This window comes from Xyrauchen texanus, chromosome 32 (genome assembly GCF_025860055.1).
Source record: "Xyrauchen texanus isolate HMW12.3.18 chromosome 32, RBS_HiC_50CHRs, whole genome shotgun sequence".
NCBI lineage: Eukaryota > Metazoa > Chordata > Actinopteri > Cypriniformes > Catostomidae > Xyrauchen > Xyrauchen texanus.
This window is the reverse complement of record NC_068307.1, coordinates 2,804,027-2,876,115: the sequence shown is the minus strand read 5'-3', so window position 1 is coordinate 2,876,115 and position 72,089 is coordinate 2,804,027. Positions and strand designations below refer to the sequence as shown.

At 40.5% G+C, this 72,089-nt stretch overlaps 3 protein-coding genes across 5 annotated transcripts; 1 reads left to right on the top strand and 2 right to left on the bottom strand.

Annotated features, from left to right (window-relative positions):
• Nucleotides 1-6,640: 6,640 nt before the first annotated feature.
• On the bottom strand, nucleotides 6,641-21,805 carry nacc1b (nucleus accumbens associated 1, BEN and BTB (POZ) domain containing b). The gene is made up of 5 exons (XM_052101804.1): nucleotides 21,584-21,805; nucleotides 13,213-14,201; nucleotides 11,444-11,729; nucleotides 10,437-10,534; nucleotides 6,641-8,509 (listed from the first exon to the last, which is right to left on the bottom strand). The coding sequence occupies exons 2-5, from the start codon at nucleotides 14,174-14,176 to the stop codon at nucleotides 8,217-8,219; spliced, it is 1,641 nt and encodes a 546-aa protein (XP_051957764.1). The 5' UTR covers nucleotides 14,177-14,201; nucleotides 21,584-21,805; the 3' UTR covers nucleotides 6,641-8,216.
• A 2,970-nt stretch (nucleotides 21,806-24,775) lies between these two features.
• Nucleotides 24,776-40,556, top strand: trmt1 (tRNA methyltransferase 1). 3 transcript variants are annotated; one of them, XM_052101208.1, is made up of 16 exons: nucleotides 24,776-24,798; nucleotides 26,389-26,791; nucleotides 26,870-27,089; nucleotides 27,226-27,413; nucleotides 29,781-29,896; nucleotides 29,970-30,082; nucleotides 30,176-30,324; nucleotides 30,577-30,660; nucleotides 34,286-34,355; nucleotides 34,591-34,725; nucleotides 35,595-35,680; nucleotides 38,126-38,234; nucleotides 38,321-38,397; nucleotides 40,022-40,141; nucleotides 40,220-40,334; nucleotides 40,409-40,556. In XM_052101208.1, the coding sequence occupies exons 2-16, from the start codon at nucleotides 26,412-26,414 to the stop codon at nucleotides 40,484-40,486; spliced, it is 2,040 nt and encodes a 679-aa protein (XP_051957168.1). In that variant the 5' UTR covers nucleotides 24,776-24,798; nucleotides 26,389-26,411; the 3' UTR covers nucleotides 40,487-40,556. The 3 variants fall into 3 exon arrangements, with proteins under 3 accessions (XP_051957168.1, XP_051957166.1, XP_051957167.1); XM_052101206.1 differs by lacking the exon at nucleotides 24,776-24,798 and adding an exon at nucleotides 25,170-25,200; XM_052101207.1 differs by lacking the exon at nucleotides 24,776-24,798 and adding an exon at nucleotides 25,206-25,296.
• A 464-nt stretch (nucleotides 40,557-41,020) lies between these two features.
• Nucleotides 41,021-65,912, bottom strand: man2b1 (mannosidase, alpha, class 2B, member 1). The gene is given in 23 exon segments (XM_052101209.1): nucleotides 41,021-41,165; nucleotides 44,833-44,929; nucleotides 45,198-45,347; nucleotides 47,819-48,040; nucleotides 48,164-48,244; nucleotides 51,135-51,222; nucleotides 51,385-51,486; nucleotides 51,567-51,809; nucleotides 53,701-53,828; nucleotides 54,192-54,374; nucleotides 54,498-54,614; nucleotides 54,707-54,814; nucleotides 57,461-57,570; nucleotides 57,653-57,731; nucleotides 57,809-57,929; nucleotides 58,028-58,227; nucleotides 59,142-59,287; nucleotides 59,559-59,691; nucleotides 63,345-63,373; nucleotides 63,376-63,537; nucleotides 63,651-63,824; nucleotides 64,018-64,120; nucleotides 65,808-65,912. Coding segments are annotated over 23 exon segments (2,988 nt in total). The 5' UTR covers nucleotides 65,910-65,912; the 3' UTR covers nucleotides 41,021-41,055.
• Between the last annotated feature and the right edge of the window lie 6,177 nt (nucleotides 65,913-72,089).

Sequence of the window (72,089 nt, the reverse complement as noted above, 5' to 3'; positions counted from 1 at the left end):
GAATCAAAACATGCACCATGACAAGTGTAGTCCAATTCCCGAACAAATGACTCTTTTGAGCTGGCTCTTTTTAGAGAATCAAAACATGAACCATGACAAGTGTAGTCTGATTCCCCAACAAATGACTCTTTTGAGCTGGCTCTTTTTAGAGAATCAAAACATGCACCATGACAAGTGTAGTCCGATTCCCTTACAAATGACTCTTTTGAGCTGGCTCTTTTTAGAGAATCAAAACATGAACCATGACAAGTGTAGTCTGATTCCCCAACAAATGACTCTTATGAGCTGGCTCTTTTTAGAGAATCAAAACATACAGCATGACCAGTGTAGTCCGATTCCCAAACAAATGTCTCTATTGAGCTGGCTCTTTTTAGAGAATCAAAACATGCACCATGACAAGTGTAGTCCGATTCCCGAACAAATGACTCTATTGAGCTGGCTCTTTTTAGAGAATCGAAACATGCATCATGACAAGTGTAGTCCGATTCCCGAACAAATGACTCTATTGAGCTGGCTCTTTTTAGTGAATCAAAACAAGCACCATGACAAGTGTAGTCCGATTCCCTTACAAATGACTCTTTTGAGCTGGCTCTTTTTAGTGAATCAAAACATGAACCATGACAACTGTAGTCTGATTCCCCAACAAATGACTCTATTGAGCTGGCTCTTTTTAGTGAATCAAAACATGAACCATGACAAGTGTAGTCTGATTCCCCAACAAATGACTCTTTTGAGCAGGCTCTTTTAGTGAATCAAAACATACAGCGTGACCAGTGTAGTCCGATTCCCTAACAAATGACTCTATTGAGCTGGCTCGTTTCAGTGAATCAAAACATGAACCATGATTAGTTTAGTCTGATTCCCAAATAAATGACTCCACTGTTCTAGTTCTTTTTAGTGCATTAAAACATGAACCATGTAGCCCAATTCCCAAACAAATTACTTTATTGAGCTGGCTCTTTTTAATGAATCAAAACATGCAGAGTGACCAGTGTAGTCTGATTCCCCAACAAACTACTCTTTTGAGCTGGCTCTTTTTAGTGAATCAAAACATGCAGAGTGACCAGTGTAGTCAGATTCCTGAACAAATGACTCTATTGAGCTGGCTCTTTTTAGAGAATCAAAAACACAAATCGGTTGGAGTGGTTAATGAATTAAACTTACTGGTGCACAAGTATTGACTTTTGTTATTTCTGACAAAAAGAGACATCTGTAATGATCTCAAATGATTCACTGACAAATGAAAAGGCGAAGGGTCTGTGTTTCTTCTTTCCAAACAAATTTCTTGTTCCTCGAAGCACTAGAGGAATCAGAAGTGAATTGTTCAATTCCTTGTGTTTCCCATCCGTAGTTATCAGTGCATTCCTGTGCATGTAAATGTGCTCATTATCTGATGGCCCGTGTGGCCTATGTGCCGTTAGCTGAAAAGGAAAGTCGTTTTCATAGACGGAGCAAGCTATTACATTTTGATGAAAGATTCCAAAGATAGACATTTCTGGTTTTTGGAGCAGCATGCTCTGTTATTGGCCTTATTGCGTATGATTTATCAAAGTAAATAGGCTCAAATTGATTTCTTGTTGAATTTAAAGTGTAGATCCTAGTCAGATTAGGATTTCAATCTGAGATTTGATGGTTTGTTTAGTCAAGGCATCACTGTTTGATGCCTCTATTTGGGCATTGGCTCACATGTGTGTGTGTGTGTGTGTGTGTGTGTGTGTGTGTTCATCTCCTCACTAATGCATACCCTCCCCTCTCTGCTTGCGTCTGCACTGTATGTGTCCCTCTGTGAGTCAGACAAAAACAATCAGAGCTCTCTGATCCTTGCAAACACACATACCAAACACCCACTTATTACACACACACACACACACACACACACACAATGCACATATTCCAGTCACACACCAACACCACCCACGCACTCTCTCTCTCAGACATGCATTTGGCAAACAAAACTTAGACATACACAATTCAGCATATAAAACCTGCCACAAACACCTCCCACAGATATGCACGTTTAAATAAGCAAATGCACACACGCACAAAGAGCATGCCTTTGGCACACACTCCATCCTATCAGGCTCTTTGCATGAACAGACACACATTACAATGCAGGTCTCCAAAAATGGAAATGAAAAAGGCTTAAAAACCACCAGCATGCATGCATGCACACAGACTCATCCAGGCGTTCCCTTTCTCTTCTCTGACCGTGTAAGACTCTCAGGCACAAACTTAAAACTCGCTCGGCACAGACTTAAGTCTCGTATTTTCAAAACACTTAAATGTCTTATTAAAAAGCAACAAATGACATAAATAAAGACTAAAGAAATGTTTGAGTAAGCATCTTTTAACCCTTATATTGTGTTCCCGGTCAAAAATGACCGGCCATTGGAAATGAATGGATTAGACTACAAAATACAGAAATATGTTTGGGTTTTTTTCAGAAAAGTGTTCAGGAGCATCCCGATCCTTTTAGATGAGCACATATGTGGATGTGTGTTTGCACACGCACACGCACACACCCACACACAACGTGTTTGGTGCCCTTTTGTGCATCATCATGGCATGTGCACTCTTTGAGGAACATTTCAAGATCTAATAATCGTATTATGTTGTGTTTGGGCTCATTTGAATCGGGATAGTCTGCTGTAAGTTACGATATGTCACTGTCTATGTTATATGTATGTTTCAGGAAGTAATCGGGACAAACGTGACACGTGAAAGTTTATTATATTTATGTGTGTCCGTGGGAATTTCATACACTAAAACTCACTGCAACTCACTTTCTAACAATATACAACACATGGCTATCAAATATAGTTAATTTATAATATTATTATTATATATATTTCTTTGTTTTCTGCAGGGATAATATATATATTTATATATATATTAAATATATTCAAAAAAAGAAGTTGTTATAATTATTAAACTATAAGATCTAATGCAATATCTTACATTTTACTATAACATTTGCAATATGAGAGATTTATTAACAATATTAATGGGCCGGTCATTTTTGACCGGGAACACAAACGAACACAACACAAGGGTTAAAACCCACAAATAATATTCACCCGGCAGACTTCCTTTTCGAACTGTTGTCCTCTGGCCGGCGCTACAGAGCACTAGAACAGCCAGACACAGGAACAGGTTTTTATTCCTCAGGCCTCATTGAACAGTTAAAACTGCCCCCAAATACTTTCCTTTTGTCAATACAACCATGAGCAATATTCAATCCATTCATTCCTACTTATATCTATATTTAATTTATATTTTTTAAGAGCACCTATTATGGTTTTTCAAATATTACATTTCATGTAGTGTGTTATATAGCTGTTTGTGAATGTAAAAAAGTCTGCAAAGATAAATCAAAGTGCAGTTATTGACTCCCAAAAGAAAGAACCGATTCTGAACACCTGAAACGAGTCGTTAATAATTCCAGATTTACTTCCTGTACTAACCTACGTGATTTGGTAACAAAAAACCCGCCTCTAGTCTTCATTGGCTGTTGGCGAACAGCTTTGACCCGCCCTCAAACACTACACAAAGCGGTAGACCAATCAAAACAGACTGGGACATCTGACCAATCAGAGCAGAGTATGTTCTCTGAATGGAGGAGTTTAGAATGAACGCTTTAGAACGGACCAATCAGATCAGAGTATGTTCTCTGAAAGGAGGAGTTTAGAATGAACGCTTTAGAATGGACCAATCAGAGCAGAGTATGTTCTCTGAAAGGACCAATCAGATCAGAGTATGCTCTCTGAAAGGAGGAGTTTAGAATGAACGCTTTAGAAGGGACCAATCAGAGCAGAGTATGTTCTCTGAAAGGAGCCAATCAGATCAGAGTATGTTCTCTGAAAGGAGCCAATCAGATCAGAGTATGTTCTCTGAAAGGAGGAGTTTAGAATTAATGCTTTAGAATGGCCAATCAGATCAGAGTATTCTCAATGAAAGGCGGAGTTTAGAATGAACGCTTTAGACCGGACCAATCAGAGCAGAGTATGTTCTCTGAAAGGAGCCAATCAGATCAGAGTATGTTCTCTGAAAGGAGGAGTTTAGAATTGAATGCTTTAGAATGGACCAATCAGAGCAGAGTATGCTCTCTGAAAGGAGTTTAGAATGAACGCTTTAGAACGGACCAATCAGAGCAGAGTATGCTCTCTGAAAGGAGTTTAGAATGAGCTTTAGAGGACAATCAGAGCAGAGTGTCTGAAAGGAGTTTAGAATGACGCTTAGACGACCAATCAGAGCAGAGTATGCTCTCTGAAAGGAGGAGTTTAGAATGAACGCTTTAGAACGGACCAATCAGAGCAGAGTATGCTCTCTGAAAGGAGTTTAGAATGAACGCTTTAGACCGGACCAATCAGAGCAGAGTATGCTCTCTGAAAGGAGGAGTTTAGAATGAATGCTTTAGAGAACGGACCAATCAGAGCAGAGTATGTTCTCTGAAAGGAGGAGTTTAGAATGAACGCTTTAGAACGGACCAATCAGAGCAGAGTATGCTCTCTGAAAGGAGTTTAGAATGAATGCTTTAGAACGGACCAATCAGAGCAGAGTATGCTCTCTGAAAGGAGGAGTTTAGAATGAATGCTTTAGAACGGACCAATCAGAGCAGAGTATGCTCTCTGAAAGGAGGAGTTTAGAATGAATGCTTTAGAGAACGGACCAATCAGAGCAGAGTATGTTCTCTGAAAGGCAGAGTTTAGAATGAATGCTTTAGAGAACGGACCAATCAGAGCAGAGTATGTTCTCTGAAAGGCGGAGTTTAGAATGAATGCTTTAGAGAACGGACCAATCAGAGCAGAGTATGTTCTCTGAAAGGCAGAGTTTAGAATGAATGCTTTAGAACGGATCATTGAACGAGTCGTTTGTGACACTGGGGAAAAAAAAGGTAACGCTGCAATTTAAATTATGAGCAAATGAAAGTGTTTTTTGACCTTGGATGCATGTAAATCTATTGTATGAGACCTTTCAAACAAAATTAGGCCCGTTTAAAAACCATAATAGGTGCACTTTAACATATCCTACCTCTTCTTTAATACATCACATCATCTGCACTTAAGTGTGTGTGTGTGTGTGTGTGTGTGTGTGTGTGTTCATTATTACAGGACACATTTCCTAAAAACAAAAGTCCTAAATGTGCTTAAAACACCTAGCCATGCAGGTTATTCTTTGGGAATCTTACACTGTCCTAATGGTCTCAAATCTAAACCATTAAATATTCTCTATGTCTGTAGTGTTGGGACTGCTGGTAAATGTCATGGTCACCTCTCATTACCAGACCTGAGGTTATAACTAGTGATTAAAGGAATATTCTAGGTTCAATACAAGTTAATCCTGTTTACATGCTACGTACCATTACTCAGATTATTTGCTGAGAATTGTGATGTTTTGCTTTTTTATAAATGAATATTTACTACAAAAAAACAACTTGTTGCAAATATGTGTCTTTAAATACAGCTTGGCATAAGGAAAATGAGTCGGTCAATTTGTGAGTCTTTTTGAACGATTTATTAAAAGAACCACTTCATAGGAGTCATTTATGACTACATTGGATGAGCTATCCGTTTTGATTCACGAAAAAGAATCGGTTCATAAGACTCATTTGTTTGTCGGACTACACTAGTTGCTCTCTCTGTTTTGATTCACTAAAAATAATTGGTTCATAAGAATCATTTGTTTGTCAGACTTCCCTAATTGCTCTCTCTGTTTTGATTCACTAAAAAGAATCAATTCATAAGAGTCATTTGTGTGTGAATCAGACTACACACGATGGATGTTGCTGTGATTCGCTCTCGAGCATAAACTCATTTCAAAGATGCGTTTTCTATCTCCCGAACATTCGATTCAGACTGCAAATGGACATTCACAACTTGGGAAATTATGTAGTATATATGGCACTATAAAGCTATTAAAATAGGAGTACTCCACATATCTTATCATTACTCTGCGTATTAGCATAATCACAATATTCTGTTTACATGAGCTACAGTTTAATCGCAGTATTGCCTTTATCGCATTATGAGGGTGCATGTAAATGTAGTCAGTGAATAAAGGTTTGCATAGCATGCAGACATGATTTTAGTAATGAGATTTCACAGAATGAGTTTCATTCTGTGCCATTTGAGTCATCATGGAGTCTGAATCATGTATTTGGCGCCATCTCCTGGTGGCCATATGTAACATTGTGCTTCATGTGGATTATCTAATGATCTCCGCATCCGATTAACTTGTGTGTGGGCTCGTTTGAAAGATAATCACTTCCTCTAATTAACGCTATGTGATATTTGGTGTTCTTTTTATTTTCGTGAAGTTATAAGGGAAAATGCAGCATATAAGCAGCACCATCATAATTGTCAAAGTGATTTTATCACACTAAAATCATGTTAACACATATTGTTTACATCTTGTGGCTAAACAAATGCTGTCCATTATGCTTAACTTGTATTGAACCCGAACCATTCCTTTAATAGGCCAATATTTGGCCATTTTTAGATTATCTGCAAATACCCATGTCTGATTGACACTAGGTCGCATGATCACTTCTGCTGCTAGTTTCAAAATCTACCAACAGCTGTGTCAATGGATAGTGCACATTTTCTGTTTTCAAATATTTTTCAAACCACTTTGCATGAATATTTCATCAGTGGTATTATAAATTGGCGTTATATCAGCCAATTGGCCACCCTGCTATCGGTATAATCTATTCAAAAAACATATAAGTTGATCACAACTCACAACTGCTCCTTTATGGTGCTTCAAGAACTTCTTCTGAATCCCGACACACAAAACCATCAAGACAAACGCTTAAAAAAACTTTTCAAAAACATACAAAACAGCATCCACTCTCAGAGCGGTCTTTGGTGGTTTAGAACCACTGTAGCCGCGGCGCTGATGCCCGTTCAGTGCCAGTTTCTAATACTGCACTCCACACACTTCATCAGAGCGTTTAGATGCCAAAATGCGCCACGCAGCAGCATGCACCCCAAACGTGCCATGGGTGCATGAAGCAGTCAGCTGTAAAATACCGTGCAGCCACGACATACACACAGGTGCCAGTCCTGATCTACTATAAGCACATAATAAGAAACTAGAAATGCCTTAAAGGGATAGTTCACCCAAAAAATGTCATCATTTACCCCTGTGTTGTTCTAAACCTGTTAACTTGGAACATGGAACACATGGAACACAAAAGAAGATGTTAGACAGAATGTTATCCTCAGTCACCATTCACTTTCATTGTATGGAAAAAGATGTAATCAACGTGACTGAGGTTAACATTCTGCCGAACGTCTCCTATTGTGTTTCCGCAGACGAAAGAGAAGTCGTACAGGTTTGGGACTACATGAAGTTGATTAAATGATGACTGATGATATTTAAGCTAGTGGTTTAGACATTTGATATCATGTTTGGGAGCTTCTTGGGATTAATCAACCTCAAATGGCATTAAACCTTGGTAATATACCAAAATAAAATATCTAAAATGATTCTTGGACTTTGCTAATGCAAAAGTGTATATATATATTTTTCTCCTTCAATTTTTCAAGTGAACATTTTCTCAGTTCATTAATTCAAAGGGTGAGAATCTAGCAGAGACCCCTCTGTGTCAAAACCCAATAGTAGTTTCAAATATAACAATCATCCTTAACAAAACGCCTCTATTGGGATACTTGGCAAGCCAAAAAAGGTGCATACTTTGCAAAAAAAAACATTAAAACTACAAGCAATTACAAATGCAATTCAAATAAAAAACATTTAAAAGATAAAAGAAAACAAAATGTCTTTCTTCTGTTCTTGGGAAATTGGGTAAAGAGAGGAAATGGGGGTCCAGAGACCAGATATACATCAACAGATGAATACAATCTTATGTCCAGCAACATTAACTTTCTGGATTCTCCAAGAAGATACATTCAAAATTAGACCCCCATTTCCCATTCGGCCCAATGTTCCCAAAGGGGCCCTCCTCTTTGGGAATGTGTTTCTGCTGTATGGAGAGGAAGGGCCACTCTGAAGACAACAAGCAAAGACTCTCAGAAATCTCCTGAAGTGGGATTCAACAACCACACACCATTTCTTCTCCACTCTCCTCCCTTTTACAAGAGGACATCAACGGCCACGGTGTCACCATGAATCACGGGAAAAGATGGGAGGATTGGAGGGTAAAGGATAGCTGGTGGCGTCACCATGGTAGTGTTACTCACTAAAACAAACTGCTACCATCCCCCGCTCGCCCCTTGCAGGGCATCCGTCGACGACTGGCCAGATTCAGAGGCCGTACCACCCTCCAGAGATCCTGTTTCAAAGGAAGGCTCCGCCTCCAAGCCGTCAGACTCCATTTTGGCGGCGTCCGGAAGGAAGTTGGCATAGGAATCGCTTTCTGCAATCAGCAGTTTCAATTTGGGGATCCAGCTCTTGCGTACCACGCGTCGTGCGTTAGTGCACATGTCTGCAGCGATTGCATTCATTTCGCTCTCTTTGAAACTAGGAGCAAAGTTTTGGCAGTAAACTGGAGATAGAGAGGAAAGAAAATACAAATCGTTGTCAAACCAACATAATCCAAATATAATCCAGCTATTAACATATAATGCATATATACATACATAGCATCACCTTATATGTATGCTGTGAACTTTAGGCAACTGGTAAAGTGCCGATAACTTTATCCATGTCAACAGTCGCTTTATGAGTATTTAAAAGGTCATTTGTGTAATAGTGTTCGACCAAAACAAGTTTTTAAATGGTCGATACAGATATCTAGAGAGCATGCAGATTAGCATAATACAAATTAACAACAGCAAACAACATTTCTGAACACTTTTTCGCTCAATCGAAAAATGGCCGAATATTGACCGATTAATCGGCCCTGCCGATATATGGTTTATCACTAATGTGTAATATTTTCAAAGTTAAAATTACACCCAAACACCCAAATACACTACAGCATCATGTAATTTGATCCGTTGCCATGACAACACTATTTAATATATCAAAAATCCCTTCACAATTTTACATCAGCAGTGTCTTGACATTATTCTAAAAACGTATGAAGGGTTTTCGGATATAAATAACGGGACTATTTCAAAGTCTGTTGTAAGTGCCACACTTCCTGCTGCCAGTTGGTGGCGCTATGACCGTGACTCGCAATAGCGAGATTTGAGACACTTCCTGTTCCCCATTTTTTTGCCATTTTTTGGATGTCTTGGCATAATGTTGCCTAAATTTGGTGAGTCACATGAATCCCCTAAGAGGAGTATTTAAAAGTTCAGAGCCTGCAATTTTCAAACAAAATCCAAATTCAATCCAAAATGGCCAACTTCCTGTCGGGCGGAGCTAAAGACAGTCATTTTGAAAGTTGTCCGGCTTCATGAGAACAATATATCTACCAAGTTTGGTGACTGTAGGTGAAACTGACCCCACCACTTTAGTCACCTCAGATGGGAGTTTCAGACAAATAAAAGGCCCAACTGGATGCTTTCCATGCCGACATTGTTTAGCGTATCGGAATGTAAAAAGGTTAATACATTTGTGAATCATTCTTCAAAAGAAAGAATTCAAAATGAATTGTTACAATCCAAGTGTAAGTGGATTTTATGATTGGATACGGTTCATCCATAGGGTCTGAATGATGAGTTTAATTGAGTTTAATCATGTTTTCTTTAATTCTATTTAGTTGTTTTGCTCTCCAGATGATGGTGACTGTGCCGATATGTGATATGGGCTTTTGAATCATACGATGTGTTTGTATTAAACTAATTGATCACGTGTGTGTTGATAACTGAACTAAGACGAACACTGAAGAAGGCCCGGTGGGACCGAAACGTTGGTGTCTTTTTTAATATGCACGAAGCAGTTTGCACATTTTTGTATATTAATAACCATGCATTAGTCCATTAACTATGGATTTATCTCCCCTAAGCATACACCAAATTAGTAGGGTTTTATATATTTAATCAGATCAAATTTTGTATTATTATTCACCAGATGATGTTGGAGGCACACTGCATGTGCCGAAGGGGCTCACACTTTTCTGTGCATGCCTTCGCTTGCATGATCATCTCATCAAAATAACTAAATATACATCAAAGATAGAATATTGGAGTGCGTAAATACTGTCAATTACAACAGATATAGATAGAGGATACAGCCAGGCTTTGCCCCCTTAGAATTTCCTTGTGCCTCCCCACCGTCAGACAGTGAAATGACAAAGGACCCTCCCAGTCAAATGAAGAGAGAATCTATAGCCCACCCTAAATGTCAAAATGGCCCCTCAAAGATCACATCAAAGTTCCATCAAGTCTTTGGGGCGAGTTTCAGGAAATTCGGTTTGGTGACGCTAGTGGCGCAGAAATTATGCATCTCATCAAACCCCTTTGGGTTTGTAGTATGTTGCTGTTTTGTATGTAAACAAATCCTTAATTGGCACAATAACTTACACTTAACAGCGTGAAGAACTCGACTGTCCAGTGGTTTGCGGTTGGGGTCGTTTGTGGAGGACCGAATGCCGGTCCCACAGCTGTTTGCCAGAGTGCTTCTACAGGAAGAGGAGAAAACAGTTCGGACACTTTCAGAACACATTAAAATGATCAAGTGTCCTGCAAGTCAGTTCAAGTACTAAGCCACAAAATCGTTTTTTTGTGGTTGAAAAATGTCCTCTACTAATTTGATAAAAGAAATAACACACATACACCCTCGACAATAAATATATTCCACCCTTCTAGAGCCTAATCAATTCTTTCATTTCCAATAATATCTTAAATTAACTTTATTAACTTGTATCAAAGATGTCGTCAACTCTTCATTTACAGAGCGCAACTGTTTGGTCCCAGAAGTCAAAATCTCCATTTGCAAATTGGTTTTTCACGATAACTTCTAGAGCTTTAAAGACAGATCTACTGTGAATTTGAGGTTGTTAATCGATGGTATATGCTTCTCTTAACGCTATCAGTTATTTGTTTTAAAAAGACGTTTACTAGCCATGATCCTCAAGAGAAAGATCCACCAATCGGAGAATCGCGGCTAACAAACCGCAGCAAAAGAGCTCTGCAGGGACCGCCCACGTTCCACGTTGCACTGCCTTCACTCTCATTGTATATATCCAATTATTTTACATAACTTAATGTATTATAAGCTACTTTAAAATCAAGTTTTATAGTTTTTAATTAGATTGCATCGTTCGCATTTCTTCACGGGATTGTCGTTCATTCCCTCGTGAAAGACGTCAAGTCTTTTTGTCTGATTTTCAAATAATTATTCGCGCTTCCAATCAAAGATTGCAATGGCGTCATTCACCTCGGAGCTGGTTGGTTTGGTTCATGGCTTACAGCTCTTTATTGAAGAATTGTTTTTAAATCCCTATGGGGAAAAATACTTCCGTAACAAAGATGGCTGAAAAAGGGCACTGTTGCGCTCCATTCCCACCAGGTTTGGCATCTTAACTCACCGGTCAAAAAAGGCAGCGAGGAGCCGCCTGAGCAGTACTTTGTGGCGTGTGCCCGCACTAACGTGGCAGTTCATCAGCTGAGTGCGTGACATGAAGACGCTGGTGCCCGTTACTAGCTCCAGTTTCTCAGCAGGGTCACCTTCTTCGTAGAGTTTAGGATGGCAGCGGTTTCCGATCTGCGCAATGAGCTCAGTGGGAAGAGAGGCCAGTTCTTGCCGCACTCGAACTCCCCTTCCTCTTGATTCAACAGTGAGGTGGTCTGGTAGGGATTCAACTCGTTCATTGGCTAAACCAGGAATACAAAGAGAAGAGATATTTTGAGTATTGCATCAGCCTACTTGAAACAAATACTGTATTTTCTTTGGTTTCATGTCTGTGTAAGGGATTCCTCAGTACATACATTTACAGTACATGCACATTTATAAATCGAGCTACAGTGAGCTTTTATGTATTTGAGCTAGAGTACACATTACCCACCATTTATAATTTTGGGATATAGTGAGACACTTACAATGGAAGTCAATGGGGTTAATCCGTAAAGGTTAAAAAACTCACTGTTTTAAAAGTATAGCTACAAGATTTCACATTTTAAACCTTTAAACCATTTCTGCCTTTAAACCCGCCAAAAATTGGCCCCATTGACTTTCATTGTAAGTGCCTCATTTCTGCTTCCTTTTTAAAGAATTGTAAATGGTTTCTAAAACAAATGTCAGGTCTGTATCTAGAGATGCAAGGGTGCGCCTTATGCAATTCAAGATTTTACATCGATTCAATTGGACCCCCTATAGATTGCATAGGCTTGGTCTTAAAGACACACCCACCTGCTGGCGATGCCAATCAGAAGATGGAGACACAACCCATGGTTTTTTGGGGGTGTGTTAAGATCCAGGAATTTTGGTTGAGGGTTCAGAGTTTTGCATGTGACGTTTTGGGCACTCGGGTTTCATTTTGCCCCAGACTATGTGTTTTAGGCAATGGGATGGTTATTAACATAGGGAATAAACATATATAAAATTGGGTCCTAACCAATGTTATGATCGCCAGACAAGTGATTTTAAGGGGTTGGAAGTCAGTTGGAGCGCCCCCATTTCAGGAGTGGTGCTCAGAGATGGGGAGGGTGGCAGCTTTCGAAGAAGGCTCATATAGAAGACGGGGGAATTTGGATTTGTTTGTTGGGAAATGGGGCAGATACTTGGCGTTCAAGGACTGTATTCCCCCATTTGCCAAAATCAGACTGGTACAAATTTAACTCTGACTAAAGCATTTACAAGACATTTTAAAGAGACTAATTATTGTTTTTGTCCTACTGAAATATAACTTTTAAAGAGCTTGTAAACGTACAGAGTGCTCGATACTTGGTTCAATGACCTTTCCACAATGTCACTGTGTTATAAAGTTTACTGCTACATTGTGTAACTTGAAACTGGCTGGTGAATGCCAATTTTACCAGCCATGTGAGTTTTTTTTTATTAATCTTTATTTAGAAACCCATTGTTTATGGACATGAAAGTAGGATTGCTTTAGTTAGAGTCTCAGTTAACTTGCTATTCACAATGTCATTTTTTTCCAGTTCACCTATAACCCCAATGTCATTGCATTACATAGCATAGAATAGTAGTGTTTACAGCCACATATTTGGAACAATGCATTGACAAAATAGTCAAGAATTCGACTTTGACTTCAAAATTACCCATTGCGCCATAAGTGGCCAATTTGGCTGGAGTGTATCAATCAAAAAGCAATTTTTGATTACCCCATCCCCATCTCACCTGTTGCCCCTACATTCAGCATGCTGTACATGGTGTACATGTTACATATCTGTCTGTACTGCTCTTCTGCCATTTCATCTGCAATCTCCTCCTCTTCATCATCATCGTGGTAAGAGATTGGCGAGTCACTGGTGTAGACGCTTGGGGTGCCTGGGCTGGTGCCCTCTGGAGTGCAGCTGCTGTTGTTGTTGTTATTATTGCTGTTAGTGGTAACGCTTCCAGCCAATTGAGTTGCACTTTGAGGCGGTGCCCCTCCCACTCCCCGTGCCGCCTCCTGTGAATAGCGGGCTGCTTTCCTCATTCCTCCCCCTCCACCTGATCCTCCACCTCCTTCACGGCTCCCCCCTTCCCAGAGGCGCTTTGCGACTGGAGTGCAAACCACCGAATATGACGATGCATCTTGTTGGGGCTGCTGGACCTGAGGTTGCTGCTCGGTCTTCATCCTTGACACCAGCGAAAGAGGTGTGAGGCAGGAGGCAGGTCGAGCTGCCGCCGTGGCAACCACACACCCGGTTTGAGTAACAGGGCTCTGGGGTTCCGAAGGAGGTGTTTCTTCCGTGTGAAAACCCTGCGAGTCACAGCTTGGTGAGCTGACCTTTAGGAAGAACTCGGTGCCTTTTTCCATAATCTGCTGGATCTGTAGGAATCCTGCCGTGTACATTAGGAGAAACTGATCTCCCAAGTTCATACTAAGTCGGCCAGTGTAGCAGAAGGAAAGGATCTGCTGGAAGCTCTGAGGTTGGACCGCTGGTGGCAACTCCACGACAGAACCCTTGATTCCAGAGTTGAACAAATCTCGAAAGTAGGAGCTGCTGGCAGCCAGCACTGCCCGGTGGGCCTTAAATGTGTGCCCCTTCACCACCACTGACACGTCACAGTACAGACCCTGAAGACGCTGCTCATTGAGACGCTCCAAAACATTGTTGCCAAAGTTGGGAATCGCCATTTGCAGCATCTGAGCCATATCGCAATGCCCAGAACTACAGGGTCTGTGGAAATACAAAACAAACAAATCCCTTGATATTAAGCTTTAATTATAGAATTATTAGACCTTATTATTTCATATAATCCTGAACAATGGGTAGGTCTGCATGGAATCATAATTCCACAGAAAGCACTGAAGACTTCCACGAAAATCCCCCGTATTATTTTGCCAGTGCTTTCAACTATCTATAATAGTTTAGTGCTCTCAGTTCTGCTTAACACATTTTACCATATTTAAATCCATTCCTAAGAATTTCAAGGATCTTCCCATCACAACAAAGCTTAAAAATTGTGCAAATGTATTCATATTAATAACTTGCTAATCAGAAGTAATTACTAACTTAAGAAGTAATTAGTAACTTGCTAATCAGAAGTAATTAACATAACTACAGTATGTTGGTGCCAATGGCCAATAACTGATTATTGAATGTTAAAAAATTGTCTTAATCTTTCCTTACTGTAACGGGTAAAGACATAGAGGAGTCCAAATGAGTAAAATCCCAAATGCGTGTTTGTTGTGCAACCAAAATTCCATAATAGCCCAAAAAGGTTGGGATTTGGAGTATCACGCGGGACTTTTAATTATAAACAAGCCTGAAATGGACCGGGGACTCTTATTTTGAAGTGTCTGTGCTTCCAACTCACACAAACACACATGGGAAACAAAACACGCAGTCAAACAATCATCTATAATGTATTAAAATAGAATCGCTATAAACTAAACATTGTCAAATGGGCTAATAAACACCGTATGAGCCGTAATTGACATACAATAGATCATCAGAAATTGCTTGTCTATTGTAATATGTGTCTTTTTATAACATTTCGTATTATTAGTCTATAAACAGTGATGGTAACAGAGACTTGGCTCCCTTACAATGCTCTTTAAGTAAATATTCACGTAAACTATATGTTCGCCACTTAAAGGGTTTTGGCCACAGAGGAACACGGAAGTATAATAATAAAGAAATAACGCAACTCTCCGCGTTGATTTCTGCTGATAACGATAGTTCCAAAAAACAACTATCGGTACTGATTAATCGGTCGACCTCTAGTAATTATTATGATGTGTAAGATTGTTCGAAATCTTATACCGTCAAAAACTCGTATGACTTTCTTTCTTCTGCGGAAAGAATCAAACATATTTTCATCCATGTTTGATGTGTTTACACCTACAGTAAACAATGCAAGTCACTGGGGTTCAAAACTTCCAAGCTCCAAAAAGGACATAAAGGCATCATAAAAGTAATCCAGCGGTTACATCCAAATCTTCTAAAGCGATATGATCGGTTTTAGGTGAGAAACAGACCAAAATGTAACTCCTTTTTTACTATAAATCTTGACATCTACAGCCTTGGTGCGTTCGTGAGAGAAGCTGCGTTACACTTTGGGTTTATGTCATATAATATGAGCTTAAAGTGTTATCAGGCTTGCACTGAATGGATATAAGCACATCATATACAGTATCCTTGGGTGTCACTTTGACACTAGACTACTCAAAGATGATTTCAAACTACGTATTCCTTACAGCCTCAAAAATGGCTCGCATCATCACACAGACACACACACACATATTGGCAGAATATTATCTACTCCAATAAAAGCATGCAGACACACTGGCACTCTCTGTTCTAACTCCAAGGTCAGAGCATGCATTCTTACAAACAACATCCTATGACCATTAATTTCATAACAAGGTAACAGAAAATGCATACATGCTACACTGGAAATCAGACAATGAACAAATGCAATAAAATACAGTACAAATTCTTGATATGACCGATATAAACGCATGCCTCGGGCCATCACAAGTTTATTTACCAGTCATGCACAACTTATAATCTTAAAATCTACTCTTTTTAAAAATAATACAGAGTTACTAACTGGCCAGTTACCTTTGTGTGCATACATAGTAACTTGTGTTCAGTTAATCTGCTTATATGAAAAAACAAACTATATGACTGAACCAAGAGTCTTCATTAGAACAAAATCAACCATATAAACGGTGTAAACAAACATGCAAACGGTGAAACCATGCAAGCTCATTAATTATGCAAGCCTTGGGCATGCTGGGAATATCCATTTTTGATAATTGAATTTATATGTAAAAATCACTGTACTAAGAATAACTGCATTATGAATGTTCTTCAATATGTTAGCTATTTAATAATTCATTTAGTGATTTAATTATCATTTACTCCATTTAAAAATCAAAGTGCAAATCAATGGAAAGATGCAACTTGACTTCTCTAGGGAAGACTTACAGCCTCTGTTTCCCTCTTATGACTCTGTAAATGGCCTTGAAGGAGATGTGTGTGTGTGTGTGTGTGTGTGTGTGTGTGTGTGTGTGTGTGTGTGTGTGTTGATGCTAAAAGGATGATATAATGTTTTAATAAGGTCAGAGACAGGAAGAGCCTGGTGTCCAAAAAAAAGGCAGATGATATATGTGTGTTAATTAGTGCTGGAAATAAGATGAAACATATGTATGTGGGTGGACACACAACTCTCCATTTTATAGGAATGTGTGTAACCTACGACTGTAATAAGAGAAATAATTTATTATACTAATCAGAAATGAATGTTAGTTAGTCAATATGAAATATGTAACCATATGACGTGATTACAGTGTGTTTTATGCATATAAAATGAAATAGTCATGCTTTTGCCATCATTGAAGCAAGTTGGGGTCAAGGGTGACCAGCTAGAAGGGAGACGACGAAGACGAATCTAGGGAGGCATAAGACGATTTCATTGGATGACGAGGCCATCACTCAAAGAGATAAGGGGAACAGAAACCGTATAATAAATGCATGATTCTGAAGAGTCATTTTAGATGCTCCATGGACCATCTTGGCTTTGTTACTCTGTAATAAAAGTCTATTTTTGGAATCAGAACTTTACGCCTCCGAGAAATCTATGATTCGAATATGCTTCGATTGCTGGTGTGGGGAATCTGCCAGGACAGGAACACCAGCTTCAAAAAGTTCAATTACTTCTATCCCAGTTTAATATGCAGAGTCAACAATAAGTAAGCCATTAATAGGTTTATTTTCTCGAAAACAGTGTCTCTGTGGCACTATGAAAATTGTGGAGTGGTGGTGGTGGCGTAGTGGGCTAAAGCACATAACTGGTAATCAGAAGGTTGCTGGTTGGATCCCCACAGCCACCACCATTGCGTCCTTGAGCAAGGCACTTAACTCCAGGTTGCTCCGGGGGGATTGTCCCTGTAATAAGTGTACTGTAAGTCGCTTTGGATAAAAGCATAAATGTAAATGTAAATGTCAAATTAGTGCATTTGTTTTGAGAGACCTGCTTACTCGCACAAACAACGTTACTCAACTAATGGAGTGATTTGGTGGCGGGACAATTCCGAGACGAGCGTATTCTGAAAGCAGTTGAGCACATCAAACGCATCAAACATGGTGGATAATTCATAATGTGGATTATTGCTTTTATTTTAAAAGTACTTCAAATGCCGAAAAAACTAAGCAACCTGCAGAAACATCTAAATCTTTCTTTTCCCATAATCATTTACCAAATATAGCCTACTTTGAACCAGTTAAATAAAGACATTTACATTCCTATGACCAGCTTCGTTTTATATAAAAAGGTCTATTGACTCTGCCATTTATAATGAATTAGATGAGTGAGCTACTTTTATAAATACAGTGCATTGCACTTCATTCAAACCTGTCAAAGACCACAATAAGGAATGCAAACAAAGTCTCAAACTCAGTTTAAACATGACAAGACTTTAACATACAAAAGGACTAAAGAAGCAAAATGCATGTACGGCATGGATAAGTAAGTGCTCCTCAGATCCAGTATGATTTCTAAAACAAAGTCTGCTGCGTGCCGACATGTCACAACATGCAAAAGGCACCAATCAAAACCCTCATGGTGAGTAGTGTGTGCGTGAAAAAGCCATTAATTATCGGCTTTAAAATATCAGTCTAATTTCTTATCGGACTGATAACCGTAAACGTAAATTCCCATTTATCGGGGACCTGGGTATCTCAGCGAGTATTGACGCTGACTATCACCCCTGGAGTCACAAGTTTGAATCCAGGGTGTGCTGAGTGACTCTAGCCAGGTCTCCTGAGCAACCAAATTGGCCCGGTTGCTAGGGAGGGTAGAGTCACATGGGGTAACCTCCTTGTAGTCGTGATTAGGGGTTCTCGCTCTCAATGGGGCGTGTGGTGAGTTGTGGGTGGATCGTGGAGAGTAGCATGAGCCTCCACATGCTGTGAGTCTCTGCGGTGTCATGCACAACAAGTTTACGTGATAAGATGCGCGGATTGAATATCTAGGCAACTGAGACTCGTCCTCCGCCACCCGGATTGAGGTGAGTAACTGCCTCATACATGAGGACCTAGTGGGAAATAGGCATTCCAAATTGGGAGAAAAAGGGGATTAAAAAATGTATTTGCATTTATCGGCCAATACCGATATGGTCGGCGATATATTGTGCATCCCTAACTTGTATTATTTATTAATCGGAAACTATGTTACCTTAACAATCCCTTACCATCAACGGTTATGCCGTCAGACCAATATTTCGGCTTTACAGATTAATCTGTGCCGATAGTTGCTTTTTGGAACAATTGGTTATGTTTTATTATTATTAATATTATTATTATTCCTCATTAATAAACTGGTGAAATATATATATATATATATATATATATATATATATATATATATATATATATATATATATATTATACATACACAAAACTCTGCATTGTAACAGAGGCAATCTCTGTCATTTCAAAATAAGAGTCCCCGGTATATTTCGGGCTTGTTTACTTTATAAGTCCCACTTTATACAACAAATCTTAGTTTTCTAGTTATTATTGGGATTTTGGTGGCACAATAAAATTGCTTTTAGGATTTTAATCTATTTTCAAGCCCTTCATAGTAAGGAAAAACATTAAATGTTTTTATCGTTCTATAAATTGATTTTAAAAACTATTGGCCGGATAATCTTTTATTTGGCTTTTGCACCACCGTAGTTATCGGCAAAATCCACAATCGGTTGATCTTTAATCATAAGGATTGTTTTGTTTAGCAACAAAAGCCAATTCCAGGGACTAGAGCTGGGCAATATGACGATAAATATACATATATATATATATATATATCGTGGCGACAATATAAAGTGTCAAGATGTTGTTATATTGTGTATTTTGCGATATGTAAATATCCATGTGAGCAGCGTGAGCTTATTTATCAGTGGGCAGGGCTTCACATGAGCTTTATAGCCCTTTTCCACAGGCATGGTTCGGGTTCCTGGGCCGATGCAAATTCTTGAACTGTTCCACACATTTCCACCGCAGAAAAGGCAGTTCTAGGGGGCGAAAACCTGGTTCGACACCGGTCCCAAAAGCTTGCTGGGCTCTATGCGGGAACCAATTGCATCGGGACGGAGGGCGGGATAATGTTTCGTAATCATGGTAAAGTTTTCCAAAACAACAACAGTAGCTACCTACTGCAGCAAGGAGTACTTCTTCGCTCTATAACAACATTAAAAACTCGTAAACTAATTGAAAAACACTTAAGGGAGTACAGGGACCATAAGAAGGACATACGCAAAAGCACCAGTGGACGGAGCAAAGATGTTTTGGACTCCAGCCTGCTAACTAACCAGGGCATTGAATTCAATAACGCTAGTGAAGCAAATTTAATGACCTTCATCGTGCGTTTGGCGCTTTAAAAGCACTAAATATTCTCTCATCTGGCACGCAAATGTTTCACGTGAATGTGGCGCGTGCTATCTCTGGAGCTCCAAATTGCACGCGAATCCAGCAGACGGTCCGATATTTGCGCTCCAGAGACGGGAGAGCTCAGAGTGGGATCACTTGCACTACTCAATCATAACAAGGAGCTTGTTATTAAAACAGGTGGGACATCTGAGGTTGCACGACGATAATCACTCATAATACAAGCAATCTCTTGTACCACCTCAAAATTATCCAAGCAAAAGAGGGGGGCACTGCCCCCCCTTCTAGAACCGCCCCTGCTCTGTACAATTATGCTGTCAAAGAGCAGATCATAGTTACAAACCCTTTACTTTTATGAAAAGCATAATTTTAACATCAGTCAACCTATATAACACAAACTTAATTTAAATAAACAACAAATATGCAAATATATTTTTTTTAAAACCCATGTCTATTAGTATCATCTTCTTGTCAATAGTTTAAAAGGGTTAAAGCTAGTTTTTTTTAGCAACTAGCAATCACATTATAAAGAAATAGATCAATATTGATAACATGATGCTTTTATACTTGGTCTAAAAGGAGTAACCTAGTATTTATGATTATTGATTCGGGAGCACTGCAGAGAACGTGCCGCGTTAAAAATGCTTTTGTTCCGTTATAAAAAAAAAAAACAGGTTTATTTAACAGCATAAAGATGATAAATTGTCAATAGTTTTAAATCTCACGCAAATAGTCGGTCCGCTGTGACGCCGGTGCCTCTGTGATCTGGACGGCCGCGTTGGAGCTGCGGTGGCCGGTGAGAGTGTGTGCCCGCACCGCTGCCCAGCAAGACACGAGCTCCGGGTTGGCACGGGCCCAGGGGGGCAAAAAATAAAAAGTAGGAAATTGAAATACCCGATTGCCTTATTTTCACATTTGATGCGACAACACATGAGCTAAAAGTGAATCCTGTCTCCAAAATAGTCCGACGGATGAATTATTTAGAAGCCCACATCCGTTTCTTTTGCCCCCTCGGTGCCAATGCAATGAAATGTCGGGTTGAGTTACATTCCACGGCCTGCACACACCGGGATATCTAAGCCAAAAACGCTCTGATTCGCCCAGCAACACACACACAAGCATGCATTTTTATTTATATTTTATTCTCCCACCGCAGACGTGCAAATCGCGTGCAAACATGCTTCTTAAGAAGTGTTCGTATTTGTATGCACGCGGTGCAATCAACGCAGTGGATTTTACATAAAATATTCAGTGGTTAAATTCTACACCGTTTTGGGGAGAGGAGGTGGGACTCGGCTCCATCTTTCCCCGACATCAACAGGTCATCCCGGGACAAATGCAGCAACTGCGGGACTGATCCGCGAGACAAGACACCATTAACCGCTTACGCGATGCACGTGATCTCACTGATCCCGTATCAATACAGACGTCCAGAAACACGTGCAACCACTGCCAATGACATTATGCATGGCTAAAAAGTTGAGAAATAAGTGAGGATGCATGCAACATAAAGTGAGCTCTAATCAGCGAGTCTTTTAAGTGGTTAAAAGTTTTGCAAGCCCATCCCCCATCTAAAGCAATCGCACACCTTCACAAAAACAATTACCCCCCACTGCAACCCCCGTGAGTGCTCCTTGACCCTCGTGCATGCATGAAACACTCACCCCTCGCTTGCAATCTGCAGGAAAGTGTTCAAACGGAGAAGACTCTTCTCTTTCTCTCTGTCGATCTGTCGTTATTGGCAGCCATTCATTGTAAATACACAAGCAGAGAACAGAATTATCGAGGGGTGCATCATTTTGACCCCGTTTGGGACGCAGGTAGAGCACAGAGTCACCGATCACGGACAGACAGAAGGCAGTAAATTAACATTACCCAGTCTGAAGCGCCATTCAGCGTCAATGCATGCGTCTATTGCACTCCGCGTGCGCGCTCTGCTGATCTTGTGCACGAGACTATCGTGGTCTAGACTCTGGCACAGACAGGTGAACCCCTAGAGTGGTCTGGGTGCTACGTGCACAGCATGCCAACTCAGCTATGCATGGCAGGCACACTGGGAAAATGTGTCCATCATGGGCGATTCTAGGATTTAAGTCTTAGGGGGGCTCAGCCCCCAATGACACTATTAGATGTGCACATTTCATGTATTTTACTCTTTCTTCATTCTGATACCCGAGTTTATGAGATGGGAGGAGTAATTCCGATAGCACGTGAAGGCAGCATTATACTTCATTAAAATGAGCGTGTCTAATAAGAGCATTTTAACCATCATAAGCCAGACCCACAAATTATGCATATCATTTAGTGAACTGCTGTGCATGAGCATCAAGGTATACAAAAAAGACAACATTATAAGCCTAAAAGTAATTACAAGTGTTGATTACATTCTGATATCATTGTAATGACATTGGTCTCGCACTTCAAACAAGTGCAGTGTTGCTATATAACACTTTGGTACTGATTGCAAAATCACATTTTTAGGGGGGGGTTTGAAGACTTTCTATATAGGGTCTGACAACGCCTATGATGTCCATTTATATCGCTCTAAAAGGGGGGTAAATTAATTGGCATAAAGACAATTACAGTTTATGGAGCATGATTCTTAATTAATGGTTATTTTAGTCCACTGAATATCAGGCTTCCTCAACTCTTTAAAAACTGTGTTTAATTTATATCAGCCACAAACAGGAGCGGCACATTGTTTAAAAAAGTGGTGGGGACCATTTTGTGTGTGTGTGTGTGTGTGTGTGTGTGTGTGTGTGTGTGTGTGTGTGTGTGAGTGTGTGTGCGTGAGTGTGAGTGTGTGTGTGCGTGTGAGTATGTGTGTGCGTGAGTGTGAGTGAGTGTGTGTGTGTGTGCGTGAGTGTGTGTGTGTGCGTGAGTGTGCGTGCGTGAGTGTGTGTGTGTGTGTGTGCGTGTGTGGTTGTGCGTGTGCGCGTGTGTGAGCGTGTGTGTGAGTGTGTGTGTGAGTGCGTGAGTGTGAGTGTGTGTGTGCGTGAGTGTGAGTATGTGTGTGCGTGAGTGTGAGTATGTGTGTGCGTGAGTGAGTGAGTGTGTGTGTGTGCGTGAGTGTGTGTGTGCGTGTGTGAGTGTGCGTGCGTGCGTGTGCGTGTGTGTGTGTGTGAGTGTGTGCGTGTGGTTGTGCGTGTGGGCGTGTGAGTGTGTGTGTGTGTGTGTGAGTGTGCGCGTGTGTGGTTGTGCGTGCGTGTGTGCGTGTGTGGTTGTGCGTGTGTGTGCGTGCGTGCGTGCGTGCGTGCGTGTGTGTGTGTGTGTGAGCGTGTGTGTGTGTGTGTGTCTTATGCACAGATCATTTAAAGTAATCTTTTACCGTATCGGTGACCAATTAAAAGCACCAAAATAAATATTTCAAATTTGTCAACTTCGTCTCTGCCCGGATATACTTCTGGTTCTTCTTCGTTCATTGTTCAGGGGTAAAAATAAGTTCTAAACAGCCGAGCAAGGGTACACAGTAGGAGGCATTTAGAGGAGTATTTAAATATGAGGATGCTCAATAAAACCTTTACTAATGTGTCATTAAGGGGGCCTGGGTATCTCAGCGAGTACTAACGATGACTAACAACCCTGGAGTCGCGAGTTCGAATCCAGGCTGTGGTGAGTGACTCCAGTCAGGTCTCCTTAGCAACAAAATTGGCCTGGTTGCTAGGGAGGGTAGAGTCACATGGGGTAACCTCCTCGTGGTGGTGATTAGTGGTTCTCGCTCTCAATGGGGCGTGTGGTGAGTTGTGGAGAGTAGCATGAGCCTCCACATGCTGTGAGGCTCTGCGGTGTCATACACAACGAGTCACGTGATCAGATGCACGGATTGACGCTCTCAGAAGCGGAGGCAACTGAGACTCGTCCTCCTTCACCTGGATTGAGGTGAGTAACCGCGCCACCACGAGGACCTACTCAGTAGTGGGAATCGTGCATTCCAAATTGGGAAAAAAGGGGGTTAAAAACAAAACAAAAACTAATGTGACATTGAAATGTGTTATCAATGACTATTGCATCATACTATGAGTAGAATTCACATGAGGTCAGTAAAAGAAGTTGTTTTAACCACTCGATCATGATTTAAAGTAATATTTATGCAGTAGATTACGCTAATGCGCTAACACGCGGCCATAATATTCACCGATTACACTCTGTTATTGTAATATTTTATGACATTGATACTATTACAAAGATGTGTGTATAAAAGTGTGCAGAATAAAAAGACAAAAGAACGATTACGTTTGGTTACGATGAAAGGAAAAGTCTGGGTTCAATACAAGTTATGCTCAATCGAAAGCTTATGTGGCATAATACCGATAACCACAAAAAATATTTTCGATTAGGTTACAGTGAGACACTATATGGAAGTCAATGGGGCCAATTTTTGGAGGGTTTAAAGGCTGTGAAGCTTGTTGTTTTATAAAAGCCCTTACATTTATTCTTCTGTTAAAACGTGTGTATGTTTTTAGCTGTAAAGTTATTTAAATTGTCATTTTAGGGTTTACGTCATTTCGTCGACATGGCAACAAAGTTTACAATTTGGATATAAATTTAACAGAAAAGGTTTTATTTTATCACACTAAAATCATGTTAACACACATATTGTTTACATCTTGTGGCTATACTTTTGAAACAGTGAGTATTATATGGATTGGCCCCCATTGACCTCCATTGTAAGTGTCACTGTATCTCAGAGGTTGAAATATTTTTTTGTGGTAATCAAAATTAAGCCACAAATGCTGTCGATTGAGCTTAAGTTGTATAGCACCCGGAATATTACTTTAAAATCAGACAGTCACTGTCGGGCATTTTTGGAGGATATTTCCAGTCATGCCAGTGCAGCTCCTATCTACTTGAATGGGGAAAGGCCGAAATCTCAAATACGGTTGGTCAAGATTACGAACAAATGACATATTTTAAATCAACAATAAAATCTGACAATACTGGAATCATAAATTGAGATTCTTTACCCCAGATTACGCTAAAAAACGCAATTTTCCTGGCTTGTATAGTTAATGTGCATGCGCATTCTAGAGATGATTGACACGCGATGTCTGTATCTAAAAGGTGATTGGCTCTTTTTACTGTAAGGCGGGACTTTCTTTCTACATCCGTTGACCGTTGGCTCAGAGCACTGATCTATATATATATATGTTATATATATAGATCAGTGGCTCAGAGCCATTCGTTTTGATCAGAACGCATGCGCAGTGTCTGGCGTCACTGCATAGCGTTCTGTACTCGCAGGTTTCCGTACTCCGTAGTTCAAATACAGGATATGCTACACGTGAGTTACTACCGAAAACACACAAGCTAACAGATCACTGTTAAAGTGTACAGTTAACGATTATATTTATTTTAATTAAGAATTGATACAGCAGCGGTAAGTTTGTGTCGGAAGGCGAGATAAAGTTGCTGCAAAAATTATGGCTAACCAGCATAGTTAAAATTGGAATGATTAGTTTAAAATGCTTTTATGTTATTGTGCATGATGCTATTACAATTGCGTTCATATTCAAAACATTCATCCTTAAAGTAAAAATTGTGATCATCTCTGCTGAAAAAGAAATTGCTAAAACCAGCCTATGCTTGTTGGCTGGTCGTAGCTGATTTAAGCTGGTCATCCGAGTCAAACCCCCTTTTATCTGTATTTTCAGCAGGAATGGGTCATGAAGTAAAGAAACAGATGGACATTTTAATAGATATTTTCATTATGATGGTCATTGTTTATGCTTGTTTTTTAACCCTTCAATTTAAAAAAGTTACTCAGAGGTCCTTAGGGGACATACATGTCCGTTTAAAAAAATTGCCATAATAATATTATATTTATATTTTTAACCAACATCAGTCCTGAACATATAACTACCATATATTCATTCAGTTTTATGATTTTAACCATATAAATGCCAGTTTGTTTACATAATGCCACTGTTGTTTTACACACACACACACACACGTCTCAAAACACACACAATTTTAGCTGCATCATTTATTAAATTGTCCTGCAGTGCTCGATAATACAGTAAACAGAAAATAGGGGAAAAGCATGTATTTGCTCCATAGGCTAAACATGAGGAAAAATGGCGCCATCTGGTGGAAAATATAAAAATAAACATTTTGAAGCCAGGGCTCGGGAATGAAAACAGAATATCATAGAATACATGATTTTATTCTCTAATGGCACTGGGGTCAATTATTGCAGTTTAATGGGTTTCAATGGGGACATTTTTGTCTTGAAGGACCCGAGTGTAACTACTTTGTGTACACAGTGTGTTATAGATGCATTATAGGAACTGAATACACACCTTTGTTAAAATTCATACTTTTGACATTAACACAGCCAAAATGATGGAGAACGCTAAAATGCAAAAGACAAACATGTCCCCATGAACGCACAAGGGTAGGTTGATAAAGTGCTGCTATATGTGTTTATTAAGCACTTACTAACTATAACTAATACATTTTACATTAACAGGTTGCAAGGCATTTATTCAGTAGATGCTAGTCAGAAGTGCACGTCAAGTTTCCCTGACTGCTCTACGCTTCTCATTATTACTCCCCAAGGAGCGACCCTCCTTCCCTCAAATCCTCACTACAGGACACATTTGTGTCTTTAAAACATTCAGGACTATGGATGGCAAGAAACAACTAGAAGAATCCCAGGACACCACCAGTGCTGGCGCAGACAGTGTGACCACAGCTGTACCAGCGGAGGACACCGATCCTTCCAGTTCCACAGAACCCAGCCAGAACTCATCCACAGAGTCGGGACTTTTGCCGGGAGAAACCGTTGTTAGAGAGGGAAAGGCAACAATTTTATTCCCCAGTGCCAATGAGGTGTTCTACAACCCCGTGCAGGAGTTCAACAGAGATCTAACGTGAGGATGCAATTAAGCGTGACTTGTGGTTTGTTGTTGTTTAATGTCCCATTTAAATCTATAAACCTCTCTGTTCAGGTGTGCGGTGATCACAGAGTTTGCCAGGGAGCAGCTGGCACAGAGAGGTGTCCGGATACTGGTCCCGGGTGAGAAAGACAGAGTCGTGGTCCACCTGTCCGAGGAGAAGAATGGAAAAGCGGATGAGGAAGAATTAGAAAAGTCTGAGAATGAGCAGGAAAAGGTGGAAGCGAGTGTTGAAAAGGAGTACGTCACTGCCACTGTGGGGGAGCGATGTGAGGTCTGTGTGTATTACACGTTTACATTTGCAGCATTACTTTTGAAGTGATGTAGTAAATGAGTTTTTAGGGTATATAAGAATTTTCCTTTTTGGGTGAACTATCCTTTTAAATAGTGTTCCTTCTTTCTGTCTTCAGCAAGGTTTGCGTGTTCTGGAGGGTCTGTCTGCTTCAGGTCTGCGTTCTGTCCGGTTTGCTCTGGAGGTTCCTGGACTGAAGAGCATCACTGCTAATGATTATTCGGCTAAAGCTGCTGCTCTGATCGCCCGCAACGCAGAACACAACAACGTTTCCCACATACTGCAAGCCAGCCAGAGAGATGCCAGGTGTGTGTGTGTGTGTGTGTGTGTGTGTGTGTGTGTGTGTGTGTGTGTGTGTGTGTTTTGTATTCTGTTGCAGCTTACTTTTTTTACACACTCATAGACGTCTGTTTGCTACAGTGCCTTGATCCCGCCACGGAGGGGGAAAAAACCCCAGTAATTGTGACTTAATTTTTAAAAATTGTGATGGTTTTCGGAATTTCCACTTTATATCTCGCAATTCCGACTTTATTTCTCGCAATTCCGACTTTATATCTCGGAATTCCGACTATATATCTCACAAATCCGACTTTGTATCTTCCAATTCCGACTTTATATTTCATAATTGTGACATTATATCTTGGAATTTCCACTTTGTATCTTGGAATTTTGACTTTATATCTTGCAATTGGGAACGTTTATCTCGCAATTCCGACTTTGTATCTTCCAATTCCGACTATATATCTCACAAATCCGACTTTGTATCTTCCAATTCCGACTATATATCTCACAAATCCGACTTTGTATCTTCCAATTCCGACTATATATCTCACAAATCCGACTCTGTATCTTCCAATTCCGACTTTATTTTTCATAATTGTGACATTATATCTCGGAATTTCCACTTTATATCTCGGAATTTTGACTTTATATTTAATTATTGTGACGTTTCTTGGAATTTCCTCATATCTCGGAATTTCCACTTTATATCTCGCAATTCCAATTTTATTATGAATAATTGTGACGTTTCTTGGAATTTCCACTATATATCTTGCATTTGGGACTTTTTATCTCGCATTTCCGACTATATATCTCAATCCGACTTTGTATCGCACAAATCCAACTTTATTTTTCATAATTGTGACTTCATATTTTGGATGGTTTCAAGATAGCTGCTTCGGTGTGGAGCTCTCTTTTATTACTTTGTTTTTCAAGTTTTTTTGTCACTCTTTCCCGATCAGTTTCACCAGGGATGAACTGCTGAATATTCAGCAGAGCAAACCTGATCATTTTTTGCCGGTGTTTGATTATTCTGGCGTTTAATTAGACATCTTAGTTGGAGGCTCAGCAGTGCTCGACAAGCGACCCAAAAGACGCACGCGAGGGAAGCGAACCGGCGTGCTTGTGAAGATTCGGCGACGTGGATTTAGGACTCCGCTGCTGAGTATTCATCTGGCGAATGTCCACACCCTCGCCAACAAAATGGACGAACTGCTTCTGCTCAGTCAAACAAATATGGACTTTTCTAACTCCGCTGCTCCGTGTTTCACGGAAACCTGGCTGAGTGAAGCCATCCCGGACAGCGCGTTTCATCTGCCGGCTTCCAGCTGTTCAGAACGGTGGAACATGATTTTACATCAACGAAAGTTGGTGTACAGATGTAACGGCACGCTGTCCTAATTTAGAAGCGCTTTTCATCAACTGTAAGCCTTTATACTAGCTGCGGGAGTTTTCCTCGTTCATTCTGGTGAGTGTTTATATCCCGCCACAAGCGTGCGTAAACTCAGCGTTGCAACAGCTGGCTGATCACATCACAGACATGGAGCATCAACACCCGGACTCGCTCAATAAAGCTAACCTCAACTGTGAACTGCCAAAATACACATCACATGCCCCACCTGAGAAAGTAATATATTAGACCACTGCTACACAACAATAAAGGATGCATATCACGCTCGAGCAGCTTTAGGACTCTCTGATCACTGTCTGGTTCGTCATCTCCTGACCTACAAGCAGAAACTAAAATCAGCTAAGCCTGTAGTAAGGACTGTAAAGAAGTTGATCAGCTAGCAGTCCGGTGCGTTCACAACAACACGTTGAACACGCTCAAAACAGTGGAGATGATAGTGGACTTCAGGAGAAATCCCCGCGTGCTTTCCCCCTCTCAATACTGACTACCACTGTGGTAGCAGTGAAACCATTCAGGTTTCTTGGCTCTACCATCTCTCAGGACCTGAAGTGGGACACCCACATAGACTCCATTGTGAAGAAGGCTGAGGAAGTTCAACCTGTGACAGGAGCTGCTGGTTTGGTTCAGCCACCAAAATCAGACAGAAGGAAACCACAATGGACATTCAGGACTGCTGAGAGAACTATATATAAAATAAACTCAAGTTTACAAGAACTAAAGTCACATTGTGAGATAAAGAATTGCCTTTTGTATTTTGCTTTGTTCTCTTGGCCATAATGTGTTTATATGTTACACTAATTTATCAAAAGCAAATATTTATGTGCAATAATGCACATTTGTTTGTTGCATTAGAATCTCAATATGGGGTTCAAAGATTTTTAGGCTATTTAGGTTTTTGTTTGGTTAATAATGCCCCATGCTTTCCCAACAATAGATTACAAAAATGTCTTGTTTCCATTGTTAAATGAAAACCATGTGTCCAGTATGGTGATGTATGAGGCGAAAGGACGGAAAGAACGCTATGATGTCATAGATCTGGACCCTTATGGAAGTCCCTCCTCGTTTCTTGATGCAGCTGTGCAGGCGGTCAGTGAGGGAGGTGAGCCTGTCTCGTCCTTGCAGCGTTACTGGTCTCACACACAGAATGTGATCGGTCTCTCTCTGTTTTTCAGGTTTGCTGTGTGTCACTTGTACTGACATGGCTGTAATGGCTGGAAACAGTGGGGAGACATGCTACAGCAAATATGGCTCTATGTCCATAAAGTCCAAATACTGCCATGAAATGGTAAGCTGTGCTCACTGCCACATTGTGTGTTTGAAAGGAAGGATGGAAAGCAGAAAACTCTTCACATAACCTCTCTTTTTGTGCGTGTTCCAGGCTCTGCGTATAATCCTGCACAGTTTAGACCAGAAAGCAGCCGTGTATCAGCGTTACATTGAGCCTCTCCTGAGTGTGAGTGTGGATTTCTACATCCGTGTATTCGTGAGAGTCAGAACGGGCCAGGCCATGGTCAAAAACTCTGCAAGGTAATGCACACACACAAGAATGCTTGGGGGCGGCTGTGGCTCAGGTGGTAGAGCGGTGTTGTCCACTAATCGCAGGGTTGGTGGTTTGATTCCCGGCCCACGTGACTCCACATGCCGAATGTCCTTGGGCAAGACACTGAACCTCAAGTTGCTCCCAATGTCAGGCTAGCACCTTGCATAGCAGCTCTGCCACCATTGGTGTGTGAATGGATGAATGAGTCTAGTTAACCCATGCATGACTGTGTGTTGCAGTAAGCAGGCGCTGGTGTATAACTGTGTTGGTTGTGGTGCGTTCCATCTGCAGAGGATGGGGAAGAGGACGATTCAGGGAAAACAGTGAGTATTTATTACCTCCGTGATCATGTGTTTTTATCTCCTGTTTTGCTTCGTATAATCCTGGATCAATACAAGTTAAGCATAAAGTTGTCTTTAAAAAAAGCAACAAATCAAGGTTACAGTGAGCCACTTATAATGGAGGTCAATGGGGCCAATTTTTGGAGGGATTAAAGGCAGAAATGTGAAGCTTTTATTTTTATAAAATGTGAGTTTTAGGGTTTGTTGACATTACAATGTCATTGCAACGAAGTTGTTAAATTAGAAAAGGTTAGTAAGTGATGTTATCGCATTAAAATCATGTTAACATGCATATTGTTTACGTCTTGAGTATTTTAACGTTTATAAATGGACCCCATTGACTTCCATTGTAAGTGTCTCACTGTAAACCAGATTTTTTTGTGTTTTTTAAAGAAAAGGTGGGATGAGTCAAAATGCTGTCGATTGAGCTTAACTTGTATTGAACCGGAATATTCCTTTAATACATATTTGGGTTATTCCATGCCAAATCAACCAAATGTGAGAAATATTTTATTTTATTTTATTAATGGTTTTTCTAAAGAGAGATAAATTTAAATGAGGATGAAAGCCAAAATATTAAATGGCATGGATCTGTATTTACCGAGTAATCCATTGTTTTGTAGGGGGAGATCAATATGACAATTTTCACATATGATTAAAGAGCAAAACTAGAAGTAAAAAGATAAACATAGAAAGGTGGCAGCATCATGGTTGAATCTTTACCCAGAGATAGAGTTGAAGTCAGAAGTTTACATGCATACATACATTTGTTTAACCACTCCACAGATTTCATATTAGCAAACTATATTTTACGCAAGTCGATGCTGGAGAAAACAGGTAGACGAGTATCTATATCCACAGTAAAACGAGTCTTTACCGACATAACCTGAAAGTCTGCTCAGCAAGGATGAAGCCACTGCTCCAAAACCACCATAAAAAAGCCTGACTCCTACTTTTAGGAGAAATGTCCTCTGGTCTGATGAAACAAAAATGTAACTGTTTGGCCATAATGACCATCGTTATGTTTGGAGGAAAAAGGGTGAGGCTTGTGTAACCCACACAAGGTTACTGGAGTGCAATCCTCTACTCCGCCAGAGGGTGGCGCGAATTTTCTAGCGACACTCACTTTTCCTTTCTTCCGGTGGAGACGTTGCGAGAAAGCATCAATGGCTGGTTGACTCAGAGCCGCATGACTCTGTGAGCTCAAGATACTTCCGATTGTTTTTTAGAGAGAGATAGAGAGAGAGAGATCATCTGAACCTGACCCTGACGGGTTACAAGTGGCGAGCCAAACGCAGAAGTCGACAGTGAACGAACCAAGAGCCTGGTGTGGCCAGCCGTGGCATCTTTGGAGCCATCATTATCCTGTTCCTTCATTTGAGATACAGATAAGATCACACGTAAACCTACCCGGGTAGTGAGAAGAACATACTTACTTCAAGAAACACACACACACCAAGAACTTTCATGGACTCAAAAGGAAGCAACTTTAATTTCTTTAACTCTGTTTGGAAAAATTTCTCAAAGAGACACTTTTTGTTTGGAGTTATTTATTTTTGGTCCCTTTATTGCACGCCTGTGCACTCAGGAAGCCGGCTTAGGTAGGCAGAGACTGTGGCTCAATCGGGCGGCTGTGGCTCAGTTGGTAGAGCGGGTCGGCCACTAATCGGTTGGTGGTTCGAATCCTGGCCCACAGGACTCCACATGCCGAAGTATCCTTGGGCAAGACACTGAACCCCAAGTTGCTCCCAAGTTGCTCCCAATGGCAGGTTAGTGCCTTACATAGCAGGTCTGCCGCCATTGGTGTATGAATGTGTGTGTGAATGGGTGAATGAGATGCAGTGTAAAGCGCTTTGAATACCATTAAGGTTAAAAAGTCGCTATATAAGTGCAGACCATTTACCATTTGTGTTGTCTGTTCTCTGCTGACCGTTTAGGCTCCGTAGTCGTACCTAGAGTTTCTGATATTGGCTCAGTTTTGGTTCATAGCTAATCAAATTAGTTATCAGTTGCACTTACCTAGAATCACGGGTTACACTTGCAAGCCGAAGAACACCATCCCAACCGTGAAGCATGGGGGTGGCAACATCATGTTGTGGGAGTGCTTTGCTGCAGGAGGGCTTCACAAAATAGATGACATCATGAGGAAGGAAACTGATGTGTATATATTGAAGCAACATCTCAAGACCTCAGCCATGAAGCTAAAGCTTGATCGCAAATGGGTCTTCCAAATGGACAATGACCCCAAACATACCTTCAGAGTTGTGGCAATGGCTTAAGGGCAACAAAGTCAAGGTTTTAGAGTGGCATCACATCACCTGTCCTCAATAATCCGATAGAAATTTGTGGGAAGAACTGAAAAAGCATGTACGAGCAATGAGGACTACAATCCTGACTCAGTTACACCAGTTCTGTCTGGAGGAATGGGACGAAATTCCAGCAACTTATTGGGAGAAGCTTGTGGAAGGATACCCAAAAACGTTTGACCCAAGTTAAACAATTTAAAGGCAATGCTACCAAATACTGTAAACTTCTGACCCACTGGGAATGTGATGAAATAAATAAAAGCTGAAATATATCATTCACTCCACTATTATTCTGACATTTGAAATGTTTTATATAAAGTCGTGATCCGAACTGATCTTAGACGGGGAATGTTTTCTACGATTAATGTGTATTAATGTTATGTCAGGAATTGTGAAATTTATTTGGCTAATGTGTATGTAAACTTCTGACTTCAACTGTAGGTTGGCTTATAACTAAAATCAGTTGACTTCAACACCCCTTGTTGCTTTATACACCAATGGTGAGTCCAAAAATTGGGAAAATAAAACAGAAAATCTGCTGTTTTTCCAAAGTTGGAGTGCTCATAACTCCAGAAGTATTAAATATATCTTAGTATCCTTTAACATTCTGGTTCAAAACAAACTTTCCTTTTTGTATCGTAATTTCAAAGGCCCTATATGGTTAACTCCATGAAATATGGAGCTCTCAATGTGGCTCCATTACAAATTGTTCCATTTGATACGTTTTCATTAGTCGAAAACCAAATGTGGGTCACATGGTATGAAGCTAGTTTTTCTTGTCCAACAAAACAAAGATCTGAAGGACAAATAATGTTAAAACTAGAAATGTACTTTTTTATTCATTCACATAAAAACTCATGTCAAAATCTCCAATTTTGAAAGTCCAAAAACCCCACTAGTATTAACAATAAGTGACACATGTGGCTCTTTAGGAAGTGCAATACCTATGTCTAGTTTTTGGGTTCCTAATGCATCATTAGGGGTTCAAACATCAAAGTTGATTAAACTTTTACTGATTTTCTGCTTATACTGTTTCTGTACTAAAAGTGTCTGAGTGTTAGTGACCAAATCATATGTGAAAATTGTCATTTTGACACCCCTCTGCAAAATAATGGATTACTCCGTTAACATTGATCCATTACATTTCATATTTTAGCCTTTATCATTATTATATGTTAATCTTTCACCGGTAACAATATGACCAAAATCTAAATTTGGAGTTGGGGTTAGGTTAGGTTAGAGTTGACAGAACGACCCATGACCTCGTGTGTAATTGTCGCCTTTAATTGCGTATGTTTCAGTATGAAGTATTCTGCAGCCACAGGACCTCCTGTAGGTTCTAATTGTGAACACTGTGGACAGAGACACCAGGTATGCACTACTAAACACACATGATGTACACGCTGGGGACATTTCTCCCCTTTAAACATGAGGTAGCTTTGACCAACCAGACAAAAACATTGTCTGGATCTTCAGTTTATTCCTAGTATTCTAATTAAAAATATATATTTTACTATAGCACATATATAGGTGATGAAAAAGCATGTGATGTAACATTTGCACAATTTTATTTTAATATATTTCACCATTTTCATTGGTCCCCCAGTTAGGTGGTCCAATATGGGCGGAGCCTCTCCATGACATCATATTTGTTCAGAAAGTTCTGGGTGCTGTCTCAGGGAATCCCACCCGTTTCAGAACGTCCAAGCGAATTGAAGGGGTACTGAGCATGGTGACGGAGGTCAGTCGATTATACAGTAGACCGATATATCGGTTTTAACGATTAATCGGTGCCGATAGTTGCTTTTTGGAACTATCGGTTATGGGCAAAAATCTATGCCGATCAAATCCATGTATTCAATCAATAAATATAATATTTTGCACATGATTTTTTGTTACATGTTTATTGTTTAAAACATCATTTGGACTATTTCAAGTATTTACATTTACATTTACTTAAAAAGCGGTACTGTCTCTTTAAGAAAACCCAGCATTTCTGTAAAGAGCGTCTGTAGATGAGCACAAATTAACGAGGACTCGGGTTGTGCATGGAGTAAAAGATCAATCGTGGGATTTAAGTATTGATATCGAGATTGTTCATCGGGAAATCCGATATTTTTATGTTTATGTGTTCCTCAGTGGGCAGCGCTGAAGGGATCTACAGTATAACTGCGTCCTCGAGGTGAAATGAAAACAATCACTGACACCTCGTGGGGATTTGCTGTATCAAAATCGTTTATCAGCGACAATATCCATAATTTCATCCTCTTTTCGATGCATATTTTGATTAGACATTAAAGTGTAAGTGAGGGTGTGCAAAGAGAAATACGACTATATCGAAAACTGCACATGCAATGTGTCTTCAACGTCATCTCTTGTGAATAATAATAATAATAATAATAAACCTTATTCATCATTAAAAACTCATCTGATGAAAAATATAGGCTAAGCAAAGCTTTATTTGGTTATTACTTATATATTACTATCGGTTGATTTCTACACTTAATATCAATCATCATTTGGATGATAATATCTTATGTGTGCAGCAATTGACTGCTGTGTGTAACTGAATTGAGAATGAATGTTAATAGTTGTAGTGGTGTGTTTCAGGAGCTGCGGGACGTTCCTCTGTACTACGTGTTGGATCATCTGAGCAGCACAGTTCACTGCAACACACCACCAATGCTGCAGTTCAGGTAACATGCACACGGGATGTCCAGTTGCTCTCCATCACTGATGTTTAGCTTTTGACTAACGACATTTCTCATTGAAAAGATCAAATGCCTGACATAAGTACCTGATTTTGAATTTGAGTTGCTTAAAATGGTGAAAGCAACTTATGGAGTTGTTTAACCCCTTAAACTCCGGTGCATATTTGGGCTGCCGCCCGCCATTTTTCACACTCAAATTTAAAAGCTCACCATTCACACATACTGTGGACTAATTGCCAAAATTTGGTCTAATTTTTCAGAGAACCCCCCAAATAAAATGAAAAAAAGACTCCAATTATTTATAAATTTTTTAATGCATTTAAAATCATATGATAAACAAATTTGTTTTAGCAAAAAAAGCAAATAAATGTGTTGTTGTCCTAACTTTGTAAACATGTAATTCTGGTTCTGTTCATTCTTCCTCTATTTCAAAAGTCTCATTTTATTCCACTAGATGGCAGAAGTCACTAGATAAAATAACATTTCCTCTATCAGCTTCCATCACAATATACAGATCTGAAATGTAGGTGGCGCTCTAATGCATGTTTGCTCTCACAGATGTGCTCGTCCATAGACATTCAGTCTAATGTTCAGTTCAAGCACCACCCTTGATGTTTCATTGAATATCTCGGCCTCTGAGTGGACTACAAGCTCAATCTAGGTGTCATTAGAGAGCTGAGATCCTCCCCTTTGCAGTGATATATAAAATTGTATCATCCATATTTGAAACCATATTTTGTTTTGCATTCTTTTCTTGCTGGACTTCATATTTTGTTCTGGACATCTAAGATATAACATTGGATTATTCACACAAGCAAGCTCACAGACAAGTAAAAAAATGGCAAATTGTTTAAAAAAAACTCCCTAAGGTAAAAGCAGATATAAAGTTTTTGCCTATTTGAGGCTGACAGCAACAGTTATCCGAGCTTATATGAGACTTTTGTATTGAATTACTTACAGAAATCATATTTTACTTTGTGGTACTTTTGAAAGTCTTTCGAACTGTCATATTAGGGCAACAAAATAGCCTATACAGTCACATTCCTGAGAGTGAGAGCTTTCATTCGATATATAACTTGTCTGTTTAGGTGCTATGTGAAGGACTTTTATTTTTATATAAATATTTGTACCCCATTACCTCTGAGGGGGGCACTAATTTTCAACGCAAAGTATTTGAGGCCTTCTTTTGTTATTTCAAATAATATAAATGCATATGTGATGGTTATCTTTGAAAAGTTCAGTTTGTAATCTTTATAATGATACCTCATATGGCTGACTTGTGTATATGGAGACTTTAACAATTTAAGCGTAACTTTGGCAATGTAGCGCCCCCCCCTTAGATCCACCGCTGGGTCCGTAGATTTAAAGCAGTTAAACACAGATGTGTTTTTATATATATGAATTTGTATGCAAACTCATTATATATATTAACATATTTCAAAGTCAGTCACACAATTGTATTTTTGCATTTTTTGTGTGCTAAATATTCAACATATGAGGGCGTTTCTTAAACTTCGGGCACTTTTAGCACTCTGGACACTAAACACACTAGTAACATGGTTTGGGAAAGAAGGAAGTGGGAACCGGATTAACAATTAACAATACTTTAATCAACGCAAACGCTGAACTGATCCATCAACACTCATTCACATAGCGGCCGCGTGCATCTCTCTCCCGCTGATTGAGCAACTCCGTGCCGGGCGTGAATCCTCTCGGCCCATCCATGCCCCCCTCCTCGTTACATACCCCCACCGCACATTTCAGGCTGAATCTAGTTTGCCCCTTCGGCCATGCCGTCGCCGGCTGGTGTTCCCTGCCTCCTGGGATCCTGGGTAGGATGAGGGGAGGGAGAGGGAAGAGAGAAAGAGAGCAGGAGAGACAGAGGGGCGAGAGAGAGAAAAGAGAAGAAACGCTCTTCTTCGGGCCGATCCTCAGCCGCTCCAGCGTGCTCCTCTCCCCCTTTGGTGGCCGGCAGCAGCTGCTCCGTCCCCTGGGGGACAGCAATAGTGGCTCCGCATCCTCCACCTCCCGGCGGACGGCAGAGACTCCACCATTCCCTGGCAGACAGCAACGGGCACTTCCGCCTCCTGGCGGACGGCAGCGGGACCTCCGACGGCAACGCCGGCTCTGCTTCCCGATGGATGGGACAGGTTCCTCCACCTCCTGGCGGACGGCAGCGGGCTCCTCCGTCCCCTTAAATTAAAGTTTAATATTGAAAGTCTGTTCTTGGGACAAGACTAAAAATATAAAATCTGTACATTTCCAATTTAGTTTTAATGTGACCTTCAAATAACAAAAAAAGCTGAAAAAAGCCCCTTGGACTTGAGATGGCCAGAAGTTGAAGAAACACTATGTTGAAAGAATAGTCATTGTGTGCGTAATATTGTCAAATTCTTTTCGAGTGTGTCTTCACCTTCTGCTGTTGTGTAGATCAGCCCTCCTGCACGCCGGACACAGAGTTTCTCTCTCTCATGCCTGTAAGAATGCAGTGAAGACCGACGCTCCCGCTGGGGTGTTATGGGATATCATTCGCTGCTGGGTGAGTGACCAACATCCACCTCTTTAAAAATCCTCAAACTCAAGCTTCATTGTCTTATGCAGGTTCTCTGTCTGTTTGTTTGTCAGGAGAAGTCCAATCCTGTAAAGAGAGAGAGGTTATCAGAAACCAGTCCTGCCCACCACATCCTCTCCACAGAGCCAACGTAAGTGTTTGACATTGAGATTCACACTTTATTTAATGTTGCTGTGCAACTTAATAATGATAATGTACATATACACTTCATGTAAAAATACTTACAAACTATATTAGGCTAAAAATACACTTAAAAACAGCATCTTAAAAAGTCACGTGGTAGTTCAGTTCACATGATTCAATACAATTACATCAAATACTTTAGAATACAATGTATTATTTACTACCATATTATTGATCATAAGTCAATCATTGACACACAGTTCACATTAATCCATTTCACAAGTGAATTTATTCAAAAGTTTTATTATGAGGGCTTGTTTAAGGGCCCGTCAATGTACACCTGCGTCAGACATGCTTGTGTAGCGTCTCGGGTGCGTCGCATCATAAACCTAAAATGTTTAGGTCACTGTGTCAAGTTAAATATAGTTTAATACTTTAAACACATGTTGAGATCCCTTAGTTGTCTTAGTGTGCTCCATCAAGTGTTTTAAACGCAAGAATGTAACGCATGTTTGTGTTGTGGGTTGTTTTCTTCACTGTATAAACTGTGAGTTGCTCATACAGCTGAAATTCTATGTGACATTCAATTCCCAAACCCTCTTTGGGAACTGGCCAAGCATGTCTAAAGACCTAAACCCTATTGAGCATCTGTGGGGCATCCTCAAACGGAAGGTGGATGAGCACAAGGTCTCTAACATCCACCAGCTCCGTGATGTCGTCATGGAGGAGTGGAAGAAGACTCCAGTGGCAACATGTGAAGCTCTGGTGAACTCCATGCCCAAGAGGGTTAAAGCAGTGCTGGAGAATAATGGTGGCCACACAAAATATTGACACTTTGGGCCCAATTTGGACATTTTCATTTAGGGGTGTACTCACTTTTGTTGCCAGCGGTTTAGACATTAATGGCTGTGTGTTGAGTTATTTTGAGGGGACAGAAAATTTACACTGTTATACAAGCTGTACACTCACTACTTACATTGCAGCAAAGTGTCATTTCTTCAGTGTTGTCACATGAAACGATATAATCAAATATTTACAAAAATGTGAGGGGTGTACTCACTTTTGTGCGATACTGTCGACTATTTATTTATTTTTCTTCTATATATACTGTGTGTGTGTGTGTATATATTTATATATATATATAATTTTTTTTTTAGGACTGAGAAATGCAAGCTTGTAGTACCACCTGTTGACTCCAGAGGGCAGTAAGTGAAATTTCAGCTGTATGAGCAACTCACAGTTTATACAGTGAAGAAAACAACCCACAACACAAACATGTGTTACATTCTTGCGTTCAAAACACTTGATGGAGCACACTAAGACAACTAAGAGATCTCAAGATGTGTTTAAAGTATTAAACTATATTTAACTTGACACAGTGACCTAAACATTTTATGCTTATGACGCAACACACCCGAGACGCTACACAAGCATGTCTGACGCAGGTGTACATTGACGGGTCCTTAAACAAGCCCTCGTAATAAATCTCCAACTGATTGACAAATTCACTTGGTGGGGTATTGCTTTCCTTGGAGGAAAAACCAAACAATACATGGTAGTAACTTTTTGTTAGTGATACTTTAACTCTCACTGTCCCCAGTGCAATGATATGTCAATGTGATCTCATTTAGTCTCCAGGCCTGTTTTGAGATCCGAGAGGACGCAAACCCTCAGTCACGGAAACGTCACCTCACCCGTTTCCAGGAGAACCCACAAGCCAACTGGGGACCTAAAGCACGAGCCAAAGCTGGGTGAGTGACACTACTTCTATTCTCAGCGTCCTTGAGCTCATTTAAATGTGCAAATAATCATTTTCCTCTCTTGTTTAGTGGGGGAATCGCATCTGAGCTGGAGGACAAGAGAAAACATTTTCAGGGTAAAAGGAAACATCAGATCACAGACTCCTCTCAACTCAAGAACTTCCCCTGCAAGAAATTCCGAAAGGTACGTTCACTCCGATTCGTCATATGTTGACGAATCTGTTCATTCCTTAAAAAGCTGCTTCCTTTCTTTTGTAGGGAACGTGTACACATGGGGAAAAGTGCTGCTACTCTCATGAATCCGAACAAGGAGCCATTGAGGACAAGATGGAATAATATTTCTCATTACATCAGACAGCTGTGACCGCATGTGTCATGACCAATCAGAACTAGCTAACTGGCTTTATTTAACGGACATTTTTTTTCTCTTATCCAGGTTCGCTCCGATTTGTACCTACAATTTGTGTTACATTAACTTGAGTCGTTTACTGTAAGTTTTGCTCTCCACGGCATGCATAAGTGGGACACATTCTTAAATTTAGTTTTACTTACAAAATGTCTTCTTTTTGCCTGGCAAATAAAAAGCAAGTGAATGTGCCGTTGTTTTTAATAATGTACCAGAGGATGAACAGAACACAGATCATGCATCATTTAAAACATTTACATTTATTCAATTATTAATTACAAATGTGAAAACATCAGATGCACAGTAGAAAAATATAAGATTAAAAAAATCTTGCACAAATGAGATCTTGATGATGACTCCCTAAAAACATGATGATTGATTTTAGTCTCCAGCACCAGTTCTGGTAAGATTATGCTTGATTTTGTGGTGATTTTGTGTTCATTATAGTTCAGCTGTTGGACAATCCAGCGTAAATCTCTGACGGGATAGCTTGTCAGTTTTAATGCTGTCGCACCCTTAACAGGAAGGTGCGGATCTCCATTGGGTTTAGTGTGACTTCCCATGGTGAGGGGTCTCTTTCACTGAGAGGAAGGGCTTTTGCGGTCTTATCTGAAAGACAAAAATATCCAACACTTTAATTGCACAACAACGTGATCTATCGGACACATTTTGAATTATTGTTATAAAAAAAAAAGCCACAAAATGGACAATCTAATGTTTTATAATAAGAGGGGGAAACAGGACAGTCTTTTTACCTGTGTATCCTATTCACAATTCCTATATATTAGCCAAAATTGACATTTCATTATTTAAATGCATTAAAGCTGAATATGTATACTGAGAATATGTGCGTACTCCGGGTAGGGAATGAGGTATTGCTCCAAGTGAAGGAGTTCAAGTAACTCGGGGGCTTGTTGACGAGTTAGGGGACAATGGAGCGGGAGGTTGGCCGGAGAATCGGGGCAGCGGGGGCGGTATTGCACTCGCTCTATCGCACCGTTGTCACGAAAAGAGAGCTGAGCCGGAAGGCAAAGCTCTCGATCTACCGGTCAATTTTTGTTCCTACCCTTACCTATGGTCATGAAGGTTGGGTCATGACCGAAAGAACTAGGTCGCGAGTACAAGCGGCCGAAATGGGCTTCCTCAGAAGGGTGGCGGCTTCTCCCTTAGAGATAGGGTGAGGAGCTCAGTCATCCGTGAGGAGCTCGGAGTAGAGCCGCTGCTCCTTTGCATTGAAAGGAGTCAGTTGAGGTGATTTGGGTAACTGGTAAGGATGCCCCCTGGCCGCCTGCCTAGGGAGGTGTTTCAGGCGCGCCCAGCTGGGAGGAGGCCTCGGGGAAGACCCAGGATTAGGTGGAGAGATTACATCTCCACACTGGCCTGGGAACGCCTCGGGGTCCCCCAGTCAGAGCTGGTTAATGTGGCTCGGGATAGGGAAGTTTGGGGCCCCCTGCTGGAGCTGCTGCCCCCGTGACCCAACTTCGGATATGCAGTTATAACAACTGTAAGTAGTTCATTCACGGGTTGATTTCCTCAAACTAAGCACGTCTCTTTGGTACAGAGAACACTGAAATAGTTTGACGTGACCTCACAATAAATTTACCATGGTTTTACTACAGAAAAAAAAACATTTAACCATGATATTTGTTGTGAAACCATAGTAAAAATACAGTCATATTAAAACTATGGTATTAAAAAATCATTATTTTGTGGTTATGGTTTTACATTAACATTTATGCATTTGGCAGATGCTTTTATCCAAAGCGACTTACAGTGCACTTATTACAGGGACAATCCCCCCCGGAGCAACCTGGAGTTAAGTGCCTTACTCAAGGACACAATGGTGGTGGCTGTGGGGATCAAACCAGCAACCTTCTGATTACCAGTTTACCAGTTATGTGCTTAGACCACTACGCCACAACCACTCCAGCAGGGGCATATAGTATACTACGAATACTACAGTTTAATTATGATGTTAATTACTGTTTAATGTTGGTTACATTTGTTTTTATTTTTGGCGGTGTCCTCTAACGGCACTGCACGTTACGGTTCGACTCGCTTTACTTTTCCACTGCAGTTTAGTGCCGCCTCAATGTGGGTGGGATTATAGGTAGGGATGTCCCGATCAGGTTTTTTTGCCTCCGAGTCATTTGATTTTGAGTATCTACCGATACCGAGTCCCGATCCGATACTTATATAATACATAAAAAAAGAATAAAGAAGAGCGAAAAAACAGATCCAGGATGTTCCTTATTTTTTTATTGAATTCACCTTATTTCAACATTCAACAACTCTGCTAACAAACAGAGCACTTCTGTGAGTTAGCTTGAACAATCAAGTAATAAATAACATAAATTCTTCACTTTTGGACTTTAGTGCAACAGTAAATATAAAAAAGTCTAACATAAAAACAAATAGCACCTCAACTTAAAATACCTGGCAGGCATGTAAACAAATAAAAAAATAAAAGTGCCACAGTGTTTGCAAACCAGTAATGTGCTTTTAGGAACTGCGAATGGCAGGTCACTCATTGCGATCATTTGTGCTATCTTGGTTGTGATGTCCTGCGCCTTCGCGCAGTCACGGGGCATTTTTTCTCTCCTCTTCAAACTACTCTGCAGCGTGAGCTGACTCGTCTTCGGCTGGGTTGCCTGGGTAAACTCGCTGTATTGTGTCGGGTGTTTGTTTTTGAGTTGCAGTATCAGGTTTGTTGTGTTAAATGTAGCCTTTTCCTTTCCACCTCTTGCAATCCCCAGTTTACATATCTCACAGTTTGCTATGGCAATGTTGTCATCAACTTTATAATATCTCCAGACCGCAGACAAACTCGCGCTTTCCGCTTCAAGCTGCTTCCGTATTCTACTTCGCCTGCATTTAACCAATAGCGTCTCTGAAACAAAGTGATGTCATGCCGCACGCGTTGCTGTATCTGTGTGGAGTCAAAAGGGTCTAACTCTGCCACCGCATAACTATAGATGTGTTAAAAAATTATGATAATATATATACATATATATCCGAGTCCTGATCGGGAGGTAACGTCCGATTTCGATCGAGTCTGAAACCACGTGATCGGGCTCGATTTCAAATCACGTGATCGGATCTGGACATCCCTAATTATAGGCTGATCGTCATAGTTGCGCCGCCTCTACTGCCGTGACATCATCTTAAACGTGACACATACATTACTGACTGTAAACTATAACACAACCGCTAGCTGTTAGCTATTAGGTCATTGTGCTGCATAAACCTGCATTCACACTACCAGTGACACTCATTTACAATGAGAGCTGGCGACTTCCTGCAACACGAGTGACGGCGACCGGATGTGGGCGTGTCCAGCGATGCAACAAAGTTGAGACATTTTTTTACTTTATGCAAATGAAGAGCGACTTTTGGAAGCAACAGCCAATACGAGAGATGGTAGCACTAACGTGATCCTAATATTTTAATAATAATAATATTCATTGTAAAGAAACAGTGCAGTTTAGACTCTCCATACACACCACTAGCGACCTAACCGCCAGCCACTGGCGACATGCAGCGACAAAGTAGCCGGCAGTGTGAACGCAGCTTTAAGCAGTTGTTCATTAGGATTTTACACAAGTGTAACAGTTGAATTGGTCTGGTTGTTTTAGAAGCTTTCCAGTTGCTGGTCAACTAAATAAAGTGAAGCTTTTAAGCGGAGTTTAGAGTTAACGTAACAAACGTACCATCCTCCATCGTGGACTCCAGCCATGGCTAGATTGCGTCCATTTGGTCGAACCACTTCCACTTTTCCTTGACGGTTCTGTAGTCACTTTTAAGTGTTTTTAACTTTTCCTTACACTGTTGGTAGGTCCGGTGGTAGCCGTGTGCGGCCAACAGCTGAGACACTTCCTGAGAGACATTTACATTTCGTTCATTGCTAACGAGAGGAACGTCTGCACCTCGTTTATTGACCACGGCGTGGTTTTGCGCACAGACATTTCTTTTACAATTTGAAAGTCGCGTGAACAAATGATTCTGCTATCGCTGTTGCTAACTTTAAAACTAGCGGATTGATGTCCCGTGTGACTCTGATAGTGACGATTCTCTCTGACCAATCAGTGATCTGCAGGATTTTTACATCACATTTAGTATCGGCTCGGCTCGCTTAGAACCTCGACCGAGGTGGAACTATAAAATTATCAGGTACAAGGTAGTATCCACAATTAGCCAAATACAAAAGTCTGAGAAAAATATTCAGATATATTTTTTTGTAAAATGCATCTTGTTTCAAAATGCTCCATGTCATTACCAGTGTGCCACTGCAGCCGATTCATGTCCTCTTTCCACTGGTTTGCCCCCAGACTCATCTCGGACGCTCCGAGCACCTCAAGAGTAGAGAACATCTTCTGCACAGACACAAAGAGAAGCAGTTTATCATTATTATAATTATTTATAATCATGCTTTTATTCAAAATGGCAATATGGCGCATGTTTGAGAAATACACACGACTGTAGGATGTCCCATTTGGTATTTTTAAGGTACAAAAAGGCACCCTTTTGAAACACAATCAGTGCTTGATGGCAGCAATGTAAAGGGAAATGAGTGCTGTTTGTAGTACTCTTGATTTAATGGGAACAGGTGTTGAGTGGGCTGGTCTCCTGTGTGTGTGTTACCTGTAGGTTGACTGTAACAGGCTGTGAGTGGGTTTTGCTCTCTTTGGCCTGATACTGATGTTCCAGTCTAATCAGAACCAAATCCTTGTCCCACTGAGACAGTGTCAGCAGGTGAACAGCAGGAGGCAGAGCAGCCTGCAGCCCAGAAAACTGAGGAAGAGAGAAGAGAATAATGCCCATCCAATTTTTCAGCCATCTTTGTTTCGGATGTATTTACCCATTTATTTTTTCTTTTCTAGTTGTTCGTGAACACTACGGGAATGTTTTTTTTTTCCTGTTAAAGTTTTGCATACTAAAATAACCATATTTTTACCTTGATATTCATAACAAAACAAAAAAACTATGGTAGTAAAAATAATTTTGTGGTTATTTTGAACATAGTATTTGTAGTAAAACCACAAGATGTTTAATCTATAGTTAAACTATGTGGATAAAGTATTAAAACCATAGTTACTACAATATTACTATAGTAAAATAATGGTTTCTGTCAAAAACAAAATTAATAAAAAAGGTTAGCCTAAAGCAATCATGGTTCCTACAATATTACTGTAAATATGCTACTATTGAGTGGGAACGCAGAACTTATTGAGAGGGAACGCAGAACTTATTGAGAGGGAACGCAGAACTATTGAGTGGGAACGCAGAACTATTGAGAGGGAGCGCAGAACTTATTGAGAGGGAACGCAGAACTATTGAGTGGGAACGCAGAACTATTGAGAGGGAGCGCAGAACTATTGAGTGGGAACGCAGAACTATTGAGTGGGAACGCAAAACTATTGAGTGGGAACGCAGAACTTATTGAGAGGGAACGCAGAACTATTGAGTGGGAACGCAAAACTATTGAGTGGGAACGCAGAACTTATTGAGAGGGAACGCAGAACTATTGAGTGGGAACGCAGAACTATTGAGAGGGAGCGCAGAACTTATTGAGTGGGAACGCAGAACTTATTGAGAGGGAACGCAGAACTATTGAGAGGGAACGCAGAACTTATTGAGAGGGAACGCAGAACTATTGAGAGGGAACGCAGAACTTATTGAGAGGGAACGCAGAACTATTGAGTGGGAACGCAGAACTATTGAGAGGGAGCGCAGAACTTATTGAGAGGGAACGCAGAACTATTGAGTGGGAACGCAGAACTATTGAGAGGGAGCGCAGAACTTATTGAGAGGGAACGCAGAACTATTGAGTGGGAACGCAGAACTATTGAGTGGGAACGCAAAACTATTGAGTGGGAACGCAGAACTTATTGAGAGGGAACGCAGAACTATTGAGTGGGAACGCAGAACTATTGAGAGGGAGCGCAGAACTTATTGAGTGGGAACGCAGAACTTATTGAGAGGGAACGCAGAACTATTGAGAGGGAACGCAGAACTTATTGAGAGGGAACGCAGAACTATTGAGAGGGAACGCAGAACTATTGAGAGGGAATGCAAAACTATTGAGTGGGAACGCAGAACTATTGAGTGGGAACGCAGAACTATTGAGTGGGAACGCAGAACTATTGAGTGGGAACGCAGAACTATTGAGAGGGAACGCAGAACTATTGAGTGGGAACGCAAAACTATTGAGTGGGAACGCAGAACTATTGAGAGGGAGCGCAGAACTTATTGAGTGGGAACGCAGAACTTATTGAGAGGGAACGCAGAACTATTGAGAGGGAACGCAGAACTTATTGAGAGGGAACGCAGAACTATTGAGAGGGAACGCAGAACTATTGAGAGGGAATGCAAAACTATTGAGTGGGAACGCAGAACTATTGAGTGGGAACGCAAAACTATTGAGTGGGAACGCAGAACTATTGAGTGGGAACGCAGAACTATTGAGAGGGAACGCAGAACTATTGAGTGGGAACGCAAAACTATTGAGTGGGAACGCAGAACTATTGAGAGGGAGCGCAGAACTTATTGAGTGGGAACGCAGAACTTATTGAGAGGGAAAGCAGAACTATTGTGGGGGAACGCAGAACTATTGAGAGGGAACGCAGAACTATTGAGTGGGAACGCAAAACTGTTGAGTGGGAACGCAGAACTTATTGAGTGGGAACGCAGAACTATTGAGAGGGAACGCAGAACTATTGAGTGGGAACGCAAAACTGTTGAGTGGGAACGCAGAACTTATTGAGTGGGAACGCAGAACTATTGAGAGGGAACGCAGAACTATTGAGAGGGAACGCAGAACTATTGAGAGGGAGCGCAGAACTTATTGAGTGGGAACGCAGAGCTATTGAGAGGGAACGCAGAACTATTGAGAGGGAACGCAGAACTATTGAGTGGGAACGCAGAACTATTGAGTGGGAACGCAGAACTATTGAGAGGGAAAGCAGAACTATTGAGAGGGAGCGCAGAACTATTGAGTGGGAACGCAGAACTATCGCGAGGGAACGCAGAACTATTGCGAGGGAAAAACACTCACAAAGTGCACATTTCTATTTCCATATTTTAGATAGATTCTAGATAGATTATAGACCTGAGCATAACTAAAAAAAGATAGTCATACGTTACAGAAATAACCATGACTGAAGGATTTCTTTGAGTTTACAAGGCTTTTTTGAGTCTGGAAAATCAGTTTTCCATGACTGAGGGAACCCCTAATAGAGTCCATCCATCCATCTCCCACAAACCTCCAGTTTAGTGTTGGCGGAAGGCGTTCCATCCTGGAAGGACAGCAGGGGTTGGAGTACCATTCCCTGAGCGAGGGGTCTGTGAGCATCTGCGGCCATATCTGGAGGAGTGAGAGTCAACAGCAGACGTCCTCGGGCAACTAAGCCATCACCAAACACGCCCAGCTCAGAGAGAGGCTCACCCACCCCACGGACATCATCATACAGCAGTCTCCTGTGCAGCTGACAGAGAGAGAGAGAGCATATAGAGACCATGTGACTGGGTATGATAGTGTCTAAATGAAACGAGAGAGAGAGAGAGAGACACTGAAAGAGAAAATAAAAGTTAAGTTAATTATATTTTACCATGATCTCCAGTGAGCCATTATTGATACTGCTGGCCCCTTGAGAACGATCGGTCACAACTGTCAGCTGATGCTTGTCATCCTACACACACACACACACACACACACACTAACTAAAACAGCATATAATTGTATTTAACAAAAATCAACATGCCGTGAAAGATGCTGAATTTCTTAACCTCTTAATCAGTGGATCGAAAATTCTGGACATTTACCAGCCAGTGGCAAATTTGGCAAAACAATATTTGGTCTCATATGCAAATGCATTGGAGATTTGCACATAATGTAAACGATCGATCTATAAGAACTGATATCGAGATCGTTCAAATGAAGATCGTGATTCATTGGGATATCTATATTTTTACCCAGGCCTGAAAACCAGAGCTCTTCCTGAATGGCATACAATTAATATAGAAGTCGACTGATAGCTGATTTTGGCGATACCGATTTTTTTTTTTACCAAAATCCCAATATTAATCAGAAAAAAATATTGGGTGCATAATGTGGAACTTTTAATTGTTTAACACAGGGGACTCTTATTTTGAAATGAAGGAGACTTGGCACCATTACAATGCTCTATTTTTTATATTGACCAAATTGAGCTTTTTATAGCCTATATATTTTTATTATTCACAATATATTAAGCTGGACACATGTTGTATAGTGCTGTGAAAAAGTATTTGCCCCCATGCTGATCTCTTCTGTTTTTGTGTATGTCTCATACTAACGTGTTTCAAATATTCAAACAAAATGTAACATAAAACAAAGGCAATCTGAGAAAACACAAAATACAGTTTTTAAATTATAATGCTATTTACTGAAGCAAAAATGTTATCCAATAGCAACTAGGCCAATGTGAAATCCTTAGTTACTAAATCCCCAAATCTATGAAACTACATTCATAATGGGGTTCAGCTGGACTAGACACATCCAGACCTGATTAATGCCAGCCCTCTTCAATCAAATCAACACATAAATACAACTTTTTAAGCAGCATGAAGTTGGCTAACAGGTTTCACCCATTAGCACACTATGCCAGACCTTGGCATAGTGTTATAATGGGTGAAACATGTTAGCCAACTTTATGCTGCTGAAAAAGTTGTATTTATGTGTAGAAAGAAATTCCAGAAATGACTAGGAAAAAGGTGATGGAAATACATCAGTCTGGGACGGGTTATAAAGCCATTCCAAAAAATCTGGGACACCAAAGAACCACAGTGAAAGCCATTAATCTCCAATGGTGGTGGCGTAGTGGCTAAAACACAGGGCTGTTAATCAGTAGGTCACAGGTTCTAACCCCACGGCCACCACCATTGTGTCCTAGAGCAAGGCACTTAACTCCAGGTTGCTCCGGGGGGATTGTCCCTGTAATAAGTGCACTGTAAGTCGCTTTGGATAAAAGCGTCTGCCAAATGCATAAATGTAAATGTAAATAGGGAAAACGTGGCACAGTAGTGAACCTTCCCAGAAGTGGCTGACCTTCCAAACGTCCTCCAAGAGCACAGCGATGACTTATCCAGGAAGTTTCAAGGAAAATCCAAGGAACTGCAGGCCTCACTCACATCAATAAAGGTCACTGTTAATGACCCCACTATCAGATAGATACTGGGCAAAAATGCCATCCATGGAAGAGTGGCTTGTCTGAATTTGGCCAAAACACACTTTGATGATCCTCAAAGCTTTTGGGAGAATGTTCCGTGGACTGATGATTTGAAAGCGGACATCATACCTATGGTCAAGCATGGTGGGGTGGTGTGATGGTGTGGGGATGCTTTGCTGCTTCAGGGCAACTTTTAACAATTAGGGAAACATGAATTCTGCACTCTGAGATCCTAAATGAGAAGGTCCGGTCATTAGTCTGTGAGATGAAGCTCAAGCGCAACTGCATTATGCAGCAAGACATTGATCTAAAGCATAGGAGTATGTCCACCTCTAAATGACTCAAAGTAAGCAAAATGAAAGTTTAGGAGAGGTCTAGTCAAAGTCCTGACTTGAAACCGATTAAGATGCTGAGGCAGGACCTTAAACAGGCACTTCATGCTTGAAAACCCTCCAATGTGGCTGAACTAAAGCAGTTCTGCAAAGAAGAGTGGGCCAAAATTCCCCCACGGCGTGGTGAAAGACTGATCTCCAGTTATCGGAAGTGTTTGCTTGCACTTGCTGCTGCTATAGGTGGCACAACCAGCTATTAAGTTTAAGGGGGCAGTTAGTTTTTCACATGGGTGATGTAGGTGTTGGATAACCTTTTTGCTTCAATAAAGAAAAATCTATATTTGAAAACTGTATTTTGTTGCCTTTGTTTAATGTTTTATCTCGTTTTGAGATCTAAAACAATTTAGTATGTGGAAAAAAACCCCACAAAAATAGAAGAAACCAGGAAGGGGGCAAATACTTTTTCACAGCACTGTATGTGCACTGTATGTGCTGACGAGGGACATTTCCATAAAGCTGTATTTTCCTTTGCATGCACTTGCTTCAATAATAAAAAAAAAAATTCAATTATCAGAGGAACACAGAGGAACTATCAGTAGAGATTTTTGCCAATAACCGCTAGTTCAAAAAGCAACTATCGGCACCGATTAATCAGTAAAACCGATATATCGGTCTCCCTCTATAATGTAGTATACTGAAATATAGTATTGTCTATTTTTTAGAAGTTACTTACCTCATGCTTTAGTGACTATTCCATGTTTTAGACATATTAAATATTATTTAAATATCTTTAAAAGTTCACTGGTTCATACAGTCCTGAAGTGCATTAAGGTTAAACACATCTGGCGTGCGGTCTAATGCAGGAGAGCTCTTTAGTTTGATCAAATGTCTTACTGGCGTTTCGTTGGCAGATACTAACATGCTTTAGATTGAGCTTAAGTTGTAGTGAACTCAAAATATTCCTTTAAATGCAACGAAAACAGTCATGAAAATAAATGCAGGATCCAAAGATCTGACGTGATTGGCTGCACGGCACTCACCTTGATGTAAGCGCGAGAGTTGATTGGATAGAAGTTTCCAGCGACTGGCTCGGTCTGCTTCAAGTCCCACGTGGGCCTATAATCTTTCCTAAAATAACACAATAACAGGGCTAAAAAGAGGCCAAAATAATAAATGAATAAAAATACAACATGCATAAATCATTCAGGGCTTTCAACAGCAATGTGCCCTCTCTGAAATTTCTCCAGTCTTGCTCATTTCTCCGTTTCAATGATCTATTAATCTCCTCACCGTCGCTCTAGGACTTCTCTTCCATTGGAATCGGTGTAAAAATAGCCAGAAGACTTGATGTCAGTGTCCAAACGAGTGATCACCTCTTTCCCGAAACCATCCCTGAAAAGGAAACAAAAAAGAGAACAGATATAAGACAGAAAGACAGATATTTATCCAGTGAAATAATGTTGTGGACTCACTTGATGGGCAGAGGTCCGACAGTCCACTCCAGCTCTAGCTCCCTGCGGCCCGCGTACAAACGGACCACCTGAGACACCCAAGGACTGAACCACTGTGTCACCTCTTGTACTGTGTCGGATACCGTCACAGTCTGTATGTCAGCAGTCTTGTTGATGATGAATGGAGTTGATGAGTTTGGTCTGAAGATATAAGCCCCCGATGGCTGATTGCTATCATTGTTGTTACCAGCACTTGCATTATACCTGTAATGGTCAGGGGTGCAAACAAAGACACATTGCTGAACACTGCTGTTATGACTTCCCTTTTCTGAAACCATAAATTATGATACATTCTGAAACTCTCAGCCTAAGAAACTGCTGAAAAATCATGCAAAGAATTTAGTCAAAAATGTGTTTATTTTTGTTCTTTTTCTTATCTGACATTATATATCTCTGGGTGTAAATAAGGTGGCTCCGAAAAACTGCTTTACACATGCAAACACAACAATGACTAAAGGTTTGCACAGCATGCAGACATGATTTTAGTCATGAGATTTCACAGAATAAGTTTCATTCTGTGTCATTTGAGTCATCATTGAGTCTGTGTCGTGTATTTGGCGCCATCTCCTGGTGGTCATATGTAACATTGTGCTTCATGTGGATTATCGAATGATCTCTGCATCAGATTAACTTGTGCATGGGCTCATTTGAAAGATAATCACCTCCTCTAAGTAATGCAATGTGATATTTTATGTTCCATTTATTTTAGCGAAGTTATACGCAAAAACGCGGCATATAAGCAACACCAACATAATTGTCAAAGACATACTAAACTATTACTTGCTATATTTCTGTCTGTGATTTAAACAATAGCCTGGTTGTATTCTACTCTTTGAGGGCATTGAGGCTTTTCAACAACACATGACACCAGAGGTGGGTAGTAACGCGTTACATTTACTTGAGTAACGTTTTGTGGAAAACGTTTAGAGTGGGTCTAAAAGTGGGTACTCAAGTAAATTTCATAAAAATGATTTATTTATTTTTTTACTTTTACTTCTTTACAATGTCTGGCAATACTGTCGTTACATTATTGGGTTTACATTTGAATGAATGTGTCATTTATTGAGAGATTATTGAATGGGACTTTTAATTGAGCGGAAGTTCACAGCTGCGCGCGATGAGACGCTTCCGCTTGAGTGATGAGTCTGTCACTCAAGTCATCAGTGCAGTTGCATCAAACTCTTCAAAGTGAAGCACTTTATTCGCTCCACACAGTAAAAAAAAAATTATAGTTTCGTCATGCAATGCCTTCATTTAACAGCAAGACAAGCTGATATTTCAAGATTAAAGTCACAGCTCCAACTTGCATGCAGCACGCGTAGGTAAATTCTGGCTCTAATTCTAACGTGGGCTTTCCTGTGTAGTGAGATGGTCATTTCCAGGGTGATTCTGTAATTGGGCTCTTATGACATCCGTTTTTAAGTGTAAATGTTTTAGTTAGTGCAGCGATATATCAGTGTGCTTTGTCCCGCATGTCATAAGCAGTATTTATGCATTTACTCGACGCCCTCGCGGCTACATCAGGCGGATTAACTGTATAAATACATATAAACATGTAAATGAATCGCTGCCATTCGCGTGATCGACAACTGGCGCGCGAACAGACAGCATTTCTGCGCGTGCACAGCGAGGTGCGCGGGGCGCGCGCGCGTGTGATGTGCGGACATGAGGCAATCGTGTCGACGAGAGTGGCTGTGTCGCTATCGTACACTCATTCACTATTCCCTATATAGTGAATGGCAGTTAGTGCACTACACCGCAGCAGTAAGTGAATTACAATTCTCATTATTTACTCACCCTCATGCCACCCCAGATGTGTATGACTTTCTTTCATCTGCTACATTCAATAACATAACATTTAATATTATGTCATCTAGTCTCTACACTCATGTTGTTCCAAACCAGTGTGAGGCTTTATATTACAGTATTTTAAGTTATGATTACCTTGGGAAGCTACAGCCCCCAACACTGGTACTATGGAACAAAAACACAGTAATACTACAGTACTTTTTTGTAAGTGTCATTTCTGATGTTTGAATTAGACTTTTCTGGTTGATCCGAGTTTTGCATCACATTTTCTATTTGTCAGAGAAACCATGAAGGTCTGTAACAAGCTAAACTGACCAGTAAGAAGTTCTGAGTGAGCTGGATGGTTTGCTGGGTTTCCAGGTTTGTCAGGCTCTTCAACAGACCTGTAGTGTCATCGAAGGTCACCTTCAGGAACTAAAACACAAAGTGAAGAACTGGATGATCATCTCTGCTCATTAAATCATGAAAGTCTAATTAAAATTCAGTTGATTTTGAGTAGAGTAGTTTTTCACTTTGTCACCCTCTCACTGACCCTCAAACCCTAACCGACCCCATTCACTTTCATGGTAAGTGCCTTACTGTAACCGCAATTTTTACTTTTTAAAAATTAACAAGGGACGAGTCGAAATGATTGTTTGTGGTAATCAACATTATGCCCATGGTATTGACCCCAGAACATTCCTTTAAAACTTCTATAAATAAATGATGTCTTTTGTGACTGGAACCTCAAAGCTCTTTGGATGTAAAACATAAGTGCTGTTGTGCTGCACCATGTACCTTGTTCTGAATGGAGCGAGGGACTCTGGGTTCGGGCTTGGCTACGGGTGGATCCTCCCGAAGCAAGGAGATGACGTACGTACTATAGCCAAGAGGAGGAGCTTCAACCTGGAAGACCAGCTCACCTTTAGCATAACCCCTGTTCCGCCTCAATTCCTGTGTGGACTTTGACAGTGCAACCACCTGAGAGACAGCAAGGTAGCGAGAAAGCGGGCAAGGGAATTTTATTGCATACACATCACAAATGCAGCACAAACCAATGTGCTGTTGTGCCATAAAAGGCGTAGACATACAGTAGTTTCTAACCTGGCTGTCCACGGCTTTCCCGTTTGCATCAGTAACACTATATAGAGAACCGTTGACGGGCAAGCGAACAGGCCAGTTTACAGTCCTGGCCAGAGGATTGTACACATTCATAGAGAACTGAAAGAAAGATTATTTGAGTTTTTGTTGCACTTTGTGCATCTAATGTATCATGCGTTTATTTATTAGAATATGGTCGGTGTGTGTAGTACCTTGAGGCTGCTTTCTGTGAGGGGACACACACTGATGTTGAGATTCTCACAGAACACACGTGGAGCTTCAGAACCGCTGAGAACAGACAGAGAATTCTGAACTAGAACCTGGAGAGAGAGAGAGAGAGAATTCTATATGTTCATTCATTTCTATCTAAATGTCTTGCTGAATGTTTATTTTAATGTTATATTTAGGGGCCAAGCACTGAAAGTTCTGTTAGTGTTCTTATTACTAGTATTCTGCTTCCGCTCTTGAAGTCTATGGCAGCCCATAGAACCGTATGTAGGAAAATGGTGGAATTTGGCACACTGATAGGGGTGGGTATGACTAGCCCCCACAAGAAATTTGAAGTCTCTAACTCAAACCCTCAAGTGCCACCATAGTTTTGTCCTCTGATTCTTTGGGTCATGCCGAGTCCTTAACGGCCCGGCCACAAGATTTTCCATAATTTTTCATTTCCAGAAAAACCTACTTTTTCGAAATCCTCCTAGACTGCACGTCCAATTCACTTGAAATTTTTGTATGTATCAACTAGAGACATTCATGACAAAAGGTTCTGAGATTCATGAAGATAGATAGCTATTTTTTGCTTATAACTTCTGAATAGTTTGGCCTAAAATTTTGAGACTGGTCACTTAAGATTCCTTGGGGCATTTGACATTGTAGGCCATATTTCCTGTCTGCCATTTGAATTTCATTGAGCACCTACTTTTTCAAACTAGTCCTATATCTAGTTTGTAAATATAAAAGCTTCATGGCCATGCCCACTGACTTTGCACGTATGACGTATCGCATAACACTTCGCTTAAGGCATAGCACTCTTAAAATAGAGCCCCTAATGTCACCTTGACTTTTGGTAATAAGGCATTTTTGGGATTTTTGTATTGTTACACTATTCAAGAGAAAGGTTGAGGAATACTAAAGAGGTGGGGGTATAATCCCCCAACCAAAAAAAGGATGAGGTACAAGGGGTCCAGTGTCACTAAAAGTCCTGCTGATTCAACTGTTTAAAACATTATTTTTAAGGGAACTGGGTAACTCGGTGAGTAAAGATCCTGACTAACAACCCTGGAGTCACAACTTCAAACCCAGGGCGTGCTGAGTGACTCCAGCCAGGTCTCCTAAGCAACCAAATTGGCCCGGTTGCTAGGGAGGGTAGAGTCCATAGACTGTAAAAAAGATGGATGACGCCCCTTCGCTCTTTTCCATTGGTGAGAACTGAAGCCACCAGTGTCCCGATATGGCGCTGACATCTTGGGACTTGAGTCTGCGCAGTTGCGATTTCGGGACCAGACCTGCGCAGTAGTGAGCAGGAAGTAAAGCCGCGAAATCAAGGCCCCGCCCTCACTCTCGCTGAATCAATCGCAAGCACACGCCCCTGCACACACCCCTGCACTGACGGTGTGAAATAATGAATTATAGAAATTTAGATATTAAATTTAAAGCTCCAATCTCCTCAGTCCTCCGAAGATCCCGAAAAAAAAGTCAGTTGGTGCTTCAGTGACTACTTCGCTCAGAGAACCTGTCAATCACAGCTGTCAATCATGATGTCACAGCACCGTTTTTATAGCATCAAATAACTAAAAACAAACTTATTTTGAAAACAAACACTTGAAATGACATCAACGTGATAGAAACGACAGTAAATGACAGAAACTATCTTTGGAAAAAAGATATGTGAAGTGTAATTTAATTGTTTAGTTGGTCTCACGTCCTGTTGAATAACATGGGGAGGCGGGGTTTATGACCTATACTAGGACCAGTCACCAGGGGGAGATCGAGACGTTTTGGCTTCACTTTTGAGGGCTTGTGCGGCACGCTTGGTAGAGTCACGTGGGGAAACCTCCTTGTGGTCATGATTAGGGGTTCTCGCTCTCAATGGGGCGTGTGGTGAGTTGTGTGTGGATCGTGGATAGTAGCATGAGTCTCCGCGGTGTCATGCACAACGAGTCACGTGATAAGATGCGCGGATTGACGGTCTCAGACACAAGGCAACTGGGATCTGGGAAACTGGGAAAACATCTGGTGGGTCTGGGTATCTCAGCGAGTACTGCCGCTGACTACCACACCTGGAGTCATGAGTTTGAATCCAGGGTGTGCTGAGTGACTCCAGCCAGGTCTCCTAAGCAACCAAATTGGCCCGGTTGCTAGGGAGGGTAGAGTCACATGGGGTAACCTCCGTGGTCGGTAATGTGTGGTTCTCGCTCTCGGTGGGGCACATGGCGAGTTGTTCTAGGATGTCGCGGAGAGTAGCATGAGCCTCCACACACGCTACGTCTCCGTGATAACGCGCTCAGCAAGCCACGTGATAACAAATTCTCCAAGAAGCTTGAAACATCCTATCTGCCAACAACCAAGAAATACTGTGTCCAGGAGTAGCTAGGAGAATTGGTGCTGTTTTAAAGGCAAAGGTCGTCACATCGAATATTGATTTAGCTTTTTATGTTTTCTGGGCTTTGTATGACATTAAGTGATAAATAAAAACTATTTATGTAATTATTTTTGAAGACATCCTAACTCTGCAAAATTTTTCACAAGTGCCTAAAACTTTTGCACAGTACTGTACATTTTCAAAGTAAGCCCCCCCTTGTTTGGTCACGTATGCACACATTGCTGTTTGAATTACAAGCTCAGGGAATGCAGTCAATGCTTTTCCTTTTAAATTGAGTGCAATATACAGTCTGTGGTAGTTTGTCATGCTTTATCTTGCATAAGATAAATTAGAGGAAGTCTAAAACTGACAACTATTGTACCTCACAATGTGCCCAGCCTATAGCCAGTCTTCTGGCGTAGTCGTTTGCCACGTGCTGTTTCTCTGTCCCAGACACGGCATCATGATGTTGGGCCACACCCATCGCCCTCTCTAAGTGATGAAACAAGACGTCAAACTGACCAGCCATCTGCAGCTAATAGAAGTGATGGGTTTATGACTAATGTAAACTTACTCATAGTATCGCTGTCGCCTTCACCAAATGGCCCAGATCTGGACTTGGGACCCCCAAGCACCTCCAGCTGGTTGCAGGTCTGGAGGAGCAAAATCAGACAATAGAGTTTAGAAACAAACCACTGCAATGTAGAAAGTGAATGTCTGTGGTAATCACCTGTAGTCGGCTGTTACTCAGTCTTTCGTATAATTTCAGCGCCGGGCGGCTGGTGAAGTAACCTGTCCAGAAATTATGAGCATCATCAGCGTAAGGGAAGAAATCATCGGTCTTCAGAGGCCTATAAAAAACAACAAAGAAAACCAACACAGGAAAACATTGAATATCATGAAAATATTAGGAAGACATTCTAATATGTTTAAAAGTATTAAAACAGACCATTTGAGATTGGCTTGATTGAGTTCCTGGAGGTAGCATGAGGGTGTTGAATAAAGCACGTTCACCTGACTCCCTTTAGCTTGCAGGGCATTAACATACTTGATCAGTTTATCCATGTTCTTATACCACAGATTGGCATTTTCATACTGGAAGTCTGAACCCATTGTCATGATGATGTGGTTTGTCTTATAAACTGCAGCCTGGAAACAAAAACGTGTGCCACAAACAGTTGACAATACGATCCTAAGAGTGTTGTTGCTTTGTTGTTAGGAACTACTTTTTTGTTTATTTTTTCTCCCCAATCTGGAACGCCCAATTCCCAATATGCTCTAAATCCTCGTGGTGATGTAGTGACTCGCCTCAACCCGGGTGGCGGAGGACGAATCTCAGTTGCCTCCACGTCTGAGACCGTCAATCCGCGCATCTTGTCACGTGGCTTGTTGAGCGCGTTACCGCGAAGACGTAGCATGTGTGGAGGCTTCGCGCTATTCTCCGCAGCATCCATGCTTAACTCACCAAGTGCCCCACCGAGAGCGAGAACCACATTATAGTGACCACGAGAAAGCTACCCCATATGACCCTAGCATTTGCGTACTTTACAATTCACTCAAGTGAATACTGGCGTAATAGCGTTGGGAGACCACAAGAGGGTGATATAACCCAGTTATTTGGTTGCTTAGGAGACTTGGCTCTAGTCACTCAGGACGCCCTGGATTCGATCCCACGACTCCAGGGTTGATAGTCAGCTTCTTTACTCACTAAGCTTCCCAGGCCCCCTAGGAACTATTTGTTAATTAAAAAAATGAAATGATGTCAAATTAATCAGATTGTGCATTTCAAGAATGAAAGTGATGTTGATGAGTTTGCAGGTTAGTGTATGAAACTGTTGTAACTGCGCAAACTGAACAATTAGAAACTATTATACAATTTCTCTGTGTGTATATCTGAATAGGTCTTTTATTCAAGCTGTCAAACCTTGTGTAGGTTATATGAACGATGTACATACACAATACATCATCCACTAATGGCTAGAGTCATTTATCTTTGTCCTTTTGATAATACACACACTATATTATTTACATTATTGAGTACTACTCCAATGCGGTTTACTTGCCTGCGTATGGGAAGCATTTAAGAACTTCTGAACTATCTCGTCCACATTATAGTCCTCAAGGTCCGGGTCATCTCTTATGGGAGCATCATCACATGACTGATCCCAGCAGAAGCCCTCAGGAGGATTATATCCATTGGGGAGAACACCTGTAGAAATGGAAACTCCTCAAATTTCATTTAAAAGGAATTGACATTCACTCTTCGACATACTGTCCCTTATGTCCACATATTCAACATTATGCATTCATGCAGGGCGTATCATAATGCGAGGATACTTAAATGATGCATAGTGCAGAAATAGTCTAAAATAATGCACAGGAAGTGTTAAATGGATCTTGCAGAATTTGACAGTTTGGGAAACTATTGCTGTTTGATTGGAATGTCAATAGAGAGCAGCAGCACGTTTACAGATTTGTACCTGTAAATAGATCGGCGAGAGGAGGCGTCAGGCTTTCACTGGCCCTCCAGAGCATCTCCATCTCTTTGGTCTTCATCCTGTGAGCCTTGTCCTGATAGTCCAGACGCCCGAAGAAGAAGCCGTCATAGCCCATCTGTAAACAAAACACAGGAGAGGCATCAGAGTTGAAGCTGCGTACACACTGCCAGCATGACATCGACTGCATCCCATTAATTTTCAACGAGAGCACAGCGACTTCCGGCGACACGAGCTGTCGCGACCGTTGGTGACTAGATGTGGGCGTGTCCAGCGACGCGACAAAGTTGAGACAAGTTCAGCTTTATTCAAATGAAGAGCGACTAACGGAAGCGACAGCCAATAGGAGAGAAGACGGGAGAGCTCACGTGATCCTTCTCTCTCTAAGCTCCTGCAGTAACGGAAAGATGGATGAAAGGCTAATTCTTGCTGTTAGCAATTTTCCAGTGCTCTATGATATGGATATGGTATATCCAGCCGCAGCTCTTGCACCAGCCGGTGGTAGTCGCCGTGCTGACTCCGAGATTGAATGGTTTTGTGGACCCAGACAGACATAAACAGCCGCTATGGCAAACAGCACGCCTTGTTTCTAATTCATGGCAAGGCAAGGCAAGTTTATTTATATAGCACATTTCATACACAATGGTTATTCAAAGTGATTTACATAGAAGAGATTAAAATAAGAATAAAAAAATAAGAATAATTGAAACAGTCAAGGTAGCTTGAATGAATAATAAAAGGTCGGTCCACCTTTTATTTCTTTTTGTCTATCTTGGCTCGTTGCATCATCTGTATACTTAATTTATATCACTTGCTTTTTCCAAGGCTGTTCAAATGAGCCTTTTTTTTTAATCCCCTTTTCTCCCAATTTGGAATGCCCATTTCCCACTACCGAGTAGATCCTCGTGGTGGCGCGGTTACTCGCCTCAATCCGGGTGGCGTGAGGACGAGTCTCAGTTGCCTCCTCTTCTGAAACCGTCAATCCGCGCATCTTATCACGTGACTCGTTGTGCATGACACAGCGGAGACTCACAGCATGTGGAGGTTCATGCTACTATCCACGATCCACACACAACTCACCACACGCCCCATTGAGAGCGAGAACCACTAATCACCACCACGAGGAGGTTACCCCATGTGACTCTACTCTCCCTAGCAACCGGGCCAATTTACATGTATGCATTTGGCAGACACTTTTATCCAAAGCGACTTACAGTGCCCTTATTACAGGGACAATCCCCCCTGGAGCAACCTGGAGTTAAGTGTCTTGCTCAAGGACACAATGGTGGTGGCTGTGGGGATCGAACCAGCAACCTTCTGATTAACAGTTGTGTGCTTTAGCCCACTACGCCACCATCACGCCGCACACCCTGTATTCGAACTCGCGACTCCAGGTGTGATAGTCAGCGGCAATACTCGCTGAGCTACCCAGACCCCCCAATATAAGTAAATATTAATAATTAATTAAATGGATCCATCTGCTCAACAAAATCACACACAGTAATTCCACTTTGAGGTTTGGTTGCAATAAGAGTATCTTCTGTTCCATTTTGAACAAAAAAAACAGATAACGAAAACACGGGTATTTTATTCTTTTTTTATTTATCTGCAAAAGTAAATAAAACTAACACAAACAAATGTATTCATTTTTTTAAAAAAAAGTAGAATTCTAGCCTTTTTCTATTTTTTGCTTCTCATTCTCCTTTCTCAAAACGAATAATCTAAATAAACTCTTATTTTAATTTACATATCTCTTCTCATCAACACTTACCAAAGCCACCAGCAGGGGGAGTAAAGATAAGAGACCCAATATATATTATCTGTGGGGAAAGAGGATGTGACTATTCAGATGATAAATAATAGTATAGTAAATATGGCTTTTTGTGGAAAAACTATTGTTATCATAGTGATTTTAAGGGGAAGGAAAACCCTATTCGGATGGGATTAGATTACCGGATGATTGTCTGTATGTCAATACTGCAGATGTCTGTAAATGTCCCGTCGGTTTGCATAGAACTTAAGCGATGTGTGCAGAAATCACAGTGATGGGCGTGTATGCATTTACACACTACCGCCACGTAACTCTCCCATCGGAAAATGTTTGGCAGAGTTGAGGAATTATGCAGGAAATATTAAACATGAGCATATACTGTATCTGGGATTATTAGAAGGTATTGGTTGGGATATCTGGCAAAATACAACAGAACTGGTGAAATTTACAAGCCTGAAATCCGATATTACACGCTTGAAAAAAAATTATATTTGTCCCTCTGCAAAATATGTTATGGGGGGGTCTCGACAGCATAAAATGCTTGAGAAAAACATGCATCAGTCCAAACGCAACAGCTAGCGTTATCTGCAGTTCATCTGAAGTGAAGCGTGTTTTACAATTTCCGGTGTCTTCTCTTGGCCAACATCCACTTCAGACACTTGAAGAACTTGTTAAAGGGTTCACTGGTCGGGCAGGTTCACTGGCTTTTGACCAGCATGTCAGTTTGCACGGGATTATAACCAGGGGGTTATTTTATAGAAGGTAAAATAGCCTACGCTATCATCTTTATCGGTATGGGATGTCAACGTGCAGTCCTTAAAGATGAATGGGCATTCGACCAATTCTCGTGGGATTAAAATCAGGGAGAAACTCTGGTAAGTATTACCTTTCCCGACGTCCCCAAATTTTTACATTTACATTTATGCATTTGGCAGACGCTTTAATCCAAAGCGACTTACAGTGCACTTATTACAGGGACAATCCCCCCAGAGCAACCTGGAGTTAAGTGCCTTGTTCAAGGACACAATGGTAGTGGCTGTGGGGATCAAACCAGCAACCTTCTGATTAACAGCCCTGTGCTTTAGCCACTACGCCACCACCACTCCACTCCAAATAAAACTAATATCAAGCATAGGGACCAGGAGAACATAAAGATAGAAGTGTCAATATTCGTTAGCCTTCACGTGAACTTCCGTGGACATTTCGGGAAATAACAGCCTACAGATGAGTTACAGATAATTGGAATATCGAATTTACAAAATCAGTATTAGGGCCCTTACATAGTCAACGCATCGGTACGCGTACGCGTCTGAAAGGCTACGCGTCACTACGCTTCGGCCGCCATTATGCGTCGATGCGTAGCCAAATGTGTCGTCCTAGTTTTTGATACGCGACGCACCGATGCACGCAATACTATGCGTTGTCGGTGGGGGCGACATTGCAAGTATATTATGTTTACAGAAGAAGATTTGAATACAATGGCGGGCGAAGAGGAAAAATTTATACAATACATCAAATTTTGGCGCCGACATCCTAAAATATTGGAAATGTCTCTCCTCGTCCATGCTTCGCATGGGAAGCACCAGAGACACAAACTCACCATCCTGATCTCTTTTTTGGTTTAAAGGGCGAACATACCACCGTCTATCTCTGCGCTGACTTTGATGCCGCCTTTGTAAAATCAGCAATATGCACTCCTCTTCAGTTGCCATTTTGATCTGAATATGACGTGACCCGACTCTACTAATATCACCAGACTCTACTACCCCCTGTTGCGGGAGCGGTGTATTGCATTTCACGCATCGCCCGTGACGCTTGCGTCTGCTTGCGTCCACTGTTTAGACTATGAAAGGGAGTGCGTCGCTCGCGTTGCTTGCGTTGCTTGCTCGCATTGACTATGTAACGGCCCTTAAGGTCATTTTTGTCAAATTTATTAGATTATTAGTGGGAATACAAATGCGCTCGGATACAAAGTAGCGACTATAATGTGAAGTGGGTACCTGAGCAAAGATGGAGGCGTGTTCTCGGCATGTCCGAAGGGGTCGATGTGCCAGGCCACCCGGGGACGCCCACACTCGCCAAAGGTGTCATTCAGAAATCGCAGCCCCAGAGTCATCTGATCTATGACAGCGCTGTAGTGTGTGGTGGCCTCATCGCTCATACACCAGCCGCCATTTATGAACTCAAGACGACCTTTGAAAATGATACAGTTAGAAATGGAAGTAATAAAAAGGTCCTAACTGAGAGTGTACTGCCATGAAAAGTGTTTTATTATCCAGAATGAGCTGCAAAAACACTCTTCTCACCCTCGTTGACCAGCTGGGTTACGATTCGCTGTGTGTCCTGACTCTGTTGCCTCCACCACCGGTAAAAAAAGGCCGTCTCTACGTAGATAAAACGGCGGGCTGGATCCTTCTGTAGCTGATCAACGACTGAATCCAGAATATACTGAACACCTGCATGCTGGATGGTGTTTCGGTCTGAAAGAACACAATGACTGTTTATTTGGTCTAACACAATGATGACTACTGCAGTAAAACATTAAGTGTGATCACGCCAACGCTGTGAAAATATCATACGACAAGCAGCATACAAGTCATGTGACATGTGACATGGAGAAAGTCATCTAGTATCAAACCACTGCAGCCTGAAGATACATGACAAACTATTCACCTCCATAGTAATACTGATCCACCGTCTTGAGCCACCCAACATCATCATGTGTGTGAGGAACCAGGTGGACATTCAGCATGGATGGTTTTGTGGCGGGACATGACTGCAAACATTCAAGGAGATCAAAACACAGAAACAGCGATGCACATAAGACAAAACTTCCTCATGTTTCAATGTGAATTTGAAACACTTTAGAGGACGTAAATCAATTTATTTGTGCAACAATTTGGTGTGTATAATATATATACTGTATATACATACACACACAATTCATACATATGTTATACATGTATGTACACCAACCAGCCACAACAATAAACCGCTTGCCTAATACTGTGTAGGTCCCCCTCGTGCCGCCTAAACAGCGCCAACCCGCATCTCAGAACAGCATTCATAGATGATATTCTTCTCATCACAATTGTACGGAGTGGTTATCTCTTTTTAAGCTATTTAAATTATGGGGACACTAGAAATGTCCTCATAAACCACATTTATAGCATAATACCCTTGTAATTACCAGTTTGTAACCTAAAAAATCGTCCTCGTAAAACACATAAACATGCCCACACACAGACACACACTCTTGCACACACACACACACACACACACACACTCTTGCGCACACACACACACTATCTCTCTCACACACACTATCTCTCTCACACACATAGACACACACACTCTCACAAACACTCACACAAACACATTCACACACACAGACACACACACTCTCACAAACACTCACACACTCTCTCTCGCACACAGACACACACACTCTCTCTCACACACACACACTCAGACACAAACACTCTCACACACTCTCTTTCTCACACACATAGACACAGACACACTCACACACACACACTCTCTCTCTCACACAAACACTCTCACACACACTCTCTCTCTTACTCTCACACACACAAACACTCTCACACACACTCTCTCTCTTACTCTCACACACACAAACACTCTCACACACTCTTTTTTCTCTCTCACACACATAGACACAAACACTCTCTCTCTCTCTCACACACACAAACACTCACACACACATTCTCTCTTTCTCTCACACACACACTTTTTCTCTCTCACACACACACACACACACACACATAGACACAAACACTCTCTCTTTCTCTCACACACACAAACACTCACACACACATTCTCTCTTTCTCTCACACACACACTTTTTCTCTCTCACACACACACTCACATAGACACAAACACTCTCTCTCTCTTTCACACACACAAACACTCACACACACATTCTCTTTCTCTCACACACACACTTTTTCTCTCTCACACACACACTCACATAGACACAAACACTCTCACACAAACACTCTCTCTCTCTCACACACAAACACTCACACACACATTCTCTCTTTCTCTCACACACACACTTTTCTCTCTCACACACACACACACTACACATAGACACAAACACTCTCTTTCTCTCACACACAAACACTGCACACACATTCTCTCTTTCTCTCACACACACACTTTTCTCTCTCACACACACTCACATAGACACACACACTCTCTTTCTCACACACACACACATATATATATATATATGACTTCTACTTGAGAGCAGATTTAAGCTAAAGAAACCGACTCAAACCACTATTTCAAAAAATACAATAGTATGTCCCAAAAAACGTGATATTTTCGTTTAGTGTTGAACTACATCAGCGTCAGGTTTTAACATTCATTTTTAGCCAAACCTCTCGAGTCTCTTACAGATAAAATATTTTACAAATGAACCCATTAACTAAACTCACCTTATAACCACAGATGGAGTCTCGAGCTGTGGGGAATGTAAACACAGAACAGATAAACAACAGCAGCACACAACACAGAAGAAGCTTCGCCATGATGAACATGAAACTTCATCATATGACATGAGACATGTGACTCCTACATGTCATGTGAACGGCCTGACAAAATAAAAGTCTCGAATAATAATATTCCTCAACAAAACATAAAACCACAGACATTAAATCACTTATTTTAAAAAAAATGAAAGTAATTTTGAATATGTGTTTTGGATTAAATTCCCAGTTTCTGAAATATCCTCTATTTTCCGCCAGGTGGCGACATTGTTACTCGTGCAAAGTCCAAATGTACAAAACTATTATATTATATTTTTGAGTGGAGAAAACATGTATTATATTATTTAAGGGTGATCATGGAGAAGATAATTTATATATATATATATATAGTAAAACTGAATGATCATCCCAGCAAAATGTGTTAATGATTTATGAAGTATAAGAATGCCACTTATTGATTGTTTATTTATAATTGTTGTATAATTACTGTATTTTATTTTATATGGGGTGTATACAGTATATTAATCATTGAAAATTAATATTGTCCGAGGTGATAATTTTAAATCTGTTTAAAAACACAGGTCTAGTTTGTAGAAATATAATTTTTGTATCCATGTTGGTTTAATAATAATACAAATTAAAATAAAAAACTATTTGAAGCATTTTCTACAAAATAATATAAATGCTACAGACTTTCCATGCACTTTGAACACTTGAGTGTACGCAACTTAATCATTAATTTCACTAAAGAATTCTAGTTGACAAAAATATTTGATAAAAGTATCATTAATTTTTGAGTCAAGAATATATATATATATATATACATTCTCAAGGTCACTCCATTTGACCTATACAAAATGTGCCTTTTCATAAAAATGTAAAAATATCTGTTTTATTTTCCCATTCAAACACAGTTTTATTTTATTTATTTATTGTCTTAAAACAACAAAATGGCAACTTACAAGTTGGTTAAACCAAATGACAGTTAATAAATATTAATCATCGTTTTTCACGGCTTCAAGATGTTTTTTTACTATCTCAAAAAAATGTTATAATAACAAAATGACTCTTAAAAACTGTTAATCATTGAACCGTTGCGTTGCATTCAGGTCACTGTGTGAAATACACGTTAAATATATTTTGTTTAATATAACTTAAAACATTTAGAAAAAAAATTAATGTGACGTCACTGACCCATTGACCCAACTACACATATAGCTGTTAATTAAAATACAAAGAGTTCTCCTTGCATTAATTTAGAGACTTTTACAGCGGGGCATGACTGCCCCCTTCTCTCTGCAGCTGGCGCCGAGTGTCTACATAAACTCTCCCTTTCTTTCTTCCCTTTGATAAGAGTTACTCGCATGAGGCCACAGGAACACCTATAAAACATCCTTTTAATGCATATCAGAGGGTATTACTATTTTCAGTCTTTACAGGGTGCATACGTTTAAAAGTACCTTATATTAAACCTCATACTTGATGTCTATCCAGTGTTGGGTGTAATCAGATTATAAAGTAATTATTTAAAGTAATCAAACTACTTTTAGTTAATGGGAGGATAACCCTGTAAGCTACAACCACAGTCTTGACCAACACAAAATAGGTATACTTTACAATGCATGCCGACATTATGACCAAAACTGAACAAGTGCTTTGAAATTTATAGACAAATCAGAAGTGCCGTAATAATTTTGCGCTGCACATAATTTTATAATTGGTAAAAAAAATCTAATTGATCAAATAGCCGTGTGTCATATGTTGTTGGAAAGCTCTCAAAGAGTAGAATACAACCAGCCCATCTGTTTTACTCGCAGGCAGAAATGTAGCGAGTAATAGCTCATTATATGCCTTTGCCAATTATGTTGGTGTTGCTTATAAGCTGCATTTTTGCTTATAACGTCACAAAAAAATAAAGAGAACATAAAATATCACATATAGTAACTTTACGGAGGTGATTATCTTTAAAACGAGCCCATACACAACATAATCAAATGCATAGATCATTAGATAATCCACATGAAGCACAATGTGCACACCGCACATAATGTGCTATCTAGCTAAAAACACGTTAGCGTTCCTGGATTAGATGATGTCGTTGGAAATGTTGCAGTGTCATAGAATGCTAAACCAATCGCATTGGGTTTCAGATCGCTGCAACCAGAGGTGGAAGTCATCCAAATATGGGCAGAGAGGATCGGTCACTGTAATTACATATGGCCACCACTAGATGGCGCCAAGTACATGACACAGACTCAATGATGCCTCTAATGGCACAGAATGAAACCGAATGAGATCTTGTTACTGCATGCCTGCATGCTCTGGAGAGAGAGTATATCTTTAGCTATTGTTGTGTTTGCATGTGTAATTAGTTGTTATGTACAATTATTATGTTTTATTTGTTTGGAGAGGCTTTTGGACACTTGGAGACATTTTGGACACTAGGATAAATAATTTTTGTAATGCTATAACGTTTGATTGCTTTGTCGTATCAACACAAAATTGTATTCAGTTGCAGGTGACATGATTGGGAACAAAACAAACCCTGTTTTTCGGAGCTAACTTGTTTACATCCAGAGATATACAATGTCAAATAAATAAATAAATAAGAGTCAAGTTTCAAGGCTGAGATTTATCATTATCTATATCATGACAATGCAGAGTTATAAGACTTTAATTTTGGGTATGCCACTGAAAAAAACAGAGCTTAAAGGGTTAAAACCAAAGCATGATGTCATAAATAGCTCTAGTCAGACCTTCACAAGTCATTCATCACCATCTCATATTTCAGATGACTATTGTACACATTAACCAATCAAAATATTTCGTCTTACATGATCGGCTACACAGTGACCTCTCCTGTGGTTATGTGTCCATAATTATCCATGGAACTCTGTGAGGAGAACCAAAAAGTACTCAAAGTCCAGTGTGAGCCCAAGGAAATGAGATCTCCAGGGAGCATCTGTGACTAAAGTCTTTGTTCACACATTTAGCCTCTTCATGAAGAGACAAGCGAAAGGATGAGCCACATCGAAAGGAATCCAAGATCATGTTGCTGCATAAATATTCACTCAAAGCGTGAAACAGGGTTGTGTTTCTCTTCATGATTCGTCTAAGAGTAGACAAACGGTAACATGAAGTTTGTCATCTCACAGTGTGTTGCTTATAGTGTTTTAGTTCTACCATGTTTGTCTCATCCTGAGATAAGACAATGAGGCTCTCCAGATATGCTGGGAATGGGAATCTCCCCTTTCCGATTATGCACCTGGTATATTGGAAAGTGTATTAGGACTATCAACGTTCAGAGATAACACTGATCCTCACAGTCAAGTGCTATACAGTAGCTTGTTCCAACACACTGCACCCGACACCTGGTTTAAATCAGAGAAAGGGCCACAGCCAAAATGTGCAACGTTTTCCCCTGTTGCTGCTCTGTAAACATTTAGATAATAGCATGAGACTACCACAGTCACAAACATTATACAAGTAAACCATTCGCAGCCTTCTCTGCATCCACTCACTTATCTGTTTATTTAATTGTGGGAAACACCAAAGTGCAAAGTGAGTCTTCTGTGCTTAAGTGGCATTTTGGTGTATTTAAGTGTTTTACACAACCAAGATAGGGCTGCTATGTGCCAGCTCAAAGTTCGGTGTGAAGACGTAATGAAACGGTGCAAAATCCAGATTAAATTTAAAGGGACAGTTCACCCATAAATGAAAACTCTCATCATTTACTCACCCTCATGCCATCCCAGATGTGTATAACTTTCTTTCTTCTGCAGAACTCAAATGAAGATTTTTAGAAGAATATCTCAGCTCTGTAGGTCCATATAATGCAAAGTGAATGGTAACCAAAACTTTGAAGCTTCAAAAAACACATAAAGGCAGCATGAAAGGAATGCATACAACTCCAGTGGTTTAATCCATGTCTTCTGATGCGATTCAATCACTTTGGGTGAGAAACAGATCAATATTTCAATCGTGTTTTTTTACCATAAATCTCCACTTTCGAACTGTGAAAGGATGTGAAAGTGGAGATTTATAGTAAAAAAAGGACTTAAATATTGATCTGTTTCTCACCCACGCCATCATCATATCACTTCTGAAGACATGGAGAGTTTTATGGATTACCTTTATGCTGCCTTAATGTGTTTTTGGAGCGCCAATGATTTGGTCACCATTCACTTGCATTGTATGGACCTACAGAGCTGGGATACAGTATTTTTCTAAAAATCTTCTTTCATGTTCTGCAGAAGAAAGAAAGTCATACACATGTGGGATGACATGAGGGTGAGTAAATGATGAGAACATTTTCATGTTTGGGTGAACTATATATGAAACTATAAATTATGATATACAAGGTGGCTCACAACGTTTGATTGCTCATATCTTAAAAATGCATAAAGGCGTTTGCACGATTTTTGGCCTACTTCTACAACTTTTTGTAAACAACAAAATGATGTCACTGTGATGTCATTGGAACTTGATACAAATAAATAAATAACTAAATCATTTGCCCCCCCCCCCCAACTTATCTATATAATTGTAGCAAGTCTTTCTCATGATGTCGTCACAGTGATGTCATTATGTTGTTTACAAAAAGTTGCAGAAGTAGGCCAAAAACTTTGAAAATGTCTTAATGCATTTTTAAGATATGAGCAATCAAACGTTGTCAGCCACCCTGTTTATTATAATTTATAGTTTCAATTTAACCCTTTAATGCATACCCGGGACCTTGTGTGTAACTTGTGTGTATATTGTGTGTAACTTGTGTGTATCTTGTGTGTATCTTGTGAGTAACTTGTGTGTATCTTGTGTGTAACTTGTGTGTATCTTGTGTGTAACTTATGTGTAACTTGTGTGTATCTTATCTGTAACTTGTGTGTAACTTGTGTGTATCTTGTGTGTAACTTGTGTGTATCTTGTGTGTATCTTGTGAGTAACTTGTGTGTATCTTGTGTGTAACTTGTGTGTCTCTTGTGTGTAACTTATGTGTATCTTGTGTGTAACTTGTGTGTATCTTATCTGTAACTTGTGTGTAACTTGTGTGTATCTTGTGTGTAACTTGTGTGTATCTTGTGTGTAACTTGTGTGTATCTTGTGTGTAACTTGTGTGTATCTTGTGTGTATCTTGTGTGTAACTTGTGTGTATCTTATGTGTAACTTGTGTGTAACTTGTGTGTATCTTGTGTGTATCTTGTGTGTAACTTGTGTGTATCTTGTGTGTAACTTGTGTGTAACTTGTGTGTATCTTGTGTGTAACTTGTGTGTAACTTGTGTGTAACTTGTGTGTATCTTGTGTGTAACTTATGTGTATCTTATGTGTAACTTGTGTGTATCTTGTGAGTAACTTGTGTGTATCTTGTGTGTAACTTGTGTGTATCTTGTGTGTAACTTATGTGTAACTTGTGTGTAACTTGTGTGTATCTTGTGTGTATCTTATGTGTAACTTGTGTGTAACTTGTGTGTATCTTGTGTGTAACTTATGTGTATCTTGTGTGTAACTTGTGTGTATCTTGTGTGTAACTTGTGTGTATCTTGTGTGTAACTTGTGTGTAACTAATGTGTAACTTGTGTGTAACTTGTGTGTAACTTGTGTGTATCTTGTGTGTAACTTGTGTGTAACTTGTGTGTATCTTGTGTGTAACTTGTGTGTATCTTGTGTGTAACTTATGTGTATCTTGTTTATAACTTGTGTGTATCTTGTGTGTAACTTGTGTGTATCTTGTGTGTAACTTGTGTGTATCTTGTGTGTAACTTGTGTGTATCTTATGTGTAACTTGTGTGTAACTTGTGTGTATCTTATGTGTAACTTGTGTGTAACTTGTGTGTAACTTGTGTGTATCTTGTGTGTAACTTGTGTGTATCTTGTGTGTAACTTGTGTGTATCTTGTGTGTAACTTGTGTGTAACTTGTGTGTAACTTGTGTGTATCTTGTGTGTAACTTGTGTGTATCTTGTGTGTAACTTGTGTGTATCTTGTGTGTAACTTGTGTGTATCTTGTGTGTAACTTGTGTGTATCTTGTGTGTAACTTGTGTGTATCTTGTGTGTAACTTGTGTGTATCTTATGTGTAACTTGTGTGTAACTTGTGTGTAACTTGTGTGTATCTTGTGTGTAACTTGTGTGTATCTTGTGTGTAACTTGTGTGTATCTTGTGTGTAACTTATGTGTATCTTATGTGAAACTTACGTGTAACTCAATTTGTGTTTGGCTGCCAGTTCCATCGTGT

Excerpts from the sequence above, each read along its gene's own strand:
- nacc1b (XM_052101804.1), bottom strand. The coding sequence starts at position 14,176 with ATGGCTCAGATGCTGCAAATGGCGATTCCCAACTTTGGCAACAATGTT. Across the intron at positions 10,535-11,443 it reads CTCGCTGCCTTTTTTGACCG|AAGCACTCTGGCAAACAGCT; the intron begins GTGAGTTAAGAT and ends CTCTTCCTGTAG. Across the intron at positions 8,510-10,436 it reads AGTTCTTCACGCTGTTAAGT|TTTACTGCCAAAACTTTGCT; the intron begins GTAAGTTATTGT and ends CTCTATCTCCAG.
- trmt1 (XM_052101208.1), top strand. The coding sequence starts at position 26,412 with ATGCTAGTCAGAAGTGCACGTCAAGTTTCCCTGACTGCTCTACGCTTC. Across the intron at positions 34,726-35,594 it reads TACTGAGCATGGTGACGGAG|GAGCTGCGGGACGTTCCTCT; the intron begins GTCAGTCGATTA and ends GGTGTGTTTCAG. Across the intron at positions 40,335-40,408 it reads CCTGCAAGAAATTCCGAAAG|GGAACGTGTACACATGGGGA; the intron begins GTACGTTCACTC and ends TTTCTTTTGTAG.